Source organism: Mixophyes fleayi, chromosome 2, assembly GCF_038048845.1.
Source record: "Mixophyes fleayi isolate aMixFle1 chromosome 2, aMixFle1.hap1, whole genome shotgun sequence".
NCBI classification, from domain to species: domain Eukaryota; kingdom Metazoa; phylum Chordata; class Amphibia; order Anura; family Limnodynastidae; genus Mixophyes; species Mixophyes fleayi.
The window spans coordinates 201822264-201894352 of record NC_134403.1 but is presented as its reverse complement, the minus strand read 5'-3'; the positions used below and the strand labels follow the sequence as shown (position 1 = coordinate 201894352).

At 39.8% G+C, this 72089-nt stretch overlaps 1 protein-coding gene across 1 annotated transcript; it reads left to right on the top strand.

Annotated features, from left to right (window-relative positions):
* The first annotated feature begins 32277 nt into the window (after positions 1-32277).
* MACO1 (macoilin 1) lies at positions 32278-64057 on the top strand. The gene is made up of 11 exons (XM_075195347.1): positions 32278-32619; positions 44468-44609; positions 52919-53045; positions 55767-55890; positions 56331-56509; positions 56778-57264; positions 59992-60150; positions 60267-60449; positions 60534-60654; positions 63250-63424; positions 63593-64057. Exons 1-11 carry the CDS (start codon positions 32540-32542, stop codon positions 63793-63795), a joined length of 1980 nt encoding a protein of 659 aa, XP_075051448.1. The 5' UTR covers positions 32278-32539; the 3' UTR covers positions 63796-64057.
* Positions 64058-72089: the final 8032 nt, after the last annotated feature.

Sequence of the window (72089 nt, the reverse complement as noted above, 5' to 3'; positions counted from 1 at the left end):
GTACCTGTGCAATTTCTAACTTCAACTACCTGTCCAGTCAATCTATTGGGGGCTGATATACTGTCAGCAATACAGGCCAAAATGACATACAAGGATGGGAGGGTTCAGATTACTTTCCTGTCAGAAAATCAGAGTTGTCAGCTGTACGCTGCCATATATTTGGTTCAAAGTATTCCTTCAGAAAAAACAAACTCAATACCCCTGTGGCTCAGTGAAAAAGTGCCACAGGAAGTGTGGTCAAGGGGAAAGACAGATGTGGGATTACTGGCAGTACAGCCTGTACATTTAAAAATGAAACCAAATACTGTCCCCATTAAGATGAAGCTATACACCCTGTCTCAACAACAAGATACAGCTATAACCAAACAGGTAGTGGCATACCAACAGGCTAAAGTCCTTGGGGGAACCTCCCTGGAATACGCCCCTTTTCCCAGTAAAAAAGAAGTTAGAACCTGGAAAACCACAGGAATATAGAACGGTTTACGATCTTAGAGAAATTAACAAAAGGATGGTGATTGATGCACCTATTGTACCCAACCCACATACCCTCCTCAATCAGATCCCTGCAGAAGCAGAGCATTTTACTGTTATAGATCTTGCAAATGCATTTTTATCTGTTCCTCTTACAGAGGACAGCCAGCTTTGCTTAGCATTTACACATCAGGGAAAACAATACTGTTGGACTCGATTTCCACAGGGGGGAGCCACCTCACCCTCAGCATTTTCAGAAACAATGAACCTCATATTACAGGGATGGAGACCAAAATATTCATCCACACAACTGCTCCAATATGTAGATGACTTACTACTGTGTTGCCAAACGATTGAGGGGTGTCAGGAAGAGACTATATCATTAATTAACTTCTTAGGGCAGCAACATTGCAAGGTATCACCCACAAAAATACAAGCAGCGCAGAGTAAGGTAATATTTTTAAGACATTGCATCTCACAAGGTACCAGTGACCTCACACAGGACAGGATAACTGCAATCCAGCAGGTAAAGCCACCACAGAACACCAAGGAATTAAGGGCATTCCTAGGTTTTGTAGGGTACCGCAGGGAATGGATTGCCGGAGCATCCCTCCTAATGCAACCCCTCTATGATGCTCTTAGTGAGGTAAAAGGATCCAGGATATATTTAACTGAATCACAACTAACATAGTTTAAAACATTAAAACAAGCCATTGTGCAGGCACCAGCGTTAGGATTACCACAATATGATAAGCCATTTACCTTGTTCTGCAATGAATCTAAGGGACAGGCACAAGGGGTCTTTTCACAGGTACACTCACATAAACAGAGACCGCTGGCTTACTATTCATTACATCTAGACAGTATCATAAGAGGAGCCCCGTCCTGCATAAGGGAGGTGGCAGCCGCAGCCTTGCTAAAAGATAAAGTGGCAGACATAGTACTAGACCACCCCTTAACTATACAGGTCCCACATGCAGTTACAGAAATACTAAACCAAGCAAGAACAAAGCATCTGTCCACCTCAAGGCTCACTAAGTACGAGGTGTCATTATTAAGTCATGCACATGTAACAATTAAAAGGTGCACAATTTTGAAATCCTGCTACACTGTTTACAGTTGAAGCAGATTCAACAGAGGGGAGAGAGGTGGGTGGGGACCTACCCACTGTCGAAGTCGTATAATTGGATGAACGAAAGTATATTGGTTAATATTGTTTTATTGGTCGATTGCACTCAGTATGCCACGCTACACGTGACATACGGCGATCGCAAGGTAAAATACGCACATACACACTCGCATTACAACATTTAGTTATTTATGTAATTCATATTCATACTGGTTCCGTTACACAGTTATTTATGAGCAGATAGTATTTAGTTTATTATTAGTTTATATAATATGATTAAATGTACACTTCAGTGTTATTTAAGGTTCAGGTTAAAGGAAATGTCTGATATCATATTAATCCCCTTTATATCAGCAGCTGTCCGGTGCATTCGGCAAAGAGATCGCACATTGCATACTCTAGTTATTGATGTTAGGGAATAAACCTTTAGGGGCATATTCAATTAGCTTTTGGATTCGCAGTAACGCGCGTTACCGCGAAAAGTGCGCGTTCTTGCGGGTATTACGGTACCGCATTAACGCGGATTTTCGTTCGCAACCGTTTCGCGGCTGTTCCGGGGCGTTACCGCGAATCCAAAAGCTAATTGAATATGCCCCTTAATATGATACTGACAATAAAATTCTAATAGACCAATTGTAACTGGAGATTCAGGCGGGAAGAACAGAGCTCATCCTTTGGAGAGATGATCCCCACCTTTGGATTCCTTAGATTGAACCAGCCTATGACCTGTTTACCCTGGACCCATCTGAAGTCTGGACCTATAGAAACAAGCCACGTCATCTCTATTGTTCACTCTGTAACACTAAAAGTATATATAATCATAGCTGCACCCCCACTAGCCTCAGTCTACTCTGACCACAGTATTCTAAACAGATATACTGTCCACTGGGTCCCGTGGGAGCGCAGCGAACGCATGCGATAGCAGCGGTATGTATTTATCTTTTGGTATTGGCTGTACTGTACTGTATCTTAATATAATAATGTATTGAATTGTTAACTATATACATCTGCTAAAATAAATCACTTTGTGCGTTGGAAACACAATACAATCGCCTATGCAATGCTTATTTGAAAACGATAGAATTACTTTAATACCACCCTTGATGAATCAGAAAGGGAGGAATGTATCAGTACCAGACAAAATACACACAAAAATTTTCCCTTTTCAGAGTCACATGACTGTGCGGAACTAATGAAGATAGAAATGAAGGAATTAGAAAATGTGACAGATGTCCCTATACCTAATGCAGATTGGAACTTATTTGTTGATGGTTCCAGGTATTATTATGAAGGGTCACCACACACAGGGTATGCTGTGACCACCCTGGAAGAGACTTTGATACAACAACCACTCCCACCTTTCTGTTCAGCGCAGGAGGCGGAGTTGCATGCACTCACTGAGGCATGTATAATGGCAGAAAACCAAACAGCTAACATATACACAGACTCCAGGTACGCATATGGCGTGGCCCATGATTTTGGGCCAATATGGAAGAGCAGGGATTTTGTGGGGTCAGCAGGAAAACCTATCAAGCATGCAGAACAGATAAGGGCTGTTTAGAGCTCTGCAGCTACCCAGGAATGTAGCTATTTTGAAAGTCCAGGCACACACTAAAGAAAAGACTAGGGAGGCTATGGGAAATGCCAAGGCAGATGCTGCTGCTAAACAGGCAGCCCTTATGCCCAGGGTGCAGGTCTGTCATGTGACACAGGGTGAAAACCCTGTAGAGCCTGTAACCCTTGACATACTGCAAAAGTTCCAGGAACAAGTCTCCTCAATAGACAAAAAAGCCTGGGAAAAGGAAGGTGCTACATGTCAGGGAGGGCTCTGGAGAACAGATAATAAGTATTGTCTGCCCAGAAGCCTATACCCTATCATAACTCAATTGGCACATGGGCTGGTCCACAATTCTAAAGAAGCTATGACCAATATTGTCTTAAGACCTTGGATAGCACCAGGATTCAATGCAGCTGCTATGGCATGTGCAGCAGCCTGTGTGATATGCGGAAAATACAATCCAGGTCAGGTAGTGAAAACACCACAGAAGAACATTGTTCTTCAAAGCCATTGTACCCATTTCAGAGATTGCAGATTGACTATATACAGCTACATAGGGTAGGAACATGAGTATGTCCTTGTGTGTACAGATCTATTCTCAAATTGGCCAGATGCCTGGACAGTGGCTAAGGCAACAGCTAAAAACACTGCCAAGAAACTGATAAGTGAAGTAATTTGCAGGTATGGAATACCTGAAACAATAAAATCAGACCGAGGATCGCATTTTACGGGGGAAGTAATGCAAAATATAATAAAGGATATGGGGATACAGCAAGCCTTTCATACCCCGTATAGGCCTCAGGCAAGTGGAAAAGTGGAAAGATTGAATGGCACATTAAAGTTAAAAATTCAGAAAATGATTGAAGAAACAGGAAAAACCTGGGTAGATTGTTTACCTTTAGCTCTATATTCAGTTAGAACAACACCAGGAAAGAAGCATAAGTTGTCCCCTTATGAAATATTGTTTGGGGGAGCCCCCAAGAAAAAGGTGTTATTTTCCTCAGCAATTGCAACATAATCATGTAGATCTAACTGATTATTTAATACAGCTTACAAAAAGATAATGACTAATGTGCACTCTCAAGTTTTCTCCTCCATTCCAGATCCAAATAACGATACAGGAACACATGCCTTGCAACCAGGAGTTTGGTCTACCTAAAAAGGCACATGAGGAAAACTTTGGAACCCAGATTTGATGGTCCATATCAAGTGGTCTTGACTAATCCCACTTCTGTTAAGTTAGGAGGAAGAGACACCTGGGTCCACACGTCTCACTGCAAAAAGCTGACGGTGAAAATTGAAGCACCATGAATCCTTTCTGTGTGATAATGTGCATAGCACTAGTAACAGTACAGATAATGTATATACATATGTATACGCCAGGAAATAAAGTTCAGAAGGTAGACTTAACCAAATGTGCAGGTATGATATGGAATAAATCAAGTAATCAAGAAGAATGTGTAAAGGTAAATGTAGGGACAGGAAGAAGCAGAAGAAAGATTCCATATCCCTGTTGTAGGTTAAACTTTACATTTACTGATGGCCATGGGTTTGTAGAAACAGCAGGGAGGAATGAACCCCATTATTTTTGGGCACCAGGGGAAAATGATACTATGACCATGACTAATAGTACTCCCATCAGATGCTGCACTGAACCATTTATCAAATTAAAAGGGTATAACCAAGCCTGGATAGAAGCCCTCAAGTGTGTAAATGGCTCCAATAATAATACAGTACCAATAGGAAGGGCATGGATGGGAATAGGGGATTTGATGATGATGTGTACCAACAGTACTGAGATACCAGGGGAGTATGTACTCATGGAAAAACTATACATATTAGACCCCAAGCCAAGAGTCATTAATGATACTCTATTCAAAGTGCCCTCTACTTGCAGAAATATAGGTACTAGGAAATTTGCAACCCAGCACACTTTCAATATCACATTCCCTCTTGATCCCAAGTGCCAAAATAGGAAGAAAAGGGAGTGGTATGATACATTATTGGGGGCAACAGGTACTGGAATGGGGGTGCTTAACAGTATAGACATAGAAACATTGAGTAATACGATGAGTGCAGCAGAAGATATAAACAAGGTAATCACCATGCAGGCACAGTGGATGCCTACACTTTTCACGCCTTTGCAGAAACTAATATTATGGGACAAATAATATTTACAGATATTTAATGCAACATTTTTCAATTCCTTAGGAATAGATGTAAATATCTCCTTGATGTTTAACTGGACTGAATGCTCAATTAAGACTCTGTATCAGAAAATACAAAAGAGTAACGCTCAAACGCAACTAATGACTAACAATGAACTGGTATATAGAAATATGTTTAATGTAGCTACGCAGCTATGGATTCAAACTGATGGAATCGGTGTGAAGTGTACAGAAAACTGGTGCATAGGAAGTTTTCAGACATACAGTATACTGAGGACCGAGATAATGTGTAAATTCCTCATATTGCCTATCCCACTCTATGCCCAAGTCGGTTGAACACAATTATGGACCCCGCAGATAAAAGGGGAGTATATAGATGATAAAAACAACACACATAACTTAGGATTGTGTTCAAATACAGACAATGGAATAGTGTGCTCTCAAAACACTCAAGTTTATGAACCTTGTAAGCTAGAACATCCAACTAGTGTCTGTAATTGGGAGCTCCATGACAGGAGAAATGATATGTTTATAGAAGTAGCACCACAAATAGTGTGCTTAGTAACCCATGATAAACAAACTATAGACATGTATAACTTGACTAATCCATTTTCAGGATGTATCCAAAATGTTACTCATCTAATATGGAGAAATGAGACTTATATATTCTATAAGGATAGGAAAGACAATATATATCAGCAATTTATCCCAATTAAACTGCCCTCCTATAACTTGACTATTAATCTTCAGGGGATAATCAATGCTATAAACAACACCCAGTGCCTAGCAGAACATTTGGCACAGGTAAACTATTCAGCTAATCATGCACAAATGCAGACAATAATAGAAGCACAGGAATTAAAATATGTAGCTCATCAATTAAAAGATAATCTGCAACACCATTGGTGGGATGTGTTCACAGGTAATTCCCCCACTGCAACAGGTATTTTTAAGGTAATGCTCCATCCAATACTGGTAATAATAGTGGTTTTGATCCTGTTGATTTTATGGAATTGTTATTTGTCCTGAAAGTTTAGAAAAATGGTTAATCAGGCCATTACTCTGGTACCAACATATTTTAATCAATATCAAAAAGTATGTACCTCATGTAAACGGAATAACCCCTATCAAGCAAAAATGACATGTGTATACTGCAGTGAAATACTGCTAGGAAAAGAATAAATGATACGAGGATACTTTCTGTTGTGAATGATTAATTCTCTATCCACATGGAGACTTTAGGTCAAAATCTGGATAAATGTAGCTTAAGAACCAGGTAGCCCTGTATCATGATAGGAAGGGTCAGGAAACACATGTATATTTGTTTAATGTAATAAAAAGAGGGGATTGTGAGGGTATAAAATAATTAATAGTTATTAAGATGTACAAATATGTGTGAAATGCCTTAAAAACTATACTACAGATGCAGGACTACGCCTTGAAGAAAAACAAGTATTTCCTATAAAACAGACAATAGCAGGATGCCAGACTGAAGGAAATGGCCGGGAGGAAAAGCACGTAATGTTGAACAAAGGATGTTGCCTTATATGTATTATTGTTGCAAAGAAATATTTGCTGAGCTAAAGAGATTTCCTTATTTGTACTTGTTGTTAACCAGTTAATGCTGGACCCTAGGTATAAATAAAGGGCCAACCTGCAAAGACCCTCAGAGCTGATTTTGAAACTGCAACACCTTGTTTGTGTTTCACTTCTTCACTCTGCTGTCGACAGCAAAATACCACATAGGAAATCAGGTTATCAGAGATTGATAGTAGGGGCACCAAGCCTCGGTACCCCGACACTTGTGTATTAGTGGATACAGCTTTAGGGGTTTTATTGTGTTTGTATGTTATATTTTATATATATGTATATGTATATATGCATGTTTGCATTTTGTGTACATCCCCTTCCATATAACTATTTAAAAACTATTTTAAAGTGATAATTGTAGGATCTATTTTATTTTATTTTATTTATTTTTTCTTATGTTTTCATATATGTATTGAAATAATTTACAACATCTTAGCCCATTTACGAAGTGAAGTGGTCTATTGATGCTATGCTTGGAATGTTTTAAGTTATTTTTCATTTTAAATAAGTATTTGAGATTGGTTTTACTTCCTTTTTTGAACAAGAGTCATGAATTTTCTTGCATCAGATTATTTAGAAATTGGTAGGAGGAATACAATGTTCCGTTATGCTGAAGATGGAGGAGTAGTAATCATGATATTTGAGTAGTCTGATCTTAAATTAATGACTAATTGCTCGATGTTAATTCCACCTTCTCCAACCTACTTTTTTCTTATATTAAGTTCATCGGGGAATTGCATTTGGCAGCTTTGAGAAAGTCCCACTACTGGGACGAAACGCGTCAGCAGCAGTCAATTCCCTTTACAACAGCGGCTTCTATACTTACCAATGAAGCCAGGAACCTCGCAGCAGGAACCAATATTTTCAGTGGTTTCCAGACGGCAGATGGTAAAATAGGTGCACCTATGAGAACGCCCGCACTAACATATAAGGACACACGGTTGTAACAGTGAGTTATTGTCAACATTTTTAGCGGTGAAGTCATAATACCGTGGATCTCATATTAATCCCTCCGGAGGGCTTTTTCAACCTGCGGGTGCCGGTAAGAATTTGTTCCCCTTTGGGGAAATATCTATTAACGATCTAGTGCTGCCTGGAAAAGTCTATACCTTCAATGTAGCCTATTCTTTGAAGGTTCCGTTTACTGGATCTCAATACTTGTTGAATGCGTGACCATGCTTTTCTACTCATATATTGTACTATGATGATTCTCGGGACAGTCTAAGCTTAATTTGGATATCCAAAAAGGAGATTTGATTCAGATACAGTTTGACATGGCTATTCATTTTGTATTTTTCTTTACAGAAGCCCTGTCTAGTGATTGGATTCTTTATTTATATATCAATTTATTATGATTTTTTTAAGCAGGATATGTGTTTTATGTTTATAATTCTGTAATATTAATTGTGTTATGTACTAAAAATATATTTTAATTGAAATATAATCAATCTCATCTACTTCTTCTGGATGGTTAACTATCTTCCCCAGCGCCATTATTTAAATAGTTTGCTCTGTTAAGCCTAAACATTTAAATAACCTGCTGTTTTGAGAGGGAGTCCAGGGTCAAACGTGTTCTAAAATCACGTGGTCAGCGTAGCCCAAGTGCACCCTGGTGCTAGTGATGTTCTTCTCTCCTTAAGTGTGCAGCCTCCAAAAGCTCATTTACCTACAAAATAGCCAATAAAACATTTCCTAGCCACTCCTTTATCATAAATCCTCAGATTAATAAAGTTTTGTGGCCCTTTTTATAGGCATCATTAGCCTGCATAGACCAATAGCTGATGTGGCTAAATTCACATATCCAAAGCAACGTGTTGATTCTGGCATTTTTCACAGCGAGATTGCAGTGGTTTGCTAAATCGCAGCTTCATAGCATGTCGATTTTGGTTACATCAGTTTACTGGCGACTTACCATCAACTTGCACTTTGATATATCGGAAGGTTTGAACTCTCCTGAAAAAAATGCTGACAAACACAAATCGCAGCTTCATACCTTTTCCCCTAGATCTATTCTGAGTGCTAGGGGATACACAGAAAAGCATAAATGTTAAAGAAGGAAAAATGCACACCCTACTTCTAATTTAGGGCTTCCACAATTTTTAAATGAAAAATCCGGACACCCATGTGACCTAAATATTTGTTAGCTCAACTTGTCCTATTATTTTGGGTGCATTAAGAATCAAAATAATTGGGAGTTAAAGATTTTGATTGGAAAAAAAAGAATTGTCCTGGAAAAACTAAGAAAAATGACAGATGGAGACCTATTTTAAGTCCTATATATTTCCCTAAAAGACCTGACCACTTGGTCAAGCCAGCTGCTCCCACATTGTTTCTACTGCACACCAACATGGTGTTCCCAGTTGTAATAGGGTAATTGCTCCCACCAACATGCTCCTTACCCACACCTGGAACCACTCATGCTTCTTGGGAAAATTGCAACTGCTGCAGCTCCTCTATGGTCTGGCTTCTTCCTGATCGATCTGGGTAGACACGCCCCTTACCCATGGCAAAATGAATCCCTTATTTGTCCATGATAGTCAACCTGGACATTAACTGTAGTGGGATAGGTGTCTGCCCTTCCCCCTGTTCACATGCATCCTCAGCCCCTCCTGACACTAATTAATCTGGGAAAGATAATCTTTGCTACCCAGGTGGCAATGCTCCTTCCACGTTCACTAGAGCCCTCTTGGAACTACTGAGAGGGCTTCCTGTGTTGCTCTGAGGTCCCCAGGAGCAGATGCCCATCATATTACACAGCTGTGCCTTTCAGGAGCCCATAAGACAACCAGGTGACTAAATTCAATCCAAATTATATATTTCATAGACAAAAAAACCTTATAGTTTATCATGTTTTATTAAGGTTCCTTACACTTACACACCATCTAAAATGTAAGAAAACTATTGAAACTCTAGAACTCAAACTCCAAAAAGCAATGACATTACGACAATTAAGACAGACGCCTTAATGAACGTGTTCCTTGCACAATAGAGACATGGTATGCCATCACATCCTGTGGTTAGCTGCAGATTCAGCACTATCATAGACTGAGATTGTTGCAACTCACAAAATGGTGGAGCTGCTTATTCACAGATTTGTGTGTTCATTGGAATACACACATGCACACTATAGAACTGAAGGTCTGAGCAGCCCCCAAACATTTGTGAGTCTCCCGGACATTCCAGTAGAGGAGGCAACTATGATTTATGTATATATCACTTGCTGCATTGTTCTAGTGTTCTCTGTGCATTTGGTGTAGATTTATGTGTAGATTACTAATAAAAGGCTTCCCCAGTCATCCTGTTATGTTGGCTTTATATATCCTTGAATTGATGTTCAAAGTCAGCTTAGGTCTTGTAAGAGAATGTAATGGCAAACTTTGCTCACTGATAACCAAACTAACCAGATTGTTCTTCACCAATTAAATGTATTTTAAATATAGTTATTTTGTAGTCTACTAAAAAATCTTTATGAGGTTGATCTGTTGTCTCTTTCTAGGCCACTAAGGCCCTAAGCTACAAAAAAACTAAACTAAGAAAATGTAATCTTACAAGCATGTGAGCAAAAAGAGGATGTACATGGGCAAGAGATAACATTTTGTATTGATGAGATAATTCATTCTGAAGTTGAGCTACGTTTTTGTGCATGAATTAATTAAATGAATGGTTGTCATAAATTACTGTTAGGGTAAATGACACCAATGTCTAGATGGTTGTGGGGACTGGGTGGGATGGATGTGGGGACTATCTTTTATGCTACATAGCTGCTCAGACCTTCAGTTGCATAGTGTGCATGTGTGTATTAGCAGCTCCATTATATTGTGAGTGACAGCACTCTCACTCCAAGATAGTGCTGAATCTGCAGCTAACCACAGGATGTGATGGCATACCATGTCTGCATTGTGCAAGGAACATGTCCATTAAGACTTCTTCCTTAATTGTCGTAATTTCATAGCTTTTGGAGTTTGAGTTTAAGAGTTTCAATAGTGTTCTTACATTTTAAATGGTGTGTAAGTGTAAGGAACCTTAAGGTTTTTTTGTCTATGGAATTTCACAGCTTTTTGTAAACTTAAAATATTAATTATATCAAATTCAGAAATATGTAGTTAAGAATCACTTGGCCCATCTAGTTTCCACAAATTTTTTGAATCCCTTATAAGCAAGCGTGTTTAAATTGCTTTTCTTTATTAACCTCTACCACCTCTGTTGGATGCCTATCCCACCTATCAGGGGAGGGCTGGAAAACTTTAGCCCGGGGTGCAAGACTCAACACAGTAGCCTTTTAGGAACATTTTAAAGGAAAAAAAATGCTGCTGGCCCACCGACCCTGCCCACGGAAACCCACTATGGAGCAAAATCCACAGCTTACTCCTGATACACATACTTGCCAACTCTCCCGGAATGTTCGGGAGACTCCCGGATTCCGGGTAGGTCTCCTGGACTCCTGGGAGAGTATGGCAGCCTCCCGCATCTGCCCACTTCCTAGTGAAGTGGGCAGAATTAGATCCAAAATGCTGCGATTCTCAGGGAACTCCCACCTCCCCCAGGCAGCTCCTGGAGGCTGTCTTGAAAAATTCGGCAAGTATGCCGTTGCCTCATAATCCTGCTAAAGTAAAAATATACATTTGCTTTACATGCACTACAATTCTCTAGTTCTATTATCTTCCAATAAACAGGATACAAAACCTACTGTAACATCTACGTTGTATATATCACTCTAAACATTTCTTTAAAACAATCTGATTATAAATGTTTGCGTTTTATACATCAGATATAACTAACAATGATCTCTTAAAAGTTCAACCTCTTAAACCCGCCCCCCCCCGATTAACTCAACATATACTGCCTTTCTAAAAACCCTGTATATATATATACTGCCTTTCTAAAAACCCTGTATATATTTAAACCTTTCTAGTTCTTACACAAAACATTCACTCATCCACACGGTGTTAGGAACTCCCAAGCCAGTACAGTGAAACTCGGGGACTACTCTGAAGGCCCGGTGTTCGCTGGAGCCCCTAGTGGTGGGGACAGACTGGGCTGCGGGCCGACCGAGGGTTGAGTAACGTATACTGACTTAAAGGAGTACCCAGGAGTGGAGTGATTGGCGGGCTGTAGTTAAGAGGTATCCTAGGTCAAAGGTCACAAGCACAGATGCAATATCCAGGGACAAGCGAAGGGTCAGACACACAGGCAAAGAAGCAAAATCCGGAATCCAGGCAAAAAGGTCAAGGTCAGAAGAGAAGGTTCACAGGTCCAGGAACAAGCAGGGGTCAAAACACGGGTAGTCAATCCAAGGTAGCAATAACCAAACAGATAGAACAAGCAGGCAGCAGGACTCATTGCCTTAAATACACAGTTGGCCCAATCAAAACTTACATGCACCCCTGCAGACTAATGAGAAACATAGCACCAGACCAATCAGGGCTAGTCCCTGATAGGTGCACACAGATGCCGGCTAATGCCTGTAACTAGTCCCCTAATTAGCCCACAGGCTGTGTCATCTTTTGCGCATGCGCCCGGCTTCCAACAGCGCCGGGACGCATCGCTATGTGACAGGCTTCCGGCCGTTGCCTTGGCGACGGCCGGGTAGGAAGGGGAAGTGACGTCCCGGTCGTCATGGTGACGGCCGGGACACTGGGGCAGGCAGGAAGCGAACCGCGGCGGCTGTGAGTACCGCCGCAGCTCGTGACACACGGGCAGTTTTGTGGGTGGTAAGAAATGTAAATGACCAGTGTACTTCATGTCATTTATCAAAAGTTTCAAAGGTATAAGTTTCAAAAGTCTTTGTGTTTTTGAATACAGTATAGCACTTCTGTAACCTCTGGCTGAAAGTGATGAATCCATATTGTCATATTCATGCAGTTGTCATAAGGCCTTCTTCTCCAGGATCACGCAGTGTAGGCCACATTTTCAGCAGTTGGTAAACAGTTTTCTGCAATGTCTCTGACCATGGTTTGGATCAATGCAATTCCTTCCGCTTCAGTTTGCTGTAAAATAGCTTTAACATTTTTTCTTGGCATAACAGTTCTTGCACCAAACTTCTTAGTACAATCAGTGCTGTTTCCACAATGAATTGCATAGCGTGTTCTGTAAACAGTTTAGTTATTTGCACACCATTAAAGTTATAGGTGTGTATATCAGCATGTCCAACGTTGTTCTTCCAGTTCTGGACAGCAGTCCAAATGGACTTCTTTTCAAATGTCTCATTCGCCGAGGAGAGATTTACAGGGCTTTCAGTCTGTTCAGTGACATACCAAACAGCCTTGGTTTCAATGAATTGGCTGGTACCTTCTCCTCCTCTCTGATGTCTGACAGTCTGTAAAGATGGCTGCGTTTCTGTAACAAAGGTCACAAGTTCTTTATCAGTTTGTTGTACCAGGAATTACTCTCTGTCTTGAAAAATCTCCCAGCATAGATATTCTCATAGAGAAATCCAAGATAAATAGGTCTCATATTATTGGCAAAGTTTGCTTAAATTTAACTAGTCCTGCAAGCAGTTGCGGTACATCATGTATAACATGGGGGTCTTCTCCTTTCATACATACCCTCTCCTGCGAGTACTATCGTCTATGTACTAAAGTCTGTGCCACTTTGGTGTGTACAGGTAGCATTTCTTCTTTGACTTCTTCAGCAATAGAGATGACAGGTTGTGTGGTTGCTGTTGGTAATGGTGCATCTTTCAGGTGTTTTAAAACCATTGATTGATTTGGTTTTATCAGGAAATACACTGGGGTGTGAGTTTCATTACCAATCACAAAATCTGCAACTTTCTCACTAAATAATCCCCCAGCCAATGTGTCTGTAATTGTCTGTTGCTCTCTGTTATCACGACACTTCCCCAATCAGTGTGTGTGTTGCTGCATGTCCATTGGGCTTTGATGAGTGTGACACGCATAGACACATCAAAGCCCAATGGTAAGACAGATAAGGATGGAGTGGTTCCAGTCAGGAATATAGCCATGCATTATCCTTGGATTAGATCTAATTTGGATTCTATTATCACTGGTTTCCCTGATCCCAGGACAGATTAAGCTAAATGTAAAAAATGTACAGTCGTGGCCAAACGTTTTGAGATGTATTGGTTTTCACAAAGTTTGCTGCTTCAGTGTTTTTAGACCTTTTTGTCAGATGTTGCTATGGTATACTGAAGTAAAATTACAAGCATTTCATAAGTGCGAAAGGCTTTTATTGACAACTACATTTAGTTTATGCAAAAAGTCAATATTTGCAGTGTTGACTCTTCTTTTTGAAAACCTCTGCTATTCGCCCTGGCATGCTGTCAATCAACTTTTTTGCCACATACTCGCCCATTCTTGCCTAATCAATTCTTGTAGTTTATCAGAATTTGTCGGTTTTCGTTTGTACACCCACCTCTTATTGACTACAAGTTCTCAATGGGATCAAGGTATGGGGAGTTTTCTGGCCATGGACCCAAAAAAATGTGATGTTTTGATTCCTAAGCCACTTATCACTTTTGCCTTATGGCAAGGTGCACCATCATGCTGGAAAAGTCATTGTTCGTCACCAAACTGTTCTTGGATGGTTGGGAGAAGTTGCTCTTGGAGGATGTTTTGGTACCATTCTTTATTCATGGCTGTGTTCTTAGGCAAAATTGTGAGTGAGCCCTTTCACTTGGCTGTGAAGCAATCCCACACATGAATGGTCTCAGGGTGGTGTCAAGGATAAGCCCCTCTAGTATTAAAGTAATTTTATCGTTTCCAAATAAGCATTGCCCAAGCGATTGTATTGTGTTTCTAACGCACAAAGTGATTTATTTTAGCAGATGCAAAGTTTAACAGTTCAATACATGATTATATTATAATACAGTACAGTACAGCCAATACCAAAAGATACATACATATCGCTGCGCTTTGCATGCGCTTCACTGCTCTTTGCATGCGCTTCCACGGGTCCCAGTGAACAGTATATCTGTTTAGAATACTGTGGTCAGAGTAGACTGTAAACTGGGAGCACAGCTATGATTATATATACATTCAGTGTTACAGAGTGAACAATAAAAAACACGTGGCTTGCTTCTATAGGTCCAGACTTCGGGTGGGTCCAGGGTGAACAGGTCATAGGCTAGTTCAGACTAAGGAATCCAAAGGTGGGGGTCATCTCTCCAGGGGATGTGCTCCAGTTACAATTAGTCCATAAGCATTTTACTGTCTGATATCAATCTGACAAGATATTGCCTAACATCAATAACTAGAGTATGCAATATGCGATCTCTTCAGCGATGGAACCGGACAGCTGCTGATGAATAGGGGATTAGAATGATATCAGACATGACACATTTCTTATAACCTGAACCTTAAATAGCACTGAAGTGTACATATAATCATAATATATAAACTGATAATAAACTAAATACAATCTGCTCATAAATCACTGTAGAATGGAATCAATATGAATATGAATTATATAAATAACTAAATGTTGTAGTGCGAGTGTGTACGTGCGTATTTTACCGTGTGATTGCGTTATGCCACGTGTAGCGTGGCATACTGAATGCAATCGCACAATGAAACAATATTAACCAATATACTTTCGTTCATCCAATTATACGACTTCGACAATTCCACCCTTTGATAGTATTATAAACTATCACCTTAAAGATGTTATATGCAGGATCTCAGTACCATGTTTCATTGCTATGTAATGCAAGTCCCCCTTGGTGTATGACCACGCTGTTTGTAGCTCTAAACAAGTTATCATAAGAGAGAATCTTAAGCCTCAAAACGATTTCTTCTTTTACTATAGACCGTACACTTCTGGAGCTTGGAGATAACATTTTGTATGCCCTTCAAGGGTGCAATAAAACACGTAATACATTATTTGGAAGGGTACAGAATACAATAGAACATGTATCAGTTATCCAGAATACTCTACTACAGTTCTTCATGTCTAACAGGTTCATCTGTCCAACGCATGTCTATAAGCTCAGAATACATTTAAACACTTCATGTTCATCAATAGCATCATCTTATGTCGATCAATAATGCCATATACAATCTCCTTCAGCTTGCGTTAATATACACTCTTCTAATAATGTCATCAGTTCTTTTCATCAACACTTGTGGGCGGGCTATTGTCTGTTCGTTCTCCCCAGTCTCCCAATACTCAGGTTTCTTTGTACGTGAAACAGTGGTCGGCTTGCAAAATATTGGGAGACTCCAGACTGAGGGACCTAGGTGTTGTACTTTTCCCCTAGTGACCTCCCACCCATAATTCGGGTATCTCAAAAATATTTAGTGGAAAGAGAACTAATCCTACTTGATATAATCACTGAGGCACGTGAGAGCACGCCCAGCACTATGTTTGGTCTAAAACCTTACCCACCCAAGAATGATAATCATTCTCAAGGATGCCTGCTCAAGTCCGAACATTACTGGACTGGCATCGCTGGGTGTACCTCTTTTTTAACTATGTGGTCAATGTACTTACGGACGTAATGCTACTCAGACAATAGCCCCTCGCACTTTCTGCAAGCTCCAGGGTTTCCAAATTTTCCTTTACCCCTGAATTGAATAGAGTAATTGGCTGGACCGATTATGCTACTAACTTCTCCTTCATCCCCAACTCCTCAATATCATTACCTGAACCAGCCTCTGTCACCTGTCAACAATTAAAAGAATTGACCGTCCTGAGAAGAGAATGAAATGAGAGAAACACTGAACAGGAAAACTACAACTTCATGCTGGACAACTGTGTTAGCCTTTGGCTCAGGTGCTACTAACTGCATTCGAGGCCTTCCAGAACAGATTCATGAGTGCCCTTGGACCCTTCTCTGAGTGTTGGCTCCTCTGCAGTGGGTGGAATGGGTACCAGTGTCTCTGCTACTCTTGGTGTTGGTAGCTTACACCTGGTACCTGTCTGTCAAATAACTTGAGCCTAAGAAATTACTGTTCCACAACTTACTCTCCCGATCCAACACCCTGACAGTTAGTGTGACTTTTCAGGAAACAGTGTTTTGGACGTTCTCGGTTGCTGTCTCACCATTTACCTTCCCTCTCAAGGTCTAAACTAGTCTCTCATTTACAAATTCATCCCAAGAGGGGTCAAGAACATTTCAAAAGTCAACAGGTTAAGAGGCAGCTCAGGAGTGGTATTGATAGTGTGGAGGACTAGTGGCTAAAGCTATCAGCCACTTCAATCAAGTTCCAACTCTCATTCTATTCAATTCGTTCTACCTAGTACCATTATTTTATGTTCACACAGGTTTGTGGATAATCGAAAGTATGTGATTTGTTACCACTACTCATACATTATACATCTATTATCAATAACATGAATACCCCTATCACCTATTATAACTCTATGGCCATCACATTGAATAACAAAAGCTTTGAGTATGACACAGTAATACATTAGACACATTTCAATACACCTTTACCCAGGCATATTTCATTGGTAAACCAGTGTATACTTGAGGATCCTGCATGGGGGTAATTGGATGACGTGGATTTGTTTTACCTGGAGAAATTCTTCAGGTAACCCAAATCTTCATATATTAACCAATATGTGTATGTGTTCACATTATAAAACTAAAACAATACAACGAAAAACAAAACAAAACATAGATTTGTTAGCTGTCACATAAAACCCTGCTGTCTATTTGACAGCTATGTTCGCCCTGGTGTGACAGCCATGTATGTTCGTGTGTGTAAGTGTGGACTTTACTAGCAGCTGGTAACTGTGTCACTGTATAAAGTCTTCTATGTATGTCCTACTCATGTGCTGGTATTGCTATAAAAAGATTTTTCAGTCAATTCAACATCGCCCCCTAGACTAGAAAAATGCTGAAGACCAATGTATATCAATCGATTTTCCCTCTGCCAACTCACCTGCCATTCTCAGTACCTCACATTCAGCTACTTGACTAAGTGAGAAAGACAAAGGGGTCTATTTCTATAACACTTTCTTCAAATATAACAGTACCCAGTACATGTCTGTCTAACAGTGAAAAATAAAAAACACGAAAATTCTACATTTTCTAGGGTTTCACATTATGTCGTATCTTGTGGTAAAAATCCTACTCCAATGTTCTATACAGAGATGCATATCTGTATGCTTAACCTCTAGCAATCTCCTGTCCTCCCCACCCTTTGTGCATCCATATAAAGGCACATTTTTGTACAGGAGGCACGAACCACAAAAACAAAAAAAACAAAACAGATATGCAATCTATGAAACATGAATCGTATTGCCACAACAGAACCTTTCTGCTTAAAATCAGCAGCTTCTATACACATGAAAACAAAACCCCTGACTGTTTCTGTAACTCGTGTCAATCTAGTGTGTGTATCCCTGAATTTGTCTTATGTAAAAAATATGTCTTAGCCCCATTGCTGAGACTGTGTCTGTCTTTTTTTTTATCTCTACCAGAGCAGAGAGAGAGAAAGAAAGAGAGAGAGAGAGAGATACTAGCATAGATGTAAAAAAAAGAGAAATAATAAAGCCATGAATAATAAGAATACAAAGATTTGAATACAAGGGTTTGAAAACAAACATACATGCAGAAAGGGCGATTTTACAGCAAAAATGACAGCTGTATTGGACTCTATGGGAAAATGGCTGTATTCATTTCACTAATCCCCTTAGCTATTCACCAAATTATGATCCCTCCCCCTCCTTGACTAGGGGGTCTTACATCAACCGTGCAATCCAGTGTCATTCGTCATTTGTTCATTAAGAACTCGGTATCACCATAACTACATACCTCTGCAACGGACTTTCCTAACTTATGAGAGCGAAATGAAAAATTTACTCTTAGTGACTCATATTTCTCTGAAATACATAAAACGATATTTTGGAGCAAAGTATGTACATACTTCATTTTTGGATAATGATTTTCAGCCAAACAAATTATCATGAGTCACTGCAGCCTAAAACTAAGAGTGTTCCAATGGTCTATTGTTAATTTGTCTTTCAAGAGTAATTTTTTTTTAATTTTCTCTATCCCATCCCCTTAAGCACTAATACCGCTTTCATACTGCCGCTCCGGCAATTTCCCGGGTTTTTCAAGCCGGGTTTTTGCCGGGGCTCGGAGCGTCCCAGCTCAGAAACACCATTCATACTGCACTTCGGACCCGGGAATTTCCCGGGTTGACCCCATTCATACTGCACAAGTCTGTGCCCTGGCAATTTGTGGGAGTCATCACCAGAGCAGTTTTCATTGGCTGAAAAATGGTGATGTCATTGAAAGGTGACTGGTTTAAAAGCAATAAGTGAAATAAAAGCAATTTTCTCCAACAAACTCCGATTCTGCTTCAGCTTGATCTGCACTCCACCATCCTCCATTACTCCTAAACTCCTTCTCGAATCTTCCACGGGCTCCCACCGATGACATCATCCTGCAGAGACATGCAGACAGCCAATCAGCTTGTTTTCTGTTCAACCCGGGTTGAAAAACCCGGGTTGCACCATTCATAGTGCAGGCAACCCGGGTCCGACCCGGGAATTACCCCTCGATAAATCCCGGGTTGAAGACCCGGATTTTTAGACCCGGAATTTTTGACTTGTACCATTCATACCGCACCAAGACCCGGGTCGTTTGAGCTCGCCCCGGCAAAAACCCGGGATTTTGGTGCAGTATGAATGGGGTATTAGTCTATATTTCCTTTGTCTACCTTTATCTGTGAAGAAAAGACAATATAGTTATCTTTAAACAACAAACAAACCAAACATTTTCATTCTTTACCATCGGCCAGCGATCATGAATGCAAACATGATACATAAAACAAACAAGCAATAACAACAAAATATACTTTTAAATCAGTTTCTTTCTTTCTAAACCTGCACACTAATACTTACCACAGATTAACCTTTACCTTGCCTGGTTGTAGGACTACAGGTCTGACCTAAACTCTAGGGTTGGCTATAGTTCTCCCTCAAGGCATTGGCTGTTATGAGGTGCGCAGGCAACTGTTGAGAAGCCTCTGAGACTTGTGTGCGCTGTCTCTGTGGGTGTCTGTGTGATTCCCCCTTAGATGGGCTAAGTCTCTTTGCTTCCGCTCTTGTCATTGTACAGTCCTTTGCTTGGTGTCCCGTTTTAGCGCATCTAAAACACTTCCTCAACTCATGTTGTTTCTTTTCCTTAAACCAGGTGTTATTATGCTGTGGTTGTGTGTGCCGTCCCTCTAGTGCTTGGATACTCACCATCATTAACCTATCACTTAGTGTCTCTCTCTGTTTATTTATATTCTTATCATGTTCTATAGCTGACTCCCTGAGAGCATCTACAGTGATCCCTCTCCAGTTGGGTAATGAAGTTTGCACCCTTGTTTTTAAATTTTCTCTGAGGCCATCCATTAGAACTGAAACAGCAACCTCCCTGTAGTGTACATTATCCTTTCTGTCTGATAACCCAGTGTATTTGGCCATCGCTATCAGAGCTCTAGAAAAATAGTCCACTGCATTTTCACTATCCTGTTGTTTGATAGTGAAAATTTTACTCCAGTCCACTACCACAGGAAAGTATAAGGCCAACTGAGAGATTATGCGTTTAATATTTTCCTGATTATCATCATCTGTTAAGGACTTCTCTTCCTCCAACATACAATCCTTAATAAACTTTTGTATATCAGTACCGGGAGCAAGACAGGCCCTAAACACCACTCGCCAATCTTTATTAGTTGGCTCATGTGCATAACCTAAATCGCTAACAAATTCCTGACACTTGGCTAAATCTTTCCTAGGGTCTGGGAACTCAGATATAATTGCACGCAGTTCAGATCTAGTCCATGGACAATGCATTTCTACATGTCTTATGGGAACTACGCCATCTCTGTCCGCCTTCCCATTGGGAACTGCTATTGTGCTGACAGGATGCAAACCTACTAAATCACTACATTCTGAACTAGTTGCTGGAATTGCTGTTGCAGTATAATGGATGTCTCCCCTTCTATTAATCTCTACATTATTTTCACCGATTTCAGCCGCTGCCCCTGCTGGTGGAACCGTTCCCTTTCCTTGTCCAGGTGGTGCCTCTTGCATGTTACTAGCATGGGCAGTGGCTGAAATGACGGTGAGTTCACCTTCTTCCCTTGATAGCTTATCCTTAATGTAAATTATAGGATACAAGTTACTGGTTACATTCTTAACTTATTGGCTGTACTTATCACCTCAATTGCATTTGGCTGCGAGGGCGCACGTGCGCTCAGTTCTCCACGTTTCTCATCGCTCACTTCCGCTGTGTGTGTGTTTTTCGCCACGCCTACTTCCGCTGTGCACTCGCTGCTCTGCCACGTGTTGCCTTCCATTTGCCAGAATTTTAAACAATCATCATGTTTAAATCTCGTTTTTGTTGATTTAATCAACCGCACTTTATTTCTAACATTACTTAACACCTCCGACTCAAAACTACCTATGTTTGGGAAAGGTCTCTCACAATCCTTGGTCATCTTGACCCACTTGTCGCAATTTGTTGTTGCGTATGCACCATATTTATTATGCATAACATACCTTGCCGAACTAACCGGCCATTCATTAGGCAGCACAACTTGAACTATCTCTAGCGTTTGCTTTGCATCCATTGTGAAAACAACCTATTTCTCAACGCTACGCAAAAATATTTTTTACCTGTTCTCCTTTCAAACAGAACCTACTAGAGATTTTTATCCGTGGACGGTTTCACAGGCTACGCCCACACACCTCCTAACACAGATATATCACTGCGGACTACAGGGCTATCAGCTCCTCAATACCCTTGACTCTCCAGCAAAATCTGTTTTCACCGTATACCTTATATACTACTTATTCAACTTCTTCAATACACCGTATGCTACTCGAAATACCACATACTACCATAAAACCACACCATATATTTCTTAAAATACTGTATATTACTTATAACAACACCGTATGCTACATAAAATACCACATACTACTAACAATAACACCGCATGCTACTCAAAATGCCGCACACTACTTAAAATAACACTGCACCATATACTACCTAGAATACTGTATATTACTTATAAAACTGCACCGTATGTTACATAAAATACCACATACTACTTAGAATAGTGTTCTTATTTCAAACACAACCTTGCCCGTCCAGTCTACCTCATCAGGCAGCAACCGATATCCCTGTCTTTTTAATAGTAAATCACTTCTTTGTATGTCTTTTTTTCAGCAGTAAGCAAATTCTTCCCTTATCTATCTCTTTTCAACAGTATGCAAACTTTTCTCTTATCTTTATGCATACCATTCACATACAACCTTTTGTTTTCTGAACAGAAAATAGATTTCCCAAACAATGGTAATATTTTTCAAAGGTTTTAACAAATGCTTATACTATAAATATATAACCGACTATGAACATGATTGTTTAAACACGTGGTAACAATACCGGAAGTTCATACACGCTAAACAGGAAGTACACATACAATAGGCAATGCAATACCTTTTAAAACGCAAAACAACAATAAAAAGAAACATTTTTCTTTCTTGTCCCTAGATTCTAGTTAGCATTCCTTCAGATTATGCAACAATGGACAGTCGGTTTCTCAACACAGAATGGACAACAGGTTTTGAACACATTGCGTTCTTTCCCGTATGTGACGCGTCTTCCACCCTTTGGTGAGGAACCGAATTCCGTCAGCGTTGCATACCTTCCGGCAACGTAACCTCCAACTCAGAGCCCCCAAATTATTAAAGTAATTTAATCGTTTCCAAATAAGCATTGCCCAAGCGATTGTATTGTGTTTCTAACGCACAAAGTGATTTATTTTAGCAGATGCAAAGTTTAACAGTTCAATACATGATTATATTATAATACAGTACAGTACAGCCAATACCAAAAGATACATACATACCGCTGCGCTTTGCATGCACTTCCACGGGTGCCAGTGAACAGTATATCTGTTTAGAATACTGTGGTCAGAGTGCACTGAAAACTGGGAGCACAGCTATGATTATATATACATTCAGTGTTACAGAGTGAACAATAGAAAACACGTGGATTGCTTCTATAGGTCCAGACTTCGGGTGGGTCCAGGGTGAACAGGTCATAGGCTAGTTCAGACTAAGGAATCCAAAGGTGGGGGTCATCTCTCCAGGGGATGTGCTCCAGTTAAAATTAGTCCATTAGCATTTTACTGTCTGATATCAATCTGACAAGATATTGCCTAACATCAATAACTAGAGTATGTAATATGCGATCTCTTCGGCGATGGAACCGGACAGCTGCTGATGAATAGGGGATTAGAATGATATCAGACATGACACATTTCTTATAACCTGAACCTTAAATAACACTGAAGTGTACATATAATCATAATATATAAACTGATAATAAACTAAATACTATCTGCTCATAAATCACTGTAGAATGGAATCAATATGAATATGAATTATATAAATAACTAAATGTTGTAATGCGAGTGTGTACGTGCGTATTTTACCGTGTGATTGCGTTATGCCACGTGTAGCGTGGCATACTGAATGCAATCGCACAATGAAACAATATTAACCAATATACTTTCGTTTATCCAATTATACGACTTCGACACTAGCTACTCCCTGATTTGATATCTTATCATATATTCCAACAGTCATATAATATATCACCTCTATTTTGTCTGGAAACCGCTCCTGAACCCTTTTATCTGTCACATACCGCCCTCTGCGCACTTGTGAGCTTACTGTAAAGGAACACACAGGATTCCAACCTAAACCTCAAACTCACCTCTCTTTCAGGCTAGAGTTCGCTAGTCCCTTCCCAACACAGATGCACGCTTCACACGTCTCAGTAACTGCCACTAGCTACGGATAAGGCCTGCAGCAAACCTATGACTTAATCACCCAGTTGCGCACACTCTGTGCTCTGGTAGCATAACAGTTAAACCTTTACACACTGGTTTTTAAAGAGTTAATCCAGCCAAGCAATCTGTCTCTTCTAAAAAGGCAATGGATTTGTTTAGAGGAATAAGGACAGAACTATTAAATTGTTAGATTTATTATACAAAAGGTACAATGCTTACAGATAATAAAAAAACAATTAGATAAAGATTTGACATACAAATACAAAATTGCAGTTCTAAAAAAATGGGATGAAAGTACAGAGCATCACTTACATATAATAATCTGTATGCCTGGGGGTAAAGAAAAGATGGACAGTCCTTCAATTAGATTGATCCCCAAGAAACTGTCAATTTGCCCCTTCCCAACACAGTTTTTTTAAAGCCAAATGAAATGGGATGGCCTTCACAGGGGCAGTGTTGATGCGAATAGGGGGCAGGGATATTCCCTGGGTGTCACTATAGTTTGCTCACAATTATTCCAAAAGTTTTGACCTTTGGTAATACCTCACAGATATATCCCAGAGACATAACTCCCTCTTCAATAAACCGGTCGTAATCTCCCGCACATTTAAATACCAAACATGATGGAATTATGACAATGTGACATACCTTTCCCACAGACGTGATTATAGCTGTTCCAAGATACCGCCAGTACCTGTCATTCACAACCCTGTTGTGATTTCTGTGGAGTGGCAGACAGATTTCCGAAAATATGAATTATGAGGACATTTACTTGCGAAGTTCATATTTATATATATCTGTATGGGCAGTCTTCAAATGCTCTTTGTCTACAAGGATCTCACCTAGGCATATGGCTCTCTAATTTACACCTAGTGGTTCTTTTGTGTTTGCAATAACTATTGAAAGGAAGTCAATTAGGAAGTAGAATACATGTTCAAAAACAATGGATATCTAGGATCTGCATATCTTAAGCTGGTCTCCTCACAAAGAGTTTGCTCAACCTCCTACTTGGCTAATTAACCAAATGTTTTAAAAAGGAAACAAACATTTATCTGAGAGGAAATCATGTTTACTTCTATGCATCAATGCAATATTTTATTTGGGCCCTGACATTTAATATTCTATTTCATCATATCATATTTTATGCCCTCATCATGACAGTGGGCATGACACAGGACTGATGGTAGCGCTCAACTTTCCTTCTCCGGACAAGAGGTTTCCAGGTGCCCCAAACAATTTGAAAGGGGATTCATCAGAGAAAATGACTTTACCCCACTCCTCAGCAGTCCAATCCTTTTACCTTTTGCAGAATATCAGTCTGTCCATGATTTTTTCCTGGAGAGAAGTGACTTCATTGCTGGCCTTCTTGACACCAGGCCATCCTCCAAAAGTCTTCGCCTCACTGTGCAAGCTTTGCACTGGTGGTGTACCGATCCTGCAGCTGAATCAACTTTGGTAGACGTTCCTGGAAGTTCTTGGGCACCCTGAAGCCTTTTTCACAACTATTGAACCTCTACTTGAAGTTCTTGATGATCAGATACTTATTATTTAGATTTAGGTGCAGTCTTACTAGCAGCAATATCCTTGCCTGTGAAGCACTTTTTGTGCAAAGCAATGATGACTGCACGTGTTTCCTTGCAGATAACCATGGTTAACAGAGGAAGAGCAATGATTTCAAGTACCAACCTCCTTTTAAAGCTTCCAGTCTGTTATTTTAACTCAATCAGCATGACAGAGTGATCTCCAGCCTTGTCCTTGTCAACACTCTCATCTGTGTTAACAAGAGAATCACTGACCTGATGTCAGCTGGTCCTTTTGTGGCATGGCTGAAATGCAGTGGAAATGTTGTTTTTGCCATAAAGTTCTTTGTCATGGCAAAGAGGGACTTTGAAATTAATTGCAATTCATCTGATCACTCTTCATGACATTCCGGAGTATATACAAATTGCCGTCATAAAAACTGAGGCAGCAGACTTTGTGAATATTAATATTTATGTTATTCTTAAAACTTTTGGCCATGACTTTATTAAGGATCTGGGGAATGCACATGAACTAACTGATAAAGATTGACGGATAGTGTTGAGCGCTTGTCTCCCTTCCAATACTGATATTCCAAATTTTATCAAAAATTGTAAACTTGATTAGGATAGAACTTTAACTGATGAGGACAATCAGGCATATATAAAAAACATTGATATTGTTCTGTACCGGCACATTTGACATGATTACACAGATGAGGTAATTAGCTAGGATGTATTTACTTGTTTGTTGTGAAAATCTCAAAAAAAAAATATAAAGAACATTAATGCCCAACTCAGTGTATACTTTCCTGTGGTAATTAATTGGCACAAAATATTTACTATTAAACAAAAGGATAATGAAAGTGCTGTAGATTACTTTGCAAGGGCAAAGTCAGTCATAGCTATGTACACTGGAATTTGGGACATCAAAGATACTGTTCACCATAAGAAAGTAGTGGTGTCAGTCTTAATGGGTGGGTTTAAATAAAATTTAAAAAACAGGGTGCAGCCATTCCAAATTGGAGGAATAACAGACAGTGGATGACCCTCAGGAAGTCTGCTGTTAGTCATGATAAAAATATTGCCAGGAAGAAAGAAATGCAGAGTGATAAATTAATGGCAGTAAGTATACAAGCTCTGCAGGAGCAGCATTCATCACAGCAAACACAGGGGTATGAAAGAAAATGTTACAACTGTGGGAAAGAAGGGCATGTGGCTAAACAGAGCAGAAAGAATAAGAAACCCTTCTATTCTTATCAGGATGACAGAAGACCAAGTACTTGGCAAAGAATGGATCATAGGTTAGAACAAAAACAAAATCAGGGGCATACACACTCAGTGGCCGCAAATGTCATGAGTGCACAAGCCAATATCTGAAGTTTATGCCACACCTGCAATCTGTAGATGGTTAAATTGACTAATAGTCTGGTACTTATCAAATTTTTTATTTTTTTTTAGACACAGGGACGGCCAGATTTGCATTAACTTCTCCTTTAAATTTGTAAATCACCAGTTGTGGGTGTGAAAGCAGAAGTGCATCATTATCCCTTGACTGCACCGGCAGAAGTTACTATACAGCAACTGCATACTAAACATTATTTTCTTCTAGCTGCAGTGGCCCCTACTAACTTACTTGGCGAGATTTATTACGTAGGCAGCACAGTGGCTTAGTAGTTAGCACTTCTGCTTCACAGCACTGGGGTCATGGGTTTAATTCCCGACCATGGCCTTATCTGTGTGGAATTTGTATGTTCTCCCCATGATTGCATGGGTTCCCTCCAGGTACTCCGGGTTTCCTCCCACACTCCAAAAAACATACTGGTAGGTTAATTGACTGCTATTAAATTGCCCTTAGTCTCTCTCACTCTGTGTATGTTAGGGGATTTAGATTGTAAGCTATAGTTGAGCAGGTGGGACTGATGTGAATGAGTTCTCTATGCAGTGCTGTGGAATTAGTGGCACTATATAAATAGATGATGATGATTATGTAAAATGGGGTGTGTAATATACTGTACTTCCTATGGTGTGTTTTTTGATTTTCCAGGAAGGTGCGCACAGGATGTGCAGGAGATACTGGACACCCTGCAAAGGTTAATGTTGCACTCCTCTGTTAAGAGACAAGTCCATCACAAGTAGAAGAAATATTGTGACCTATACCTGCTCACTTATGGCCTAATGATGGATAGGACACTGGATCAATGGCTAAACTAGCTCCTGTTATGATTAAAAGGAATGGGGGAGGGGTGCAGATTAGTTCAAAATGTAAGGGGGATTGAAAAAGTAGTTGAGAGCCTGTGGCTGGATCACTTTTAAATAACTTATTGTATAAATTTATTTAAATAGAACAGTGCACCAATTTATATCATGTACCGATGTTTGTATTGGCATGTATTTTATATGGAAATGTATTGATTTCTGATACAGTATGTCATGATTTGGTTTTGTAACTTTTCTAGAGGAAATCCCAATTAGGCATATGTGTGGAGGAAGTGTGTTTTGAGATTGTCTGAAGGCAGATAATCTCATGTTAATTAGATCTTTTCATCTCAGTGACCAACATGTCTTTTTAACCTGAAAACAGTGGAAGAGGTAATTAGACTTGCTGTTTAGACTTCCTACCTCTGTAAGACTCAGGAAATCAGAGTTGGATGTGAATTTTGTTAAAAAGCTTAAAATTGTATTAACTCCAAGTCTGGAGAATATATCAAATCCGGATGTTAAATTATCTGATGTAATATATCAGACAATTTGGTGCCTGTTCAGAAAAGGGCGATGATTTACCCATTGCCAGGATTTGGGTCAGAATCTGTATAAACCATGTAATGTATTATTCCATCTGTAATTCTGGAGAGATCGCTAGAACCATAAACTGGGTGTAAATGTCCTTATTTGGACTGCTTGAGCTAATATAACATTGCTGCTTCTAGATCCTGCGTTGATGCCTACTTACCTGCTGTAATTCCTTTGACCTACAGATGAGACCAATCTAATCTGTTATCCAGTTGTTCTGAGGTTGGGACCCAGCATCTAGTACCAAAGCTCTATCCACTACCTGCAGCTCTGTCCAGTGTGATAGGCCAGGGGGAACCATCCACAGAAGGAATCGGTTCTAGGTGCCAGCAAAAAAAGCCTACTGGTGGCAGCAATAAGCTCCTCCTGCTGCATTTAGAGTGACACAATTTGGGATAAAGAAAGGGGACAGTGGCAAGGCGAGCCCAGACAGTCCCCAGCAACACATAACAGGGTGGCATAGGAGGTCCATACTGTCAGAGATTTCTGGTGGCAAGCAGTGGGTTAATCCCAGGTGGCTTTTCGCTAACCAGTCAGGAGAGCAGAGTTATTCAGGAGAGGAATAACTGCAGCCAAGACAAGGCACTGGGCGTATGATTACGCCAACATGTCTAGGGCAGACCTTAGACTCTGTGCAGTGCCAAGGGCATTGATATCAGGCATTCGCCAAACATGGCGGAGATGAGAGCACCTGGTACCCTGGAGGAAACTGATGGCAGCAGTGGCCAAGGTGAACCAGACCCCCAGACAGCAGCGCCCTCTTTCAACAGACTGTACCTGCAGAACCAATCCCTCTGTCCTATGATGAGCGCAGGGCAGCCAGGCTAAAAATCCAGCTGACAGCCTTAGGGGACAAGGCAACGGACGCTGAACAGGCACAGGTCATCAAGGCATGGAGCCAAAAGGGAAGGTCACCAGCCGTACAGTCCAGGGGGGTGCCCCCTAGCAGATCTGGACTATCACCTTTACCTTGCCCTAACTTTGAAGACTAGGTTGGAAATATTGAAAAGCATATGCAAGTATTTGAAAGGACCTACAGGTTACACTCTGTAACCAGAGTGGAATGGGTCAAGCATTTGGTGCCGGGACAGCAAGGACGTGCAGTGGATGCTTACCATGGAGTGACCTCAGAGGTCTGTGCAGACTATGATATAGTATAAAGGGGCCTCCTTAAACATTATTACCCCAAAGACCTATCAGCAAAAGTTCTGGGGCCTTGCCAAGAACATCACGCAACGCATGAGTTTACGAACCTGCTGCGTGAGTATGTCAGGAAGTGGGTGCGCATAGCTAGTGCCCAGACAGTGGAGAAGGTAATAGATTTAATGTACCAAGAGCAGTTTCACCGTCGGTGCGCATCGGAGGTGCAAGAATGGGTGCTGGACAGGAAGCTAGCCACCTTGGAAGCAGTCGTCCAGTTGACAGATCAATATGTGACTATTAGGCAGAAGCGCTAGGTTAACAGCCAACCCCAAAGGACTGTACAATCAGGGGGACACCCCTCTTCTACTTACCCCCAAAAGCAAGGATCCAATCATCCTGGTACCTCTCGTAGCCAATGCCCCGCCTTGTCCATGGAAGTTATCAGAGACTACCGAAGCCCAAGCTGGAGAAGTGCTACAGCTGCAGGAAAACCAGTAACCTAACGATGAACTGTCCTACAGCCCCATCACCCCAGACTCGTGCCCCTTTCCGAGTCCTGGGGCCCGCAGACTTGCTTACCTGGCGAAGGTGATCCTGTACAGACTGTTTCCAAACCTGCCAGCCCAATGTAGTGAAGTGAATCAATGGAGAGAGTGACTTGTGTGTCCAAAAATCCCCCCCAAAAACATGTGCAGGAACCTGAAGCCTGTCCAAGTGGGACCCCTGCAGGGAGGACTTAGAGACTCAGGGGCCTCAATCACTGTAGTGAGTGCCCATCTTATTGATGCTACTGCAGTATTGCAGGATCGCACTGCCAAAGTTACTGTGGCAGTGGACTGAAGAAGGAAGTGCCTGTAGCAAGGGTGTATCTGGACTGGGGAGATGGCCAGAAGTTGCGATATGTTGCTGTTATGGATGGCCTCCCAACCGACGTAATCTTAGGCAATGATGTTAAGGGTGGAATAGTGACCGCATTTCTCAACTCCATTACCCGCAACCAAGCTGCTAGAATAGTTTTCAGGATGTATGCCTGTACAATGCAGCCCAGAGGAACAGACCACAGCTGCTAGACAACAGCCATCGCCAGCGACCACAGCTTCATTCAGCCCAGATGAAGAGACTCAAGCTGCTAGAGCTTCAGGAACCAGCCAGCTCTACCTCTGGAAAGACTGTGCCCCTTGCAACGCAGATGATGTTTTTCTCCGGCCAACCTGATCTTGTGGGGGTGTCTGGTGATGCTTGTGTCCCTAGCAGTATGCCAGCTCCAGTGGTGAGTATAGCTGACCACAGTGACCTCCATTTGACTCACCCCACTTTGACTGACCCTAGTAACCCAAACAGCTCAACTCTCTGTTCACTCACTAGAAGGCATGAGGCATCCAGCTGGCAGCAGCCTTACAGGGATGGAGGTGGCGAGTGTGACCTGGCGCAAAGGTTTGCTGTACCGGGCAGCTAGGAAGGTAGATGGGGAGAGACCAGTCCAGGAACAGATTCAACTGTTGGTCCCACAGAGCTTTCGCACAAAACTAACATCAGTCGTCCACAAAATCCCTACAGCTAGACACCAGGGAAGAGCCCAAACACTGAAGTGCATGGTGCACTGCAAACTTACAGGTCACCCTGGGACCAGCTCAACCCTGATACTGCCAGTGGGGCCAGTGAGACATCGAATGCAGATCCACAGGCTTGATGAGGGAGCCACAGAGCCATACACTATCAGACTGGAGTTGTCAACCTCAGAGCACTTTTTAAATTTCCTGCCCCCAGCTCAGTGCAGTGAATAAATTAACCAACATCACTGAGGGGCGGGAAGTTTAAAATGATCTCTGTAACCACCTCCTATGCCACCACACAGACCCAATAAAGTTCATAATAAGTGCAGTGCCAGGGCAAAAAATTGTATTGTGTGCACCCCCTCCCCCCACAGCCACAAAATCCTAGCCATCTCCCCTGTAGCCAGCAAATATGGCCAATTGCTTCAGTTGATATAAGGAAATCTTTTAGCAAGAGAAGTCAGCCATATTTGTACTCTCAAGTGAAGCCACCCAGCATACCCTTCTATGAAATCTCCTATCTTTAAAATACCAAATTTAAAAAAAAAAAAACTATAGCTGTCTCAAAATTGTCAACCCCCAAAGGCACTACTCAGTCATAATAGCTTTCTAACAAACCAAACCCCTATGGGTAAAATTGTGACATTTTGGAAAACAGGAAGTGGAAAAAAATCTGTGAAATTTTTAAATTTCAATTATACCTAATTTGTCAATTTGCATTCTTTTTTTCTGAAATGTGGCATGCAGCCCCCATGGACTTTCAGCTTAATAGCTACATTTTGGAACATATATTCCTTGGTCTGAATTAATTAAGTGAAAATAATCATTAGCTGAACCCATAAAAAGTTTACTTTTTCACTATTTTCAGATACATTTGTCAATCTAGACCTATCAGAATAATAAAACACTGGTTAAAAAAGCTAGTGTGAAAAATCTACATTGTTAACAAAAGTTAGCAAAACCATTCACTGGGATGCCTAATTAAAAAATAAAAATAATGCTATTATATTGCTCAACATGATATTTTTCCCTACTATAGTTGAAACTGAGGTATTTTATCTTTATCAGTTATACAAAGACCACACATGTGAAATTAATGTTCTATTTTAGCTTGTTATCGTATCGGACAAGTTATGCTGTTCATCCTTCATCTAGCGCAATCTCTCTCCAGTGACAAGCTGGGACAGACACACCACCTTGGCACATCCCCGGTCTCACAGAGGGTGGGCTCCTCGGCCCGGCCCTTCATCCTGCGGACGTGGAACCCACAACAAACCCGCCCAATGCTCTGCTTCAAGGGTCAGCGCTAGCCCCACCCATCCTAATTTCTTACTGGTTAGCCCGCTGTCACCCTTTCCCGCGCAGCGCACTTGCCAACCATTTCCCCCCGCCCCGTTCACTTTCTTGCGTTTCACATTGGTCACTGCTTCTGTCACTCACCTATGGGCCCCGCCTATTCTTTCGGCTTTTCTTTCTAAGGCCACCAAAGCTCCAAAAAACTCCTTGCGTCATAATTGGCAGCTTGCCCTTGAACGTCATTGGATGTCTTCGTTGTCTCTCAACATATCCCAAATACTGATTTGCTCTACTTCCTATCAGTCACAATGTAGGCGTGCCTGTTCGCTGTCCGCCCCTGGCTGCACCGTTGCTGAGGGGAGGAGGAGGAGGGGCCTCCATCTTTATTTCTTTGTTTCAAATCCTTCAAACTCGTTACTCCCCCATTCATTTCATGTGTGTATTGGTTTACTTCCGGGCGGGTAGCCCCTGGTAATCACCGGAGCAAGTGCGAGCGGTGTCTCGGTGGACGGGGAAGGCCTCGGGCGGCGGGAGGAGGCGGACACCGGGAGAATGAAGCGGCGGAATGCGGACTGCAGTAAACTCCGGCGTCCGTTGAAACGGAACCGAATCACGGATGGGATATACGGCAGGTGAGTGAGAAGATTCCTTCCCCGGCGTACTCTGGGTACATCCAGGAGACCTAGGCCGAACATGAAGCCTCGGCCTTTCCTAGTTGGGCTGTATGTTAGGATGAAGGCCTGTCTCGCTACAGCTGGTCACATGGTTGCGCTCTCCTATTGCTGTCTTGCATCCGATCCTCCTGCGTGTCAATGTGTCAGTCACAGCTGTCACATCTGCACTGGTTACTGCCCGTGCTAGGTTACCCCGGGTGTGTGACAGCGGCTGCTGTGCTTACTCCGCTCACTGTGTATGTATGAGTTGTGTGACTTGTTAGCGGCATGTTGTCCTCGGTCTCTAGAACCGAGAGTTTGTCCGGCTGACCAGTTTATTATTTGCTTTAGTCAATGTAGTGATACTTTTTTTCATTTGCTCTTGTTGTGTTTGGAGTATAATGTTCTGTCATTAGTAACTTGTCATCTGTCAGTTTAGCCAGCTAGTCGCGTTGTGGCTTATTTTTAGTGTCCTTTCGTGCAAGTATAGGTGTCTGGGTACAAAACTAGGCACTTTAGTGGTGTCTTGTCTGTTAGATTGTTATTCTCAAATAGTTCTGCAGGTTGCAGTTGTTTGTTTTGAAATTTACCTTAAAGGGTTGCTAACAGCAAACACATTGTAAAATGTAGTTTGCTTTAATTGTAAGTTGGTCTCTGCTATCAAAGTTACAAGAAGTAAATGTGACAATACTGTGTTGCTCCGTCTTATCTCTTATTGGTTTGTATCAATATATGGGCAGATCCACACACACAAAAAAAAAAATGTGTAAACCTCATTGTGGTTTTTGTAAGTTTTTTTTTTTCCACATGATTACATGCACTGCTGTTAAATATATAACTTTACCTCCAGTGGGTATGTAGCTTTAAAACTTTGTACAACAAGGAGTTCTTACCTATCCATGCCTTATTGTACTTAATCAGTCGGAATGGAGCTACTTATATCATATAGCATCTTGTTTTGTATGTTGCATTTTATAAAATCACTAATTACAGTGCTCTGCGTTATAACTTTCCTTTTAGTACGCCTCCGTCCCTTGCCACCAGTTGTATTTTCTAAACAAATGTGTTTTAAAATGTGTTAATTCTCTACTTGTTATCGTCTTTATAATGACCGTTTTGACATATGTATAAAGCAGTGGTTCCCAAACTATCAGTTCGCGGCACCCTTAGGCTCCATCATTTTTTCAAGGCACCCCTCCAAAATAATTACTGAACAGTCCCATTTTATAAGTAGTTGGGTCAAAATAACGTAATAAGTATTTAGGTCAGGACAGAAATGCTTAGTAAATTGTTTGCAAAATAATACACATAAAGCCAAGGGAAAAGAATATTTTTATATTTTTTTCAATTATATTTCTGTCAGAGAATAATTTACAGCTGACATTAAGAAGAATAAGATCAAACAAAATAAAACGTACAAAAATGATCACTCTGTGCCCCCTGTCATCCGCGCTCTCTGTGCCCCCTGTCATCCGCGCTCTCTGTGCCCCCTGTCAGCCGCGCTCTCTGTGCCCCCTGTCAGCCGCGCTCTCTGTGCCCCCTGTCAGCCGCGCTCTCTGTGCCCCCTGTCAGCCGCGCTCTCTGTGCCCCCTGTCAGCCGCGCTCTCTGTGCCCCCTGTCAGCCGCGCTCTCTGTGCCCCCTGTCAGCCGCGCTCTCTGTGCCCCCTGTCAGCCGCGCTCTCTGTGCCCCCTGTCAGCCGCGCTCTCTGTGCCCCCTGTCAGCCGCGCTCTCTGTGCCCCCTGTCAGCCGCGCTCTCTGTGCCCCCTGTCACCCGCGCCTTTACTTACCATACTACTTTCTTCTGGCTCCTCTCTCCTGCCATTGCTCACTGGATATGTCAGATGTGATGACGTCACGCCCGACATTCAGTGAGAAGGAAGGAGGATGCCGGGTCCCGGGCGCCACCGGAAGTTTTTTTTTGTTCCCCCCCCCCCCCCCCCTGGCCACAGCACCCCTATGACAGCGCTGCGCACACTTTGGGAACTGCTGGTAAAAGCATTATAGTTATGGTATAATTATGTTTGCAGTACAGTGGATAATTCTCATGAAAAGCTACATGCCCCATTCAGCTCTACAATGTAGTGACATATATTAAACAAAGCCAGTAATTAAACTACTAACTTATTTGGAAAGTTATTGCATGTTTATCCCCAGTCTTAAAAATGAGAAAAATAAATTGTCTTCAAGACCTTATGCAGTACCACATTATTTCCTTCTAGGACTCATTCAGTTACACCTATGGGGTACAATTGTTCTGTTAACATGTGCCCACTTTCACCAACCAACACTCATTGGTGTCTGCTAATCATTATTGTACATAATAAGTTATTCTGACTTCCTACTACTTTTCTTTTAATTTATTGTTTTTACAAAAATATTACCCAACATTTTTGGTTTTGTGGCACAAGGGAAATTAGGCAGGCTTAATTTGACATACTAATGTTGAAATATTATAATCATGATATAATATAGTAATGTTTAGTAATATATAGTAATGTTTGCATAACAAAGTAAGAAAAAATAAGATCACTTATGTGTATATAATAAAAACTGTTTTCTGACATGTTCTTGTTTGGGAATTTATGCTCTGAAATACATGCAGAAATGCTGCACATCACCTTCTGTTGACAATTTAAAAAAAAAAACATTTTGGGAAATATTTTTTAGAACAAATTGGTTTAACTTTGAAACTGTTGTTTGACCTCTTTAAAGGAGCTGTCCACTCTTACTGACGATATAACATTATCCTCCTTCCAAAAAGTAGAACAGCATCATCAGTGGTCTGATGTTCAGGACCCCTGCTGTTATGGAACTACTCCAGCCTTTTGGGTGCCTTTGTAACATCTTGTCCTGTATGCCGCAGCAGAAGAATAACGTTGAATCTTCTATCAAGAGCTGCTGTAGCCATCTAGTGTGAATGCCCACGACACATCATACTTTGTCAATGGTTTTGCCATTTACAATAGGACTGTGAGCCATCTGAATTCTTTCAAATAGTGAATGTTACATTTGTCTTGCACAAACAGAATAATGGTGATACAGTTGAACTAAATTCAAGAAATAAGATCATTTAAGTCTTCAAGATACATCTGTGCTAACATAACATATATATAATATATATTTAATGCTGTTTTACTGAGCTAAATGATATACATGGCGCAACTGGGGTGTATACTTGACTAAGATGTCCTCTACAGCATACAGCCCTGTTTGAAGGAAGTTGCGTCTCTGACAGACCAGATAGTGATAGCTTTGGAAGAATGTAAACTTTAAATATTGGGCTGTTGTTCTTGTTTAAAATCATTGCAATGCACTTTTTAATATATTTTTAAAATTGATGCCCACACTGTAACACTAGTTTTTGCTTCTTGTTTAAGCTTATATCAACTGTCAGAGCTCTAGTATGTCATTTGTACAGTGTAAATTTGTTTGCTTATTTGGGTTGCTGCCATGATGTGTAAATTGACGATATGGATGTTTACCAAAAAAGCACTACTAAATATCGGCGCTATAAATAAATATAAGTGTTGGAGCAAATTAAATTAAGCAATATCAAAAGGTATCAAATGCAGTGGTTCGACAGAGATAGTGCTATTCTCTGTTATAGATTGCAAATAAAGAAAAAGAAAAAAGGAACTGCATAGATGACGCCTAAATCATACTCAATATATTTGTCAACCCAATGGAAATTAAACAAATTTATTTATAACATAGTCACCTATAATTTATCCAATAAACATAATAAAGACAACCAACATATAAAATAATGTAGGTAGAAATTGCCCTATATCTTCATCGACGGAGACAGTGTTGCATTATGAACCAACCAAGGTGGTAAAGGTATTACTGAGGACTTAATCAAAAATAGTCTGTCAATTCAAGTGGCATCTTCATCCAGTATAACAATCCTTAACAGGTGAGGATGTAGAGATGAACGGCAACCAGTATTTTCTTTCTTGGCATCAGCGGGAGGATCGAGTGTGGATGGAGTTTTGAGATCCACACACTCCCAGAAACTCAACCGCGGATACACACAATGAAAAGGTAATATACTGTCTATAAACACTTGCCCAACGGGAACAAAGTGAAAATTCACATACTACTTTACCACATATGTGGCTCCTGATGGAGAATGAATTGAACTTCTTCCGTGGTGCGCACCAGCTTCTGTGTGCGGACTGATAATAAATAGCTGCACAAAAGTTTCATTTGGAAGCAGTTCACAAATGGTAATTCCGATTAGAAGATATCACCATTGATTAAGTCCTTACACACAGTAAATAATAGTTTAGGATAAGTAGTTAACACTCCGATTGCGACGTGTTTCGTCTGCCTCATGCAGACTTTCTCAAGCAGTGTAGCTTGATCTCCAAATGGCTGTTTTTAGATAGAGAGAAGTGCTCTCATTAGGTGAATTAATCTCATTTGTGTAGGGGTTATGACCCTAGCTTTATATTAAAATAAATAAATAAAAAATGAATATACAACAATAAATAGAAAACATATAAGGAACTAAAATATAATAACTTATATAAAAATATTTTTAACTACTGATACCCACATTTATTTATATTGTAACCATTTGCAATAAATTAAAACATATCCAAAGTGACTAAAAATGAAACAATCCATTATAACATATACATTTTAAAAATATGAGGCTACTGACATAATATAACTATGATTGTATGTTCCACATCCATATAATTTATAAACAATTTAAAACCATAATTACATATATTTGATCATACACTAATCTCAAATTGGCAATCAAGGAAAAATAAATATTACTCATTAAGAGACCTGTAAAAATACAGGTAAATTAACCCCATACCTATAATAGACCATATAATTAAATTACGTTCCCTCACGCGCATATACATACACATAGGTGTGCATATATACGCGCAAGCGCATACAATTGGTGCATGTCAACACCACCTACTCAAGGCGAATTGCCACCAATCGACCCAATCTCTGGAGATTGGTCAAAATAAAATGACATATGAGGACCCAATAATCATGTTAAAAATTCGTAACCAGAAAAGGAGCTTCTATTCAACCAGATATATATGTACACATGGAGCCCTTACAGATATCAATCATTGAATTCCATTGTCTCATTGAGACCCTCTGGACACAAAGTCTGGAGTTTAAACATCCAGAATACTTCTCCCCTACAAAGTCTTTTATACCTATCTCCACCTCTTAAGGTTGGATCAAACTTCCCCATTCCAATCGCAGTCAGACCCTTTGGGTTACAATTATGACTCTATGGCTGGGTACACTATGACTCTGTAAACCCTCATTTTGTGTATCCGCGGTTGAGTTTCTGGGGGTGTGGATCTCAAAACTATCCACTCTCGATCCTCCCGCTGATGCCAAGAAAGAAAATACTGGTTGCCGTTTATTTCTATATCCTCCGCGATATCTTCTAATCGAAATTACCATTTGTGAACTGCTTTCAAATGGAACTTTTGTGCAGCTACTAATTATCAGTCCGCACACAGAAGCTGGTGCGCACCACGGAAGAAGTTCAGTTCACTTTCCATCAGGAGCCACATATGTGGTAAAGTAGTATGTGAATTTTTGCTTTGTTCCCGTTGGGCGAGTGTTTTTATAGATGGTATATTACCTTTTCATTGTGTGTATCCGCGGTTGAGTTTCTAGGGGTGTATGGATCTCAAAACTCCATCCACTCTCGATCCTCCCGCTGATGCCAAGAAAGAAAATACTGGTTGCCGTTTATCTCTACATCCTCACCCGTTAAGGATTGTTATACTGGATGAAGAAGATGCCACTTGAATTGACAGACATATAAAAGGATGTCCTTTTCAAGATGCTCAAGAGAGTGTATTACTCTTAATGTTTTAAGGGGCCCTGAAAGCATCAGTGATTACTATTCAAAGTGTGAGAGTTTGCCAACCTATGCGGAGTGATTGCAGATGGGTCTGGTTATTGCTGCAGTTTGACAGTAGACATGGTCAGGAATCATGTGGCAATCTGCAGAATGAAGATACGCCTGAACTGCATTAGGAAGGATTCCTACAGTACACTTGTTCCATCTATCTAGTCTAGTAATACTCACACCAACTCTGAGATGGGGGGGAAACATCCTCGGCTCCACAGACCAGGAGTGTGGCACTTGGCTATAGCATCATAGCCATGCACCACACTCAATGTAAAACTGACGCATGGATGAGCAGCAGTTGGCAGCTTCATGTGCTAAGAAGCTGCTTTCTGCTTCTCTTCATTAGTATATAAGAAAAGAGTCTGCACCAGAATAGTCTTTATGTATTTAACTTTCCACTAGAAGTATATCCCAAAACTTATTCTTTTGGGGTGCTCTCCTAGAATTAATTATAATACATCAAAAACACAAGATAAAAGGTTTCTAGTGTTGGAGGCACATTATTTTAAACTGTAATTGAGTTATTAAAAAATTTAGTTTTCAAATTGTTAAAATGTGTATCCGATGTATATTATTTAGTGTTGTGTGATCTCCATTGAAATACTAACATTTGTTATGTAGAAACAGAATTCTCTGTGTGCAACAGAATAAAAACAGAGAAAAGTCCTCTAAAAGATATCTGGTTCTCTCTGCAAATTCTTCTTGAAAGGGTATTCGATACCTGATTGTGAATCATTCCAAGAATATCTCCTAGGTGTGTGATATTCAAGGAGTGATTCATAGTCGGTTATATAATAAATGAGTTATTAAAAAGTAAATATATTTTATTTACTTTGAGAAGTAATTTATAGTCTTGGAACTAGCAATTTAAAATGTGCCTCCAACACTAGAAGAACCCTTTTTTTTTTCTTGTTCTTTTGGTGCTTCTCCTTCATGTCAGAGGTCCACGCTTAATGTGAGGGCACTGCAGCGGCATTAAAACATTGAGCTACAGTATGTCAGTGTTTTAGATGATCCCTAACCATTGGCATCCTAGACAACGCCCTAGGTTTGCATAAGCGTAGAGCTGGCTCTTTATCTGCATGCATGCTGTGCATAATTGACTAGATTGAGTTGAATGGTGTCTCTAGACAGATTAGTCAATTTTTGTGTTTTTTTGTTTTATTGAACACTCATAGATTAAGCAAAATCACTTTTGGAGAAGTATAAATGTTCTTTAAAGCTGTACTATCACCTAGGACAGTGGTGGCCAACCTGTGGTTCTAGAGCCACATGCGGCTCTTTGAGCTTTGAAATGTGGCTCCTGGCCAGATGCATCATAGTAATATAGTGTTCCAGGCAGGGGCAGATTGGAAAACATTCAGCTGCTCGACTGACAAAGAGCAGCCACGTCTTGTGACCTCCTTCACAATGCAGGGAGGTCAGTGTCAAAGTCAAATCAGGGAAGGAGGAGAGTATAATGTGCTCTGCAGGGTGGGAGATGTTAATAAGGGGCATGTGAAGAGGCTTATGAACATGAAAGGAGATGTGCTGTCATTTGGGGAGATCTGATGAATGTGTGGATGTCTGACGTGGGGAAGTATGATGGCATGTATGGGGAATTTGGGTGTATCTGATGGCATGTGGGGAGGACTGATGACATTTAAGGGGCATGTGTTAAGATCTGGTGGCATGTAAAGAGCATGTGGGGTGGTCTGATGGGCATATGGGGAGATTTGATGGCATATGGAGAGTCCAGAGGGGAACGGTAAGAGGTCTGAGGGATTGTTTATGCAGTAGCAGTGTGAGCTACTGTGAATAGACTATAAGTAACCCTTCTTTGAACCCTCCTCCACTGGACATGGCAGTGAGCCAAGAACTGTGCAGTACAGAGCTGTGCTGATTTGATGAGGATTCTGATCATTTTGGCATTGTGTTGGATATTTTCTTTTTCCGCTTAGGAAGATATTGTAAGTTATGTTTTAAATGTATGTGTGCAAGGTTTGTATGAGTGTGTTAATACTGAGTCTATGTATATGCACACATATAAAAGGTATATAGTTGACTATGCGGTACCTATAGATATTTTTTGGCTCTTGGTCTCTGTTTGGCCACCCCTGACCTAGGAAATATCTTTCTGAATATGCTACAGGTTTTAAAGCTCTTGTAGGTGAGGGTGAAGAAGAAAGTGCAGTTTGATGTCCATCCTTCTGATCCCTGGTTAGTGGTGGTCCTTCACTAAATTTAGAGAGAAAAAATATGATTGGACATTTCCTCCAAACTCTTCTGGTTGGGAAGTCATGTGTCATGTTTTGTGTTGATTTTTTACCTGTGTATATTGGTAATATTTTGTAATAAATCTTTGTATTTCTGGAACACTTAGTGATATAAGAAATTTAGATGGATATATGAAGAGGGTATTAACATTTTCTGGTTAAACCGCAAGTGAAAACGCATGGAAACCTGTCTACAACTTAGAAATAAATATTTTGCCTTTTCCTGCATTAAACAGTTTCTGACAAGATCATTTTGGCCTGGAAATACCTAAATGGGTTTGACTGTCTATTTATTTTTGTTGTTGCATGTTAACATGACAAAATATGGCTTAGTATTTTTATTTTTAAACATCAAGAAATTTTCATTGAATTTTAATCCAACTTGGGGGGTACAGAAAGCAAAATGAGGAAGGTAGGGGAAGATGGGGTGGGGCACATGGTGGAGAATGAACACTATCATAGTCATACAGGCATAAACACTTCAAGAGGTCTAAGCTTGTGTGGATTGGGGTTATTCTTACATGTTTGTATGAAGCAGGGTGTTGTATTGTTTGACAGGGCTTGTGTAGATTCTTCTCCATCAGTGATGTATTCATACCACCTGAGCTATTTCATTAGAAGGGAAGTATCTAACTTTCTGTAGTGTGTGCCCAGCTTAATGTAGGACTGCTAATTCAGGTGAACGTGTTATTGATTTATTAATGACTTTGCTGGCTAAGTTGAAGACATCCATCCAGAGGTTCTGGTTTGCTGGTCTACTCTAGAGTACATAAATGTCTCCCTCTTCATTGCAATTTTGCCAGCAAAACTTAGAAAGTATGGGCCACGTTTTGTGGACTCTTGCAGAGGCAATGTTCTCCCCAGTACCTATTTCCCGGGTGCTCCACCCGGCTGTTTTTACTCGCTACCCAGCTCTTGGAGCCCAACAGAGTCCCATTATTATAGAATAAACCATTGTTTCTCCTATTTGTGCCTGTTCTATGTGAGTGCTACATCCAGCAGCCTACATTTTTAATTATTGCAAAGTATTACAACTGCCCCCACCTGGCTGCTTCTTAATGCCACCCAGCTGCCAAAATGGGAGAACAATGTGAAGTAAAGTATAGTCTATTAAATCAACATTTGTGTGGTTGATGTCTACTGCACGTGAACATGCAGTAGACATTCAGAAATATATTTATGTATAGTTCTATAGAGAATTCTTTGCTTAGGTCTGTGTTCCATTTCATTTAAATTAGTGATTTGTATGGTGTTCACTGTTGATAAATCTATACCGGAAAGTAATACCCAATTTTCCATCTCCCTTTGTTAGTTTAGTTAAAAATCAAAGTGAGATGTTGACCTAGGCATAGGTGCTGTTTGTTCAGGCACGTTATCCAATGTCTAATTTGGAGGTATTTATAAGAGTCATGAGAAGGGAGTTGGAGTCCTATTGTATTAAATAAATTGTTTAAAATAGCAATGATTTTGCTTGCCAGGAGAAAAGGTAAAGATTGGGAATTTGTTTTCAGTAGGAGCGGCTAGATCTTTGGTTCTGTAACGCTATCCCATACTGCTATCATATAGTGGGTAAGGTATCATTAGGTGGTCTCCAGGATAAAGGGAACCATAGTAAATATTCAATGGGAAAGTATAAAAGTAAATTTGGTTTAGGGAAAACAGCGCTGCTCTGAAATATGTAAGTAAGGCTGCCAATGTGGAAATGTGGAGAACGAATTCAAGAAATTTCCCCAAAAAACACAAATTAAAACAAAATAATCCCACAGTGCATATAAGTAGCGTAAAGTATGTTAATAAACTGAGACATAATACCCTAAATACGACAGTGGGACATTTCCAGCTAGGTCTAACATCCTCTTTTTAATATAAATACTTCAATGCAATTGAAACACACAATAAAAAACTTGCTGATATGTCAATAATAAGTATTCAAGTGAATTCATCTAAAATTTATAATGTCCAGAAAAAAAATCCTAATTAAACCGTCCTTATAAAAAAGTGTAAAGTATAAGGACCTTTTTATTAGGATCTTTTCTGTACATTATACATTTCAGCTGAATTCATTTGAATACTTATTATTGACATATATCAGCAAGTTTATATTGTGTTTCAAGTGCATTGAAGTATTTATATTAGAGGTTGTTAGACCTAGCTGGAAATGTCCACTGTCGATGCATGTATACCTATTTTAGGGTATTAAGTCTCAGTTTATTTATACACTTTATGCTACTGTGCTCGTGGGATTATTTTGTTCTAATGGGAAAGCATAGGTTAAGGGCAGTCTCTAACCCATGGTTTCTGGTGTGGTGGAAGGGACCAGTCCCATAAATGAGATAATAGGCATGCTTCCTGATATTTACCATGGTTTGGCAGAGCTAGACTTCCCTTCTTTCTGTTAAAGGCTATTCTTAAATGGGCCCTGTTTGGGTGTTTTGTTTTTCCAAATGTATGAACTCCTAATTGAAATGGAGTTTGTCTAGGAATTTCCTTGGTATTGGAAAGGGTATCGTGCGAAAGAGGTGCATCATATTGGGAATCAGCATCATATTAAATGCTGCTAGCCTGCCTAACCAGGAGACCTCATAGCACATTCATGCTTTAGTAAGATTGGTAAGTTTGCTGTGTCAAAGGTGAAAAGTTTAAATCAATCATATCCTCTAATTTGGGTGTAATTTGTATTCATAGATAGGATAGAGCAGAAGTATTCCATGTGTAATTTTATTTTTTTTAATTAAAGACTTCAAACTTGCATCATACTCCATATCTTAATCTTAGTGTTCATTTTTTTTTTATATGAAGGGCACACCAAAGACACCAGAGAGCAGATAAAGCTGAGAAATTGTGTTTTAAAAATATAATCCCCAAAACTGACCATTTTACTGTATAATTGACCAGCAGTATAATTGGCAATTGTAGGGTCAATGTTAAAAGACTTTTAAGAAAAATGAAAAAAAATGCACAAACCTTTTTTAGATTATACACTGTAGCATATGTTCCACGAGATTAGCTGGGCCACAGTGTGAAGAAAACCATTGCACTAGACTGCTAAATGTGTTCCAAAGCCTTTCTCCGGACCCCCATGTTGTGCTACTCTTGGCAGCTGCTCCATTTGGCAAGAAGAGATGCAACCTGTACATGGGGTTTTGTGGAAGCGTTTCATGTTGGCAAGCTTTAGTTAACGGAACTAAGTTTTAGATTAATTTCAGTTCCTTATGTACAGATGCATTTTTGAGTAAAATGTTTACAAGTGGGTTGAGAATACCGAGACATAGATATAAATGTGCCATATATTTAGTCTTGAGAGGAATGTGCTGTTTGTAGCGTTAGGCAATACAATATCAATTGAAATAATGAATGTATAAAAGTACTTTTGTTGCACTTTTTTATCTGAAGGGTAGAGCAGGGCTTGATAGCTATAATATCTTGACCGTAATATTTTCACAACAAAAGTTAAACAGAAAGAAAATACATTAAATACAGCTTTTATCTATGGTTGTGAATGAGGCTAGCAAGAATAGCTAAACATAAAGGTCCTGTCTGTTTTTAGTGTGTCCATTGAAATATGTGGAGGAGGTTAAGCATTCAGTTTTTCTATGTCTCCGGCACATTTACAAGTTGTGATTTTATAACTCCTTAATCATGTGCTTCTTATCCTTACAGCACCTTCCTGTATCTGAAGTTCCTGGTTGTCTGGGCCCTTGTATTACTTGCAGACTTTGTGCTGGAGTTCAGATTTGAGTATCTGTGGCCATTCTGGCTGTTCATCAGAAGTGTGTACGATTCATTCAGATACCAGGGCTTGGTATGTATATATTAAGCTATTTGGATTTCTTAAGTTTGTTTCTGGCTGCCTAAATTAAAAGCAGTATATTTGTACAGAGGCTTGTGCCCCAGAAGTAGAGGTAGGTATAATGCAAAACATGTTTCAACTAAACAGCATTTAAAAGGACTCATTTTAGGTTCAATGTAGTAATAGACTGTACATTGTATAACAATATGTAGGTTTTTTTTTTGTGTTTTTTTTTTTTTTTTTTTTATTGCTTTATTTTAATTTTTTCCTTTCTAGAAACTTTACTTCCTGAAGGCAGTCCCACTTCCCCCACATACTCTGGGTACTAGTTACATTATAAAAGAATCCCCACACTGATGAATTCTCTAAAAAGTGATAACGAGCCCAGGCTGGCTATCTCTAGTTTGTAGTGGTGCAATATGGCCTTTTTTTTTAAATGGTTTTTATTTTGTTTTGTTTTTATGCTCACTAACAGATTTGTTATAGCTATAATCTAATGTGGGGATGTCTTAAATTGGCCATACATGGGTTGATTCTGCCACTCACCATAAGCATCTAGCCCCTGTTCAATGTCTAACTTTGCCACCCACACATGTAGGTGACCATTTTCAACGAGATGCCTCTGTGAGCCACGTAGCCAGATCACTTTTGACATGGGGTTTGTTAGTGTGATTAGAAGATTACTGCTCACACAGGCCAATAGGGGTAAACTTCAAACTACATTTGCCAGTATGCTCAAAATGGCAAAAATTATGCAAGATGCTTCAATCTGATAAATATCCAGCACCGCGGTTGTTTTAGAGCCCCTTGTTGCTATAGTGGGCTAGTTGCCAAATATTGGCTACAACATCCCAGCATGTCTTAAAATGAGGGCTTGCTTCAAGTAGATAGAAAATGAACATGAGTGAGAGCTAAGTAGCCACATCTAGAAATTGAATTTAAAGAGCTAAAATGATCATCTCAAAATATATATATATATATATATATATATATATATATATATATATATATATATATATATATATATATATATATATATATATATATATATATATATATATATATATTATATATACACACATATATACATATACACATATACACATACACACTTTCTGTTGGCCTATTGCTTGAAAGTACAAAACTCATAACAAATCACACAATCATTGCCATGATAGGCCAGAGATAGTGCTATATAAGTAATTCTATTGCAAGCGCCACATTTATAGTATATAGATGTCTAAAGGTGGAGTCACAAAGAAGTATTAGCGTACCAAACATATAGGTTTGGCTTAGTCCTTTTACATGTTTATTGTTTGTGGAGAATACATGTGCAACTATAACTTCTAAACAGTTTCATGAAGAAATGTATAAAATAGCAAAAAAAAAATTAGGTGAAGGTAAAAGGGTCAATTTAAGTATACAAATACAGCATTAGGAAATCTTAACCACACTTGTTAATTAAACATTCCACACTTGCAATATGGATCTATAATCTGCTGTGTCCAAGATCCATGGGAATTGTTTACATCCAGACTGTAGATACTGAATGTAGCACAACTGTCCAACTGAACTGGTTTAGGCTAACCTAATGACACTCATCTGTTTACATTTTTTTCCAACATAATATAAAAGGGTTTTGTTTGCATTGGTTTTTTTTCTTGGTCGATCCTATGTGCACTTCGTGCTGTTTCATGACTGGTCTGTATACTTATCTATCGGTTATTGTAACAAAACAAAATCTACTTTTGCTTCCCACAAATCACTAGACTTCTGATCTAGCCAGCATAATACAAACTGGTCAGCCAGAGCCAACTGAATGAATTCCAAGACACATGACAAATGTTTGTGTGCTTATTGAATTGGATCCTGTTGAACTGATGATAAATGCATGTCCTTGCATGCTTGCAGTTCAGAAGGGTGTTCATGGACATCAGATTTTTAAACTATTACATTAGACACTGAAATGATTATGCTGAGGAATGCCAACGACAGTAGAAACTTGCAGCCATAGCAATAATTCACTATAATAAGCCTCCAAAATGGTAATTCCAGAAGTATGACTACAGTAGTACTAATCTAACCATTAACAAGCCACCAATATTGGTGTACAGTAATATTGCAACAATAACAGTAATGGCCATTACTAAGCCACCCGCTGTAGTAGTTGTGACCAACAGTATGCCTCCAGTACTAGTAATGCCCTGTAATAGGTCATTGGTGTTTTGTGCGCAGTACCATGAATAGCTGTGACTGTAATACAGTAATAAGCCATCATTATAGACAATAAGTACTTGCCACGCTGCTTCAGCTAGTTCTCTGCCTTCTCTGTCCTCCCTGCTGCCCCAGCCTCTTTGTCTCATGTCACTTGATGGAATGTGAAAAGTTTGTCTGATTAACTTTACATTGATCAGCCACAGAAGCTAAACTGAGCTTGGTAGTATGTACTGAACATCATGAGAAGTGTCATGACTGATGACAGACAGTAATGCTACCAAACAGCACACTCTTAAAAATGATGCATTTTAGAGAGGGAGAGGGAAACCATGTTGCTTCCTGGAATCAGAGCTATACAGAATGACTGCATTCGAACCACAGTTTGGGCTCCAGTGGTTTGGTCACATATATTCCCAAGGGAAGCTTCTGGTTAGTTTTTAGAGCATTGACCATAATAGTTTTACCTTGTATAAGAATTTTGCATTGTTTAGCACATTTTTTTTTCTGTACTTTTTGGCTAGTTATTTTCGTTCTTAGCCTAAAGTTGTTCTTTGGTTTAGAAGGTTAAGCTTACGTTACTTTAGAAGCTTTAGCTTTCTTATGTAGCCAACATATTTAACCATGAGTAGAAACAATCTTACTAGTATTTCTAGTGTATTGCTCTGAAACTTTGTTTTATTTCTTGGTTGCTAAAACAGGTTTAATTCCACCCATAAGCCATTGCAAATGCTTGTTTTATTTACCTATGTGCAACTGTTGCTAATAAACTTTTTGAGGATTTTAGGACTGCACGTTATACCCAGGTGCTTCATGTATATGTGGTCTACCCTAATGCTCATGCTTTTAAAATAGTCACACCCCATGACTCAGTAACTTGTAGAACCACCTTCAGTAGCAACAACTTGAAATAATCATTTTCTGAGTTCACTAGTGTATTACATTATATATGAGGAATTGTGGGCCAACACTTCCAGTTCATCAAAATTTTTAGGGCATTTATGTGGTAAACCACCAAACATAGCACTGTGCATGAAGACCAAATAACTTTACCTTGGAGGTTTTTGTTCAGAAGTTTTCTATTCAGATGCAAGTTGGAAAATCTAAGCCATACTGCAATGGTGTGTGTTTTGTTTTCCTTTTTCAAGCAAAGGGGCTTCTCCTTTCTACTCTTCCACAGAAGTCAGTCTTTTTCTAATGTTACTCATGAGCTTCTAAATGTTTTTTGGTGTAAAAGAATGGACTTCAAAGTTTGGAAATGATCTTTCTAGACAGATTAGCAACAAATTCGTCTGACAATATTGCAAATATCTCTTCTCCTTAGCTAGTGGCTGACATCTGGTTAAATAGCTACTTTAATTTAGAAGCAGTTTTCACACCTTTTCACTGTTTAATCAGATGAGATTAGAATTTGAGGACTAGATTCTGTTTGGATTCTATTTTACATGTGATACTTTATAAAATACATTTGCAGTACTTTTTTGGCACAAGTGTTTCAAATACTGTGATAAGAAAACATTTCTTTAAATGGTAGGAAGTTAACTTTTTCGATCCTGCTATTGGGGGACACTGAGAAACATTGGGGTATAGTAGGTGGTGTAGGAGTATGGCACTTTAAGGTTAACCTATTTGAACATACACTCCCATCTGCGATCGAACTCTGTTTAGTTAAAGTGCTCAGGAGGTAGGGCATTTTATTTTTGGTCTCCTGTCCACTTTATTTTTTATGCATTGCAGGGACTCTTGTTTACCCGAGGAGTGAATAGCGTAGGGGCTGCCTTCGCTCCAGGTTCATGCAGGTGTTGTGCAGCCTCTGGGCTTCCCTCACCCCAGTGGCATCCGTTGTGTGGTGGGGGGTTTTCACACACTTTGTGGCTGAGAGTGAAGCTTTCAGCCACTCCACTCAGTCGCATTGCTTACCATCCCCCTAGCATCGAACAGTCCCTTCACAGCAGGGTATCTCTCTACAGGGGGAAAACCGTGAGAATGACTCCTTTATGGAGTAAGCATCACCAGCAGTCAAACTAAGCAGGGAGGAGCACCAGAGGCAGGCACTGTCAGCTACTACGGTTAGTAGCCTGATATATTATGCAGCAAGCACCTGGACCACCAATATACACAACTGAGATCGGCTCAACCATGGAGGCAGCCATTAATAGGTGGGCATTGCTGAGGGTAGGGATATACTCTTCCTTAGATTGTTTGTGTGGGCTCTCCCTCACCGAAGAGGCCATTTTACCCAGTAGCAGTACAGAAATACCCTGACTGCAGGAGTCTGTTAAATGAGAGAGTGCTCCCAATGTGGATTCTTCTGTTGCTCGCCTCACTACAACCACCATTATTCCTGTTCAGGGTACGCTTTCCCTCAGATAGTGAATTATTTTTTTTCTACATTCAGCATATGTTACAGTAGGAAGTTTGTTTCAACCAAATATGGTCACTTTCAGACCTGAGTAGAACAATTGACTAAGGGCCTTCAAGACAGCGTGCTTATAGCGGACTTATTGGTTTTGGTGTAGCATATTCAGGATACTTCTTACTTGTAACAGACGGCATCTAAGGAAGCCTGACCCGCAGACTTTCTGTGCTTATTATTACTGCCCACCGTTTGCTGTGGTTGCACTCTTGGTTCGCAGATGCGAACTCAAAGCGTATCTTAGAATCTTTGCCTTTTAATGGGGCTTCTCTGTTTGGTTCCGAATTGGAACAGACCATCCAGGTGGCCACTGGTGAAAAAAGTTGTTTTCTACCTGTCGGCACTGCTAAACCAAAGCAGCCCAGGGTTTGGTCCTTTTGTACCTTTGCCAGGTTGAGAGGGATGCACTCTAGAGGGCAGTCCTTTTCCTCAAGGCAGGGTTCACACAGAGGTTGGGTAACCGGTAGGCGTGGTGCGCCCAAGCAATGGGACAAAGCTGTGGCCTGACTGTTCACTTCACCTCATCCGTATGGTTGGGGACAGTGTTCTGCTTTTTCAGGACCAGGCCTAGACTTCAGATGTCTGGGTGCAGGTTATTGTGACAAGTGTATGTTATTGACTTGATCAAAATGCCTCTGTGCAGGTTCATCACAGGTCTACCTCACTATGCTCTCAAGAGACTGGCGCTCCAGGAGAATATTTGGATTCCAGCGTGGGAAGAGTTTGGTGTAAAACCCTAGTTTTAATACTAGATGGTTCAGTCCGCCTATTCCTGAACCTCAAAACTCTCAACTAGAGTTCAGGTGAGATTATTCAGGATGGAGTTGAGTTCTGTCATTGCAGGAATGGAACAGGGGGAATTTCTGTCATCGCTCAACATAAAAGATGCTTATGTTCCAATATGGGAGGGGCATCAATCTATTCTTTGTTTTGCCATCTGCAGTGAGCACCATTAATTCAGGGCTTAACCCTGGGACTCTCTTCTGCTCCAAGGGTGTTCACCAAAATAATGGCAGTGATGGCGGAGTCTCCTGCGTTCTCAGGGAGTCACTATCATGCCCTATTTTGGATAACCTCCTGTTGACAGTGCAGTCAGAATCTCTTCTGCAACACACTGAGCTGACTATTTGTTTTCTGGAAACTCCCGGCTGGTTTCTAAATCTACCCAAATCCGCTTTGTTTCCAGTGCAGCAGATGTGTTTTCTGGGTCTCAACTTCGACAGTGCCTCAGGGGGTTCCTCACAGAAAACGAGATTATTTCTTTACTGCACAAGACCAAGGGGTAAATTTTATCAAGCTGTGGTTTTGAAAAAGTGGAGACGTTGCCTATAACAACCAATCAGATTCTAGCTGTCATTTTGTACTAAATGGTAACTAGAATCAAATTGTTGCTATAGGCAACATCTACACTTTTTGAAACCTGCAGCTTTATAAATTTACCCTCGGGTCTCTTCAGAAGAGAAGTCAGTCCTCCACTGCATGAAATTGCTTGGGTCCATGGTATTAGTGCTCGAGGCTGTTTCCTTCTTGTAATTTCATTCACAACCACTTCAGAGAGAGCTCCTCTAGAAATGGTCCAGGTCTACCCTTGGCATGTGGACAAGCAGATCAGAACGCTGTCAACAGCATAGTGGTTAACCAGAACAAATATGGAGAAGGGTCATTCCTTCCACTCGTTGGTTGGGGTGTGGGTATCAGTCTGATCTGACTCCAAGGCCTCTGGTCTTTCCTGGAATCCTGACCGGGAAGCCGCACAGTGCCATGGCACTGCAAGAAGCAGTAAACATTGTGTTCCCATGATTTCGGCCATATTAATCCCAAGGGTGGAGAATTTGGAGGCATATTACCTAAGCCACAACAGGATCCACCCCAGGGAATGGTTGCTTTACGAGGAGTGCGTTGCCATTCTGTTTCAGCGTTGTGGTCAACCAGAGATTGACCTCATGGCGTCTAGTTTGACCTTCCGAGTCCCCCTCTCTGGGGGACTTGGAAGTCCAGAGATTCGAGAGCGTCACAGAATAGTCATGACACCAATGCAAGGCTTCGTCTGGTATACCAATTTCCCTCCGCTACCCATGAGTCCCGCGGTGCTCAAATAACTCCTGCAATTCTGGTAGTTCCCGATTGGCCACACAGAACGTGGTACTCGGACATTCTCGAGATGGTGGTCTGTACATAGTTCCTGTTGCTGCTTAGTCTAGATCTTCTGGTTCAGGGTCCTTGTTGCTACCACGCTTACATCTGGCTTTGACGGCTTGATTTCAGAGACACCAATTCTTCTTGCCCAGGGGTTCTCGCGCACCCTTATGGTGACCTCAATTTGCAGAGGAAAGGGTTTCCTAGCCTTAATATTTACAGGATGTGAAAGGCTTACGTACTCTGGTGTGAGAATCTGGGTTTTCACATTTCTCCTTTTAGTCTTCCCCCGCCTGCTTTACTTATTGCTGGAGGGTTTGAATAAGGGGCTACTCCTTTCTTCCTTAAAACTGCAGATTTTCAGCATTTACTGCTGAAAAAAAAGCAGAAACTGGCATTTTGGCGGGATGTTCAAACCTTTCTGCAGGGTGTTCTGCTCCCTTTTGTACATCTGCTTGAATCGTGGGATTCTAATCTGATACTCACGGCTCACTAATTTTGAGCCTTTGCACCAGGTTGATATCAATTATGTGACTTGAAATGGCAAGAAATGCCTTCCATCTGCTCGTCAGGTGTCTGAGTTAGGGACGCTGTGCTGTATTTCCCCCTTTTCTGGTCTTCCATCCGGACAGGGCTGTGCTGAGCACAAAACCATTCTTTGTGGTTTCATCAAAACCAGGAGATTGACATTCCGGTGTTCTGTCCTGTATTCAGGTATTCTCATGACACTTTGCTTCTTTTGGATGTGGTTGGGGCCCTTTCGTGCTATGTGGACCGGATGGCCTCTTCGCAAGACCATTGACATCCTGTATAATGTTCGCAAATAGGGTTGGTCTGTCTCTAAGCAATCAATTCCTCGCTGACTTGCGTCAACTATTTGCTTGGCTTATGTCCAGGCTGCTAGGCCTGTGCTGGTTGCTTTAAAAATTCACATTAATTTACAGGGCTGTTAGTGCCTCATGGGTGCTGTTATGGGGCTTCTCCGACCAATTGTCAGTCTGCGATGTGGTCATCTGTCAAGACCTTGACATTATACAAGTTGCAAGGCTTTGTATATCTGGATGCTAGTTTTGGGCATAAGGTGTTGTGCGCTGGCAGCTGTTTCAGAGGAATCCCTCCCTTAGGGGTAGTTTTGGTATGTCCCCCATTGGCAGGAAAGAGAGAAGAGTGGTTTTCTTTTTTTTCTGACCAGAAAATCCATTTCTCTCCCTCCATTGAGGGACACTGCACACCTTCCCCTTGCTCTAATTGTTGGTGTTTTGAAGTTACATTTTTTTTTTTCTTCTTTTGTGACGGCTGGCTGGCCCTCTGTTCTGAACTTGGTTATGCAAACATTAAGTTTGATCTCCGATGGGAGGCCATACTCTGCCTACTATACCCCAGTGTTTCGCAGTGTTCCCCATTGTAGTCAGTGAAATGGATTTTACGGTGAGTAAAAATCCCTTTTTTTTTTTTTTTTTTTTTATATAGAATAGAATGTTCAAATCCAGTGTTTTTTGCATTCATTTCTGGTAATATTTGTATTAACTGTCTTTCTGTTCTGTTTGTATTTCAGGCCTTCTCAGTATTTTTTGTGTGTGTGGCATTCACATCGGATATAATATGTCTCCTATTTATACCAGTGCAATGGCTATTTTTTGCAGCCAGTACCTATGTTTGGGTACAGTATGTTTGGCATACAGGTAAGCAATTATATATTTCATGGTATATGCAAATGTGAAGACTTTGGGCATAGGTTTTTGTTTTTTCTTTTTGTAATCGCCCGTTTATAGTGCTTACTTTGCAGTTGCTTTTATACTGTTTTCCATCCAAAGTAGTGAAAATGTAAAATTGTTAAACTATAAGCCTGACTTTCTGCTGCTTGGCTTCTGGGGTGACCAACACACTTCAGAATTTAATATAATTTTTGGATGAAATAACATTTCATGTAATCTCACTAATCATGCCAATCTTACCCATGTTTCTTACATTATTTGTAACTACCAAAATAAACAGTGTATTAAAAGTACTTTGGGCCACCATGAGTTGCAAGTACACCTTTAATCTACCATGGCATAGTTTCTACCATAGTTTTGAGCTCTCCTAAAGAGATGCAACACCATTCCGCCATGTAGAATTCCATCAGATGAACATTTAGTCACTAGATGTGGGAAATGCTTTCATATCCTACTCCAGAATGTCTAACATTTGCCACTAGTTAATGTCTTCTCTACATACTGCCATACCAACATCTTAACCAGTGTTCCTTGTGAAATATCAGCAAGACGAGCATTCATCACTGTAGCTCCTGTTCAATATATCTCGACATTCACACTTTATTTTACGGTTTCATTATCTAGCCATTCTAAGCACCGTATTGGTCATTTAGACTTGCTCATGCTTTTTCTGACCCCAAGTATGAACTGATATGAACTATCTCCAGAGCAATTATTTACTGAATGGTTTCACTCATTCTGGCAGTTATCTGCATGTGCATGCATTGGACAACTGTTTCAAAAGCTTAAATATGTTTTAATGTCTATTAACAAGGGTGTATTACTTCCATGTGTGGTCTGTTGCTTCCCGTATGGAGGTCACGTTTATTAAACACTTTCACTGTGCCTCTGATGTTTTGTCTGTGAATATGAGCATATGGGAAAAATAACTGCATTGCTTACCGTGAGAAAAATAGGTCATGCACCATCATAAATGTTTCATTCCTTAATATTAAATGTGCCTAAAGATCAGTGCTCCCTAAGTATATTTTGTGTCTGACTGGTGTGTGCACCATGCTAAAAGCAACAAAATACATATGTAAGAAATGTGCATTTTAAGAGCATAGTTATAGTTGAAAAGTTTCTGCATCTTAGAACTACTGTGCTCTGTAATATGCAGCGCTAAGTGAATAGTTCACCATTTAATCAGAACTTCCAGTTAGAATTCCATTTTTTACATATGGTATAATTCTGTACAACCTACCCATTGACTAGCCTAATATCCTACAGGTATTGCAGCAGTGTTTCATTGCTGTATGAAGGCTGACTATTATGATACCCAAAATGATGTCTATCACTAATCAAAGACCAAAAGGTGATACAAGTAATTGAAGTGATAAACTAATGCAGACTGCACATTTGCAAGGGTTTGGCTTTGTAAAGTGTTAACAAAAATGAATTGGACTTATTTTTTGTTATTGATACTTAAATTGCTACTGTACAATTAGGTTTAGTACTTAATGCAAAGCACTTATGTTGAGGATTACATTTACCTTTCAAAAGGAATTGGAACTAATTTATATTATTGCTTTATTTTATTGCCTATATTTATCCTTTGCTTAGGGGAATCTCCTTTTTGGCACTTTTCTGTTTGTAAACTAGCTTATCTTGTGTGAAATCTCCTTTGTTTTAGACACTTTTTTTTTTTTATTTCCATTTGGGATTTTGCATGTGAGTGTAATACTAGAGTTGAGAAAAAAGCGAGTATACCACCAGCAAGAGCAAACTCTCATCCTCATGTATATTCACATGCTCATTAACCTATTTGTAGGCTCAACATATACACATGGAGCAATGTTTTTCAATGAACTCATATTGCAAGAAATTTAAATATTCCAAGTTGTTCACAACTAGCTTAAATACTAATGTCACAAGATATCATTCTATCATGCCTATATAGGCTGTTGTGGCAAGGTGTATTTGGATTTTTTATCTTGTAATGCACGTGATTTTCCCCCTCCTTTTTTCTTTTTTTCAGTGAGATACCTCTTTGTTTTTTTCCCTTCAATCTCTCCATTACCTAATTTGAATGTTGCTATGGATTTTTTAAGGAAGATACTGTAACACATTTGTATAAATGGAAATCTAATCTAATTTGAATGTTTATGAAAGTGATATGATAGAGGGGGATTTTCATCTAGTTACTCACTACATAACAAAAATTAGAGGGGGATGGGCTTGCCACTTATATAAAACAAAAAACAATGAACCCCTTTTTGATTTAACTATCCTGGCTCGCCTCTTTTTGAGAGGAGCTTGAAACAATCAATCAATTAGTTTAGTGTATTTTGGGTCAGTAAAGCAAACAATCTGTGGGTTAGAATGTTTCTCCTTTTTTTAAATCTAAGTAATAACTACTAGATGACACATCCTTACCTTATGGACGGCTCTACCGATGGGAGCTGAACTCATGAAGGAAGCGCTTATATTACGTTTTACAAATGATTGGGAGAGGTGGCAGGGCAATACTTGATTAAATAATTCATGCAAATAATTAGGTACAGTTTGTTTTGAGATGACATATACAATTTCGCTAAATTTCTGCTCTATCCATTGCACTGAATTAACTGAGCATTTTGCTTGTATAACTTCTATTCAAACTTATTCTTGTTGTACAATCCATTTCTTTTTTTTTTTTTCTTTACACAGAAAGAGGAGTGTGTTTACCTACAGTCTCGCTGTGGATACTATTTGTATATATCGAAGCAGCAATTAGGTTTAAAGATCTGAAGAATTTTCATGTAGATCTATGTCGTCCATTTGCTGCACATTGGTAAAATTTTTCCTATAACCTTTTCATATTTTTATTTTCTTGTTTGACTATAGGAAGTGAAAGTATTTTAACTGTTCTGCTGTCTGGTGAAAATAATAAATCACATTGCTTACCAAGTTGGTGTTACATGTGTTTAAAATATGCTTTTCCAGAAAAATATGGTGTTCTTGCCTAGTAACATCTAGCTTTCAGCTGATAACAGTTTTTGTCACATGGGAGTCACATCAGCTGCTAGAACACTTCTGCTATGTATCATTTGTTTGCAATGCATTTCATTGATGAGCTGTACCAAGAAAAATAGCTTCTTGCATGTGTATTAGCCCATGGTATTTGTATATACATGAGGGAGGTTTTTGTAGGAGTGAGTGCCCAATTTAAAAAATAGGTTAACATTTTGTATGATTATTTGTCTCAAATATTTTTGTCTTTTTTGTTTACAGTATTGGGTATCCTGTAGTCACTTTGGGCTTCGGGTTCAAAAGCTACGTAAGTTATAAAATGCGGTTAAGAAAACAGAAAGAGGTACAAAAGGAAAATGAGTTTTATATGCAGCTCCTGCAGCAGGCACTGCCCCCAGAACAGCAGATGTTACAGAGACAAGAAAGGGAAGCAGAGGAAGGTTGGTACTTTTTAAAACTGCTCATGCCATACATATCTAGAGTACATGTAACTATATCTAAGTTTTATATATGGGGAATTGTATAGTGTTTAAAAATATTCTAAACAGAACCGTAAGGCAGCTAACTACCTTTTGGCCTTTGTTAACATTTACTGTATTGAATCTCAGACATGATCTCGGACATGAACTTGCTAGCTTCACTTAATGGTGTATGCGTAGTCAGGGCATCTTAACTTTGACATTAGTAACTTTCTTTTTCATACTACAGCAGCCAAGGGTTTATCAGAAATGGATTCTTCAATACTGTTACAGCACAACGGACTCTCATCAAATAAAAAGATTTCCAGCACATTACCAGAGTTGGAATATAAAGAAAAGGGCAAAGACAAGGATGTGAAAAGACACAATTTAGGGATTAATAATAACATCCTGCAGCCTACAGACTCTAAAATACAGGAGATAGAATATATGGAGAATCATATCAACAGTAAGCGACTGAATAATGACTTGGGGAGCACGGAGAACCTCTTAAAAGAGGACACGTGCACAACTTCCTCTAAGAACTACAAGAATACCACAGGGACAGCTAATTCATCTCCTCGGAGCCACAGCTCGTCTAATGGGAGTATTCCCTCTTCAGTGTCCAATAAGAATGACAAGAAGAAATGCACTAGTAAAAGCCCAAGCACGCACAAAGATCCTATGGAGAACTGTATCCCAAACAACCAGCTTAGCAAACCAGATACTTTAGTAAGGTGAGTGACTTTGCAAGTCACATAATGGGGAAAGTGGTGTTATAAGTATCAAATTATGACTTGGTATGATTTTCTGTAACATTAATTTTTCAGTTGGTTAGCTTGTGCATAAATGACATTCTTGGAGTTCTTCATTTCAATGAATGAAAAAATGTAAATGCTTCCTATAATTCACAAAAGGTCTTGAGGGGATAGTTGTGGAAATAATTCCAAAAGGTCTATAGCATGACTGTCTGCCGGACTTTGCTAAGACATGCTTTCAGTTAAAGATCTTAAATCTGTGGTATGAGTAGGTAAGGGAAATAGACGAGGTAGGTTGCAAGAAAGTTATTTGAAGTTGATAGGTTGATTGAAGTGATAAAGGGAAGTGTCAATTTGAGAAGGTCTAAGGGTATTGAGGCCTGGTTCAGAGGTCATGTGTAGGCCAGCCTCCCATATTGATTAAAGGGCTGAACAAATGGTAGGAGTAAAAAGATGGACAGAGATGTGCTTGGTCTTGGGAAAATAGAAAGTGTGTACCTTGATTATAATTTAGTCCAGAGAGAGGCCTTGTGTTTTCTGTAGTCATTAGGGATTACCGCAACACTCCTGTTCATCTTGACCCTGTTAACCTTCTACCCCTCTAACACTTCAGTCATCATTAATGCCTCCTTTCTGCATCAATCAATAAACACTTTTTTTTTTTTTTTTTTTTATATCCTTCCTTATTAACATGCTATATCATTAATTCCTTTCATTAATCCCTAACTCACCACCATGCTGCTCCTCTCAATTTACTGAGGGGAACCCATATTTTCTCCTCGAAGTACAATGCGGAGAGGAAATGATCTGATTGTCTCCTCTTTGGGCAAGTTTCAATTTGGTGTTCTAGTATTCCAGGCAGTGTGCATGGAATTCTAGGGCATCAATTAAATATAGCAGGGAGTATATTACTGAACTCTGCTGAGCCTTCTGAGCTCAGACTGACACAGCAGCACTAGGAGAGGATCAATTGTAAATATTCACACATCCAAGATTTGGGCGCCTTGGTGACCAGGTCATACCCCTCATCTCTGCGGAATTGTTTTTTAACTCCCCTTTTTAATTTGCTTCACTTCCTGTATCCCCCTTCTGTGCATCAATTCAGCCAGTTCTCTTTAACGCTGTCTCTCTTTGCCTGCCACCAACTATGCATTTCCTGTAGTGCTTTATCAAATTCACTAAATCACACTCTCTTTCTTGTTGTATTCTATTTCATCCTTGGTACACCAATCGTACTAAAAACATCCATGAATCTTCCATGGAGAACACTCATGTCTAAAAGCTATCCGTGACTTCCTGCTTGGCATTGTTGTAGAAAAGGCCTCTCATCTCAGACTTCTTACATCTATATACATTTGTTACAATCCAGAACCACTTGTTTACTGTCATTTCCTACTACTTAAATTACAAAGTTGGACAGAATATTAATAAATCACTGTCCAATAATTAATGCCTCTGTCACTACATCCTCACTTTTTTTCCTGTGATGTTGAATCCTCAGGCATCATTCTCATACTTGGGTCTAAACACCAACTTGTCTAGTCTACAGATACTATGGCCTTTTTAAAGAGCCTAAAAACTAAGCTCTCACTAGCAAGGCCTTGTCTACCCTATATCTTGCATCTGCACCTCATTCACCAACAACATATGTTGTGGTCTGTTTTTTTATGAATCCTTTGTTTCTCATATGATTTGTTATACTGACTGCCTGGCGCTGTATATTTATGTGTGAAGCTTTGCAGATGATCAAGTTAATCTTTAAGCCATACATGTCTAGTGAACACTTTGATATAGTGGTCTTTGCTGTTTAAAGATAGATTATCAGTTTCCAAATCTGAAGGTTTATATGATTTTTCCAAAAAAGATTTTTATTTGCTTTTACTTTTTTCCAACTACTGTACTACTATCTACATCATGCTAGAAGTTTGTATTCTGCTAGGTCATAGATACTGGTTCAGGTTCCAGCTCTGTTCCTGGGAACTGTGATACTTCATTTGAAAGTTATACTAGGCTACGTTAGATTTATAGGTGCTGGCTGGCAAGATGATATTCAGGACCTCACTAGGTTTTTCTACCCATATATTCAGTTTAAAAGCAGTGTCCAAGACCCAAAAGTAACATTTCATGACCACATTTCAGAAACTGGAAGCTGTTAGAGGTATGTTAAATGTAATCATATTGCCAAAATCCTAATGTCACTCCTCTTCATGAGACTAGTCAAGGAATTTCTCAGTCAAATAGGTAAAACATTTACCGAAAGGCTTGTCTTGTAATTGCCATCACCCAGGAGTCTCTGGTAGGGGTGGGGGAGGAGTTTAGCTTACATCTGGATCAACACTATTAAATAACATGTTAATTTACTATTTTCAGCCTCCATATGTAACTAGGACACAGTAGTTTGTTTTAAAGTCTGCTTCATAATTTGTGTAGTCGAATTTCCTGTCCATCTTTGGAAACCTACAAAGGGAGTCTCCCAATAAAAACTTACTCAGCTTTACAGTGTATTTACACATTCTGTTGCGTATACTCAAATTTTATTTTGTTGGCTTAAACTCTTACTTAACAATCTGCACAACATTAATACTGTTCCTTTTAATGACTAGTTTCCAGTCAGGCCATCACTGCTTCAACAATTTACACAGTACCAAAGTATTTTATTAAAGGTGTTTGTATGTTTGATTAAACGTTCTCAATCTTTTTTTCTAGGTTGGAACAAGATGTAAAGAAATTAAAAGCAGATTTGCAGGGCAGCAGACAGATTGAACAGGATCTGCGCAGTCAGATCAGTGTACTATCTAGCACAGAGCGGGGAATTCGAAACGAAATAGGGCAGCTCAGACAGGAAAATGAGCTGCTGCAAAATAAGTAAGTCTTCTCATAAGAAAGTGCATGTGTTTTTTTTTTTTTTTTTTTGTTTTCTTCCATTTGAATTTGGACACTTTATTAGGAAAAAAAAAAACATTTCATTTGTGTTATCTCAGGTTGCATAATGCTGTTCAAATGAAACAGAAAGACAAGCAGACAATCAGTCAGCTGGAGAAAAAGCTCAAAGCAGAGCAGGAAGCTCGAGCATTTGTAGAGAAGCAGCTTATGGAGGAGAAAAAAAGGAAGAAATTAGAAGAAGCCACAGCAGCAAGAGCAGTTGCATTTGCTGCAGCAAACAGGTATCACATGTGAGAACTCAGTGTGGTTGTTCACCCCCCCACATTGTATGACGCAAAGTTACTGATATTTTTTTTCTCCATCAGAGGTGAATGTACAGAAACATTGAGAAGTCGGATCAGAGATTTAGAGAGTGAATGTAAAAAGTTGTCGATCGACATGAAACTAAAAGAAGACCAGATAAGAGAACTGGAGTTAAAAGTTCAGGTATTGTATCTTTTAAATATCTTAGGGTGTGGTGGCTTGCAGGGACCCACCATTGCTCCCAAGGTTGCGCACATCAATTTCAAGTGAGTTTAAGGAGCACTGCTTGCCAAATTTCAATGGTTTGATTTTTACTAAAACTACAGCAAGGGATTGCAGCTTTTTAAACAAATGATTAAATAATGATTAACTAAGAACCCTCAAACATGTAATATAGAACTGAAAATGTTGCAGCTGTGTTAGACATAGAAGGGGAACACAAACTAGACACAAAACACCTAGTGGATGTGATTTTAAAGAACAACCCTCTTGTTGAGTTCCTTCAAATGTTGTATGTGTAGTTTCCTGTGATTTAGCATACAACACAGAAAATAAAATTAACAAAACACATCCTAACTAGTCTACTTATCTAACCTAGTTGCTAGTAGCAGCATTTAGTAAGATCGTGTGAGCCATTGAAATCACGAAACCATCGACTATCAAGATTGCAAGTTAAAACAACATTGCTAATGGTCTTATTTCCATCTAGATAGTGTCAAACTTGTAACAAAGGATGTGTACTTTTAAGATATAACCTATATTGCTATCCTAGTACTCTTTGAAATATAGTTTTTAGGGACTTAACCGTTTTAAGTTTACCTGACTCACCCTAAACTACCCACTAGGTCTGTTTCTGGGCTGTACATTTGATATTGGCTTAGCTGGATTGCACATATTTCTTTGCATGTAAATGTTCCGTATTCTTTGTGTGTAAAACATCAGAAATGCACAGTAAAAACCCTGGAAGTGTAGCCGAAGCACTGTGTGATCACACGGGCACATGCCTTTAAATTACCCTACTTAAGAAGTCCACTGTTCTAGGGATGCCAGCATAGAGCACATTTCTTTCGCACTATCTACATTTACATTAACTGTACTAATCTAGCTTGCAGTGCCTTCTAGTATTAGCTTCAATATTACTGGCTTGCACTATACAGTCATAGCTACAAGTTTTGAAAATGACACAAGTATTGGTTTTCACAAAGTTTGCTGCTTCAACGTTAAACCTTCTTGTCAGATGTTGCTATGGTATACTGAACTAAAATTACAAGCATTTCATAAGTGTTAAAGGCTTTTATTGACCATTATATTAAGTTTATGTAAAGAGTCAATATTTGCAGTGTTGGCCCATCTTTTTGAAGACCTCTGCAATGCGCCGTGGATGCTGTCACTTCTGGGCCACATAATGACTGACTGGCTGCCTATTCTGGCTCTATCAATGCTTGAAGTTTGTCAGAATTTGTGGATTTTTGTTTGTCCATCCGCCTCTTGAGGTTTGACCCAAAGTTCTCAATGGGATTAAGGTTTGGGGAGTTTCCTGGCTATGGACCCACAATTTTGATGTTTTGATCCCCGAGCCACTTAGTTATTACCTTTTGCCTTATGGCAAGGTGCTCCATCATGCTGGAAAAGGCATTGTTCGTCACCTAACTGTTCTTGGATAGTAGGGAGAAGTTGCTCTTGGAGGATGTTTTGGTACCATTCTTTTTTCTTGGCTGTGTTCTTGGGCAAAATTGTGAGTGAGCCCACTCCCAAGCAACCCACACTTGAATGGTCTCGGGATGCTTTACTGTTTGCATGACACAGGACTGATGGTAGCGCTCACCTTTCCTTCTCTGGGCAAGCTTTTTCCCAGATGCCCCAAACAATCTGAAAAGGGGGTTCATCAGAGAAAATGACTTTACCCCAGTCCTCAGCAGGCCCAATCCCTGTACCTTTTGCAGAATATCAGGCTCTCCCTGATGTTTTTCATGGAGAGAGATGGTTTCTTTGCTGGCCTTCTTTACATCCTCCCAAAGTCTTTGCCTCACTGTGCGTGCAGATGCACTCATACCGGTCTGCTGCCATTCCTGAGCAAGCTCTGCACTGGTGGTGCCCCAATCCTGCAGCTGAAGCAACTATAGGAGACTGTCTTGGCGCTTGCTGGATGTTCTTGGGCGCACTGAAGCCTTCTTCACAACTATTGAACCTCCATTCTTGAAGTTCTTCATGATCTGAAAAATGGTTGATTTGAGTGCAATCTTACTAGCAGCAATATCCTTGCCTGTGAAGCCCTTTTTGTGCAAAGCAATGATGACTGCACATGTTTCCTTGCAGGTAACCATGGTTAAGAGGAAGAACAATGATTTCAAGCAAAACCCTCCTTGTTTTTTAAAGCTTCCAGTCTGCTGTTCTAACTCAATCAGTATGACTGAATGATCTCCAGCCTTGTCCTCGTCAACACTCATCTTTATTAACAAGCGAATCACTGACCTGATGTCAGCTGGTCCTTTTGTGGAAGGGCTGAAATGTAGTGGAAATGTTGTTTTTGGGACAAAGTTCATTGTCATGGCAAAGAGGGACTTTGAAATTAATTGCAGTTTCTGATCACTCTTCATGACATTCTGGAGTATATGCAAATTGACGACATAAAAACTCAAGCAGCAGACTTTGTGAAAAATATTTGTGTCATTTTCAATACCTTTTGGTCATGACTGTACAAGTATAGTAATGTCTTGTTGTACACACTGTTTAATATACTGCACTGCTTTAAAACCTCTACTGCATTCTCTATTTCAGGAGCTGCGAAAATACAAAGAAAACGAAAAAGATACAGAAGTGTTAATGTCTGCACTTTCAGCCATGCAGGATAAAACACAGCACTTAGAAAATAGCCTCAGCGCAGAAACCAGAATCAAGTTGGACTTGTTCTCTGCACTAGGTGATGCAAAAAGACAGCTGGAGATTGCTCAAGGTAACTGGTACTTTACTACATTTATAATGTCTCATTGCTACATTCCATTATCAATTAATATTACAAAATACTGGGTGTAAAATAACAGACATAATAAATATATAGTGTGTATATAATTTTATATTTTTTATTTCTTTTTAACAAGCTTTTATTTTTTTTCTTTCCTAGGACAAATACTTCAGAAAGATCAAGAAATCAAAGACCTCAAACAGAAGATTGCAGAAGTAATGGCTGTAATGCCCAGCATCACATACACTGCAGGGACAAGTACCCTCAGCCCTGTTTCCCCACACTACTCTTCCAAGTTTGTGGAGACTAACTCATCTGGACTGGACCCCAATGCATCAGTTTACCAGCCACTTAAGAAATGAATGCCAACTGCCATCAGCCCGCCCAATCCCCCATCATTTTTGTTTGACTGGAGTCAACATGCAAAAGCATCTGTTGAAATTAAAGATGGAATTATATTACAAGAACTGTATTTGTTGTAATTTAAAATGAAAAAGCAAAGCTGAAAGCTCCATGTTGCGATAGGATGAGCGCAGTGTTTGGTTTGTTTGTTTTTTTTGTTTTGTTTTTTCATTTGGACTTTTTTTTTTTTTTTAAATAAACCTCACAGAATTTTGCAGTTCATCTTTTAGCAATTACACATGATTCATTTCAGTTTAAATAATTGCCCACCATTTTATTGTTCATCTGTAGCTGCAGTCCTTTTGGTCACTAAGGAATTTTATAAATCTCAAACTGTCTTAAAGGGAACAGCTGGCTTTTTTGTTTCTTGTCCCATCCCCCTTCCCCCACTGTATGCAGAGTGGGTGATTGAACACTATACATAAAATGTAGACAAATATGACTCACAAATTTTCAATGGTTTCCACAAAAACTGCACTGTTTGTTTTCCATTCACCCTTTTATAAACATGGGACATACTTTTCTGTCTTCACAAAAAAAACTACAATGTAGTTGAGGAAATTGGAGGGTACCACAATTAGTTACAACACTCATTGCAAAACTGGTCCCTTTGTTTCTTCTTCCAGGGTATCTACTTCATTTGGGTTAATCAGCTGCCATTTCCAACCATAAATATGGTTTTATTTTATTAAACCACAAAAACAAATGCTATTAACAAAATATAACGCTTAAGGATCAGGTTGTAGTATGAACACGTTTTCAGATGGCCATCATGGTATTTTTTGAACATTGCAGTCTGAAAGGGCTTCTTAGATGTGTATTTGCCAAAAGAGCACCACCTTGCATTATTCCTTTTTAAACACATTGGAATACAAGTCTATGATAATATAAGTCTATGAAAACAAAAGGCCTGTAGATAAAACAGTTTAAGTTGTGCTATGTTCTAGAGGTTTAAGCCAAATTGCAGCCATTTGACAATAAGTAGGCACTTTTAAGATGACCTCTTCATGTCTTCATTATTTTTTTTTAAATGCGTATTGCTGTGTTATGTTAAACAAAATGCATTTGAACATTTAGGAAAAATTGAAATTGTGTTTGTTTATAATGACCCATTACACAACCCCCCTCTTTCAGGGGCAAATGCAGGATTTGTAGATTGGGGTTTCCACACCATGCCACCAGTGAGCGTGACCAGCATGCATGGGTTCATGGCTATAATTTTAGACAGTGCTTTGCTGCTCTCCAACTCTTCTTATCCCCATAATATACATGGGCAATCCTGCGTGCACTACTGTTAGGTGTACGCAGCTCTCCCTTTTCAAGCAGAGCCGTGTGATGCAGGGGCAGGTTCTAGCCACCTCAATTATACAGTGCCCCAGGCTTGGAGGGGGTTTTTTCCAGGCACTAGGAACCCCCCCCGCCCCCCATCCCCTCTGTTTGCCTATGCCTTCTATAGTTTCATAGCCAGCTGATATCAGTTGTAATGATCCACAGATAACATCTAGGAAATGGCTAGAGTGTAATGTACTGCAGACTTTAAGAAGCTTATCGCAAATGTATTGATTCCAATACATGGAAAGTTAATTTTTAACAGGTAGAAACACTCCTTCGCCAAATGTAACCTACTCATTAGTCGTACAGCTCTTTTATCATTACTCCACTTGATAAGGTGCCAATGTTTTAAAGTCAAAATAAATTGCTGTCAGTGTCATTGTACTGTTCGTTTACAGCAGACAGCTGCTATTCATAGTAATTTCTATGCAGTGGTTAGTAGTAACAAGTCCATATCTGTTTATAAAAACTACAAATAAGGGGTTTCATGTTAACATGTAATGCTAAAAATAATTCTTTAAATAGCAGTTTACACACCAAAATACAATATTCACTGCTAGCTATTCACAAGATTTATTGAATTACATGCAAATATTTAAAAATGTGAAAAATCATTAAGTCTTCTAATCCATCTGTACTCCTTAACCTCTACTTTAAAAGCTAGGTCGATCACATACTGCCATGTCAGGAAAGCACTTCATGCCAATACTGACGAGTTAGGATTCAATTTTTTGAGCACTATAAGGCTATGTATACACTGGACTATACATTTTAATCACAACTTTAATAGAAGTTAAACTTGAAAATAAAAATTCTACAAACTTGAAATACATATTTGCACATGCATAGAATGTGTTGCTCTATAAGTTCTTTTGAATATTTTAAAAAGAGAAAAAAAAATTAATTATTCCATTGGGATGAGTGTTAGCATGGCTGAAAGTGTACATAACAGGAGCACATTGTAAATTGATATGTGGTTAAGAAGCGTTTCTATGTGTTTTTTGCCTTAGCAGATTGAACCCCTTTTGTAATCTCACACAGAATGCAGTTTGTAAGACTTGGGTCTGCAGTGCTCTTACCACACTTACATACCAGTGTATACATAGTCTTTAAAAAAAAAAAAAAATATTTTTTTTTTTTTAAGTGTGTGAGAGAAGTTGTAAGAAGAGAACAGATCCTGGACATCATTTATATATTTTGTATGGTTAAAGTAACAATGTTGCTCAATGTTGTGCATTCCACTGAAAAAAAGTTCTTATTTGACTCCATTTCACATAGGGAAAAAAAGTCCTGAATAGGATTGATTTTAATAACCTGGTTCTTAAAACAAAATTGTACTGTAAAAAAAAAAAAATAGTCAGACTACTATTTTCAAGTTAAATTAATGAGGAACAAGTGTCTGATTTATTTCTTTTAAGCACCATGTGGAACATTTCTACATTAAAGTGTCTGTTTTTTATCTCTCTCGCACCCTATGTACCTACTTTTAAGCAAAACGTTCTCTGACCAGCCCCTGGCACAAATATTTAAATACTGACAGCATAGTAATGCAAGATCGTTTTTGAGAGTTTAACAGAAGTCTTGCAACCTTAACACCCATAAAAAGGGTTTTGCGTGAAGCAGTAGGTTACTGTAAAATCGGTACTTAAAGTCCTTGACGATAGTTGTCACCTAATGAGAAACTTGCAACTTTTTTGTGTGCTTGAATTTTTTTATATTTTTTTGTATCATATTGAGACTTTTTAAAACCAGTTAATTGTGCGACACTTTCGCCTAGTGACACTTCTAAATGTGCCCATATATTTAATAGAAATACTTGTTTGCAATGAGTGAATGTATAAAGAAGCAAAAGTTTCCCTGAGAAATTCATATGCCTGTGATGGATCAAATCCTAATTACTTTGGGCATAGCCTTTGTGTAAAGGAGAACGAGATTGTGGTTTTACTTGTCAGAGCTGTATTACTATTGGTGTTTGTAGTAAACTTGGGTCTCGTTCAGTGCCTTGAATAGACTGTTACAGTTGAAAAGATTAGCTTCTGGGATTTACTTTTCTTATCCTAAATAATTACGGACCATATAACCCATGCTTTGATGTCCCTAACATGGCAACACTGGAAGACCCTGCTGTAAATTAGGGACTGACCAATAATACAAGTTGGGTTATATTTTAGTTCATGGAATATTTAGGCAGTCTCATTTATCAACCACCAAAGAAAACCTAACCATGCAGGCATAACTTGTGTGTGTGTTCCTCTCCAGGAATCTTTTAAATATCTGTAAAAGGTTTCAAATTCAAACTGCTTAAAGGGCACTTTCATTTCAGTTGCTCCTTTCAAAACAAAGCATATCACTGTTTATTTCTTCCATCTGTATGTTGTGTTCATGTTAAATACTTGCCTAAAACATTGCATATGTTAATCCGTAGGGTCACAAAGGTAAGAGTTAACCTTACTTGTTTTATGGACAAATCAATTCCCATCTATAACTGTGCCAAGTATTTATTATCACCATTTTATTTATATAGCGCCACTAATTCCGCAGCGCTGTACAGAGAACTCACTCACATCGGTATCGCATTCATCTGAAACTTACATTAGATGGTGCTTGCATTCTGGATCATAATAGTGTATTAAAATACACTGATGGTATTGAAATAAAAATGGCTGATTCTTGAAGGGCATTGTTTGAAGCTTATGCTAAGCCTCTGTATTGGCCTGGGGTCCTATTGCAAAATAAAGTAGAACAATCGATTCCAAACAATATAAGTATTAATGATTTATTCATTATTTTTTGGGGATTAAACTTCAAGCTTTAGCAAGATGTGTATGTTGCAATAATTTAACATTTTGTTAATAATTTGGTCTTGGCTGCAATTTTTCTTCTCTGTGGGGTTTACAATGAATAAACATTTTCTTGCAGATTCAATAATTTTTGTGTTTTGTTACACATGTTGCACCAGTCTATTGTGAGACACATTTTGTTTAGATCTTTTCAGGAGTTCAGACCTGGATGTGTAAAGACTAATCTTGATTTATTAAGAACATGGATAATGTTTTGTAACTTCAAAATTTTAACTTCCATGCATCTATAGTTTTTGGGTTTGTTTTTTTTTAGTTTTTTATTTGAAACATCTAACACTGAAAAAGCATTACAAGATCTTGAGTAGCACATCAGTAACACTGTATACATTTTAAGACAGCAGTGTGTAAAACACTCTCACAGTGCTTTTGCAAATGGAAGTTAACTGTGTGTCTGGTGCTATGAAGATGTCGTTTTTAACACTTTTTAATCTATAAGGTGAGGAGGGGGTAAGGTGGTGGAAAGAAGAGGGAGCGATGGGGAAATGAAGGTTCACACATTAGGTAGAAAAGTATTAAACTTGACTAGTGGCTCTATTCCACGTCCGATTTCTATTCGATTTGAAATAAAGGTTGGTTATGATATGAAGCCCATAGGGACAAGACTTTATAGAAGGACACGGAGGAGCCCCTCAGTATACTGGTGATGTGTTCTATCTGGTAGGTGTGCCAGATTCGGCAACAGACCATTGGAGTGTTGCTGGTGTGGGGCTTTTCCAGGAGGCAGCTATTTGACATGTAGCTGCACTGATGATATGTCGGAGGAGTTTGTGAGTAGAATTAGTGAGGTCTGGGAGAGGCAGTGGTAGCAAAACATGTTTAGGGTCGGAGGGTGTAGGAATATCAAGAATTGCTGTCTAGTATGGGCGTATTTTGGGACAGTCCCACCAAATATAAATAAAGGTTCCTGTTTGGCCACAATTTCTCCAGCAGGCAGCACTAGTCTGTGGATATATAGCTTGTAGTCTGGAAGGAACATAATACCATCTATGAATCAGTTTATTGGCGTTTTCTTTAATGCAGACATTTATGGAGCAGCGTGCTGTCCATTCATAAATGTCCGACCATTCTTCCTGGTATAGCGTGCTCCCCAAGTCTGTTTCCAACTGTATCTGGAAGCGGTCTTTAACCTCCGCAGTAGTGAGAAGTAGGGTATTATACATTATAGATATAAGGCCTTCGAGGATGGACCTGAGAGACATAGATTCTCAAATGCAGTGGACGGTCTGGATGACGACTGAGCTTTGACCATTTGATTGTAATGCCTAACCTGCAGGTATTGATGGAACTGTCCAATCACAAATCCACACCGGTCCGTTAAGTCAGAGAATTGCGGGAATATTGTAGTCTTGGAAATATGATTGTGTAGTAGTAGTTTGCCCTCACCTGCCCATTTTTTATACATGGAGCACGATAATCCGGGTGTGAAGGCAGGATTGAACTATAGGGATATCAAAATCAAAGGCATGGGGCGCTTATCTGTTGCATCGAGACCAAATTGAAAGCGAGCGGGCTATAACTGGATGGGTTCGGGCAGGGGTTGGACGCTGTGTGGTTGGCAGCCAATGGACCGAGCAAACCGGTGAGCCACCCAGTAAATTCGAGACTGTCCACCCAAACCCTGGTTCCAGGAGGGGAGTGCGATTGCACACACTGGGCTAACCGTGCAGCGTAATAGTTGCGAAGATTGGGAATGCCAAGACCACCTGCCATGAAAGGGTGTTGCAAAATACGGGCAGAGATCCTAGGTCTCTTATTTGACCATATGAATCGCATTATAGAGGTTTGTAACATTTTCAAACTTGGGGGGGGGGGACTTTAACAGGGAGGGTGTGAAAGAGGTATAATAGCCTTGCTAGTAAATTCATTTTCACTGATGTGATCCGCCCTACCCAAGATATCATAAATTTATCCCATGACGCTGGTCTTTTTTTCTTTTTCTTTTTTTTTCATATATACAAGCTGAGTGGAGGGTAGTTGGCTTGTTCGATACTTTCCACCTTTTAGGTGAGTGCTATACCCAGATACCTTATGTGGTCGGAGTTTTAGTGAAAAGGGAAATTCAAATCTAGGAGCTGTTGCAACTTGGGAATACAACAATCTAGGATATCTGTCTTGGCTGTGTTTTTGTTTTGAAATTTGAAATTGTCAAGCTCTTGAAACAGATTGGGGAGCATAGTTAAAGGGCTAGTGAGTATAAGGAGAATGTCATCTGCATAGAGAGCTATCTTGTGAGTATTAAAAGGCAACTGTATGCCGGTAATATTGGGATTCAAGCGTATTTTCATAGCCAGGGGTTCTATAACCAATGCAAATAGAAGGAGGGAAAGGGGACACCCCTGTCGAGTCCTGTTTCGGATAGGCAAAGATGGGGAGGAACATCCATTCACCTAAACAGTCGCAGCCGGGTAGTAATACAAAGCTGATATCCCCTTGAGGAAGCGAATTTGGAAACCGTAAGCAGATGAGCCCTGCATCATGAAGGGCCAGCCAACGCGGTCAAACGCCCTCTCGGCATCTAGAGATAGGAGAAAGGGCTGCTTGCTATCGTTAATGTATTGAATGCGGTCTGTGGTCTGTCTAGTAGTTGCAGCCTGTCGGCCCGGAATGAACCTGACTTGGTCTGGGTGTACTAATCTTGGCAGCTCTGAATTTACCCTATTTGCGAGGGTTTTGGCATATATTTTAAGATCATCAATTAGTAGTGAAATGGGACAATAGCTACTACAGAGGGAAGGATCTTTGCCCTCTTTTGGAATTACCTTGATCCGGGCTCAGGTAGTCGCCGGGCCAAAAGGGGTTCCGTGAAGGATAGACTTAAACCATGTGGTAAGCTTAGGGCCAAGAACATCTGCAATTTTTTTGTAATACACTGGGCCTGGCCATCCAGGCCCGGTGCGGAAGCCACCTTTATGCTATGATGGTTTCTTCCTCTGTTATGTACGAGCTAAGAAATTGAATCTCTGTTTCAGAAAGTTGTGGGAGATGGCAGGAGTGTAAATAGGCATTCATCCTTTCCTCCAAGTCAGGAGGTGGCTGGACTGAGGCGTCCAAGTTATACAGCGATGAGTAATATGTTTTAAATTCTTTTATTATCAAACTCCGGTTATATGTTGTTTATGTTGTTTTTCCTTGTGGATTTTTGATAGATGAAATCCCAATACGCGTACGTCTCGGCTGCAGCCTCCGGGCAAGTAGGGAATTCGCCTGATTACTCTTCTCATAGAAGAATTGTTGGGTCCACTTAAGACTGCAAGCTGTTTTTTTTTTTGTTTTGTTTTTTTTTGGACAAGACCGTGTTGAGCTGGCCCCCCACTACCGTCAGTTCCTGTAAGTGTGACGGATCTAGTGAGCCCTGATGTTGAGTGTGAAGGGAAATGAGTCTGCTTTCTAATGTGGATATCTGCTCCCTTTCTTCTCTGTGTCGAGCAGCGGCTATACTGATAAGTCGCCCTCGGATTGTAACTTTAAGTGCCTCCCAGACTGGATGGCGACATATCTGGTCTCATTTAAAGTAAATAAATCATTTAAAGCCTCCGTTAGTTCTGAGCAAGTCACGGGATTGAGCAAGAAGGTATTGTCTAGCCTTCACGTCAGACTTTGCTTAGGGAGATTTGCTACTAATTGTAGAGATACACCCATATGGTCCATCCAGGTGAATGGATGGATCTCGGCGCTAAAAAGTTTGGCCGCTAACTGTGCGTCTATCAAAAAATAGTCGAGTGTATATGTTGTGAGGGTGCGAGTAGAACGTATATCCTCTATTGGTGTGATTTAATCACCCTCCACGCATCTAAAAGAGAATGTTCTCTAAGTAATTGAGCGAACCGCTTGGCTAGTCAGGTAGAGTGTGTTTGAGGTTGTGGGGAGGCTATAGTCATTGGAGACCTATCCAGAATGGGGTCTATCATCATATTGAAGTCACCTCCCATCAGCAAGTGGCCTTTGGCTTGTTTATTGACAAGACTAAGTAGCTTTTGAAGGAAGGGGATCTGGCCATTGTTTGGGGCATAGCAACATACTAGTGTAACTGGTAGCTGGCCCAGTGTGCCTGCCAAAATGAA

Excerpts from the sequence above, each read along its gene's own strand:
- MACO1 (XM_075195347.1), top strand. The coding sequence starts at position 32,540 with ATGAAGCGGCGGAATGCGGACTGCAGTAAACTCCGGCGTCCGTTGAAA. Across the intron at positions 32,620-44,467 it reads ACGGATGGGATATACGGCAG|CACCTTCCTGTATCTGAAGT; the intron begins GTGAGTGAGAAG and ends TTATCCTTACAG. Across the intron at positions 56,510-56,777 it reads AGAAAGGGAAGCAGAGGAAG|CAGCCAAGGGTTTATCAGAA; the intron begins GTTGGTACTTTT and ends TTCATACTACAG.